Source organism: Panthera onca, chromosome A1, assembly GCF_046562875.1.
Source record: "Panthera onca isolate mPanOnc1 chromosome A1, mPanOnc1 haplotype 2, whole genome shotgun sequence".
Lineage (NCBI taxonomy): Eukaryota > Metazoa > Chordata > Mammalia > Carnivora > Felidae > Panthera > Panthera onca.
Window position 1 is genome coordinate 68,575,526 of NC_138339.1, and position 72,089 is coordinate 68,647,614.

The following is a 72,089-nucleotide window of genomic DNA, read 5'->3' on the forward strand; positions in this document are numbered from 1 at the left end:
GTGAAATTTAATGTTCAAAGTTTCTACTAAGTCTGTTTCTTTCTTTTCAGTGCTCTAATCTGTGGAGTTATTTCTAGAAAGTGTATTTTAAGTCCTGAAGGGTGGATGGGGGTAATTGTTGAGTCGTCAGCGATGTTCTGGTCTCAAGGCTGCCATAGGTGATAGCATTAGGAGAACAGAGCCCCATGATCCCCCCAAATGAGGGTTACATACAAAATCCTTTGTAACTTCCTGGCACTCCTTGGAGCTGCGTGCACTTTCTGCATGTTTTCACATAACCACCAGAAGATCCTTTGTTTTCTTGTTCTATGCCTTGATATTCTTGAATACTGATAACTGATTTAAAAAAATAAAATAAAAGCTGTGTGCAGTTTGCTGCTGCTGCTGTTTTCACTGGCCGAAGCAGCCCTGCATGTCAGCTCAATCTAAGTGTCTGAGAACTTTTTCTTCGGTGCGAGGCAACAAGTGGTGCCCAAAAGGGACCAGCAGAATTGACTGCCTCCAGGCTGTAGCTGCGCACCTCATCTCTCAGGCCCAAAAATGGGGAAAGTCCATCCGCCCATCCAGGTAGGAACTAGGGCACTCAATGCTTACAATGAGATGAGAAAAATATCCTTAATCTTTTCTGTTCCAATCAGGCGTGCACAATCCCTTGTCTTCTTGTTTCTTTTGCTCTCACTGTACATCCTTCCTAATAGACTCAGGTTACTCTAATTGTATGTGGGGGACTCTCCCTCATTCATTACCTGAGTTAATTAGACTATGAGAATTGGAGCCAATTGTCTCTGGTTAGTCTACCTCAGGAAGGAGGTTTTAAGGAATATTCCTAAGCTGCTGAAACTCCTTTTGTTTCGGAAAACTTCCCATTTCCACACAAACAAAAAAAACCCTGCATCTGCTCATCTGTCCTAGCTGACGGGCATTAGGACTGGAAAACCTCTTTCTCTGTCCATTGGACTTTTATCCACCTCCAGCCTTCCTGGAGGCACCTCACCTCTTCTGCCTTCCCTTCACCCTCTTCCGGTTTCTGCACCACCTTGGGTGCAGCCTACATCTTCCATGCCTCTGGAACCATCGACACCTCCTCCCTTTGCTGTAAAGGAGCAAAGAGCATCCCCTTAGACTTACGCTACCCATTTCCAGTCTCCCCACCAATGTCCCAGATAAAACTGACAATGGTAAACAAATTGCTTATTTTCAAATGGACCCAAATTGAACATATTTGGTAGTTAAAGTGATTTAAGTTTATTGTTTCCATTAAAATACACCTGTCTTTAGAATTATCAACATTAAATATATAACTTTTTCTACCTATGTTTACTGAAGGTCAAATAAGCTCATGTTATCTCTGTTGCAATTTGTTAACAAAAAGACGACTTAAAATGATGGCTAATTCTATCTCAAAGATTTTCATGAATAATTGTTAAGATAGCTCTCAGGGTCTTTGATAACCCAAAATTTTAAAGGTTTGCTTGGATAATAAATTAAAATTAAATTCATTGGACATTTAAGCCTTTTCCAAATCAGATGGAATGCTGAAGCATTAATTATTAAATGTAGGTTTACATTTTTGACTTATTACTGGAAAACTAAGGATATTTGGGCCTACTGCCCAAAAGCTTAATGCTTTATGCTTAAATGATTCGTAAATTTGCCATTTAAAGAATTCTAACATTACATTTAAAGAATGTAACAGTTCACAATTGGTTACTACTTCAGTAGTACTACTTCCAGTTTTCACTGGAAACTAAGGTTTCTAAGAGTTAAAATTCTGCTAAATGTAATTAAGGCTGATGAAAATAAAGCAACTCTGTATGTAGAAAAGTAGGAGATATGTCAAAAAAGGTATAAGAAAAAGAAATATATTTTTGATGAAGGTAAAAGAAAATAATTTTGTCCTAAATAAGACTGGTGGCTTGAAGAGAAATGGCTTGGGACAAAATCTAAATGCAAAGGCAAGTTACAGGAGGTTCGTGAAGGGAAGTCTGAAAAGGAATTTTATGTACGGTCAAGACTAAGGTTAAAATGAATGGATTTTTAAAATACACCAATACAAGATTGAAATTCTGCTTTTTTCTGTTCAAAAGAGAAGGTTTTTTTTTTCTAGGTTCTTTTTTTATGAATATAATTTATTGTTAAATTGGCTTACATACAACACCCCAGTGTTCATCCCAACAAGTGCCTTCCTCAATGCCTATCACCTATTTTCCCTCTCCCTTACGCCCCCCCCCCCCCCCCATCCACCCTCAGTTTGTTCTCTGTATATTTAAAAGTCTCCTATGGTTTGCCTCCCTCCCTCTCTGTTTGTAACTATTTTTCCCTCTACCCTTCCTCCATGGTCATCTGTTGAGTTTCTCAAGATCCACATATGAGTGAAAACATATGATATCTGCCTTCTCTGACTAACTTATTTCACCCAGCATAATACCTTCCAGTTCCATCCACATTGCTGCAAATGGAATGATTTCATTCTACCTCATTGCCAAGCAGTATTCCATTGAATATATAAACCACATCTTCTTATCCATTCATCATTTGGTGGACATTCAGGCTCTTTCCATAATTTGGCTATTGTTGAAAGCACTGCTATAAACATTGGGGTACATGTGCCCCTATGCATCAGCACTCCTGTATCTCTTGGGTAAGTTCCTCGTAGTGCTATTGCTAGGTCATAGGGCAGCTCTATTTTTAATTTTTTGAGGAACATCCACACTGTTTTCCAGAGTGGTTGCACCAGTTTGCATTCCCACCAACAGTACAACAGGGTTCCTGTTTCTCCACATCCTTGCTAGCATCTGTAGTTTCCCGATTTGTTCATTTTAGCCACTCTGACCAGTGTGACATGGTATCTCAGTGTGGCTTTGATTTGTATTTCCCTGATGATGAGTGACGTTGAACATCTTTTCACGTGTCCGTTGGCCATCTGGATGTCTTCTTTGGAAAAGTGTCTATTCATGTCTTCTTCCCATTTCTTCACTGGATTATTTGTTTTCTGGGTGTGGAGTTTGGTAAATTCTTTATAGATTTTGGATACTAGCCCTTTATCCGATATGTCATTTGCAAATATCTTTTCCCATTCCATTGGTTGCCTTTTAGTTTTGTTGTTTCCTTTGCAGTGCAGAAGGTTTTTATCTTGATGAGGTCACAATAGTTCATTTTTGCTTTTAATTCCCTTGCCTTTGGTGATGTGTCTAGTAAGGTATTGTTGCAGCTGAGGTCAAAGAGGTTGTTGCCTCCTTTCTCCTCTAGGGTTTTGATGGTTTCCTGTCTCACATTTAGGCCTTTAATCTATTTTGAGTTGATTTTTGTGTATGGTATAAGAAAGTGGTCTAGTTTCATTCTTCTGCATTTTGCTGTCCAGTTCTCCAAGCACCATTTGCTGAAGAGACTTTTTTCCATTGGATGCTCTTTCCTGCTTTGTCAAAGATTAGTTGGCCATACATTTGTGGGTCCAATTCTGGGTTCTCTATCCTATTCCATTTGTCTGTGTGAAAAGACAAGGTTTTCTTGGATTGTTGATTTGCTCTTGAGAAAAAAAAAAAAAAAGGTAAAAAAAGGTCTTTTCTCTTTTGTCTGCCAAAAAAACCAAAGCTTTATGTTTTGTCTTTACTGGGTCTTTGATTACTTAGTTAAAACTTCTCAATGTTAATAGAACTAAATTTTGCAAACAACTATATAACCCTACATATTTGTCTTGAAAAAAATCACTTATTGCCACCTTGGTTAAATAAATAATTAAGACTTATAATGATCTATTGTAATCCTATTTAGGATGTGCTTTATAACTTTCTAAGGTTTCAACAAACTTCCCAAGATTTAAATTATAAATGAAATCTTTTGACCAATTGGGCCTTTTTATTTGGAATATTACCTGGAACATACCACTCCACTGGAATTCCTTATAACCCACAAGGTTATAATGATGACAATGACCGCTCCCAGCGGGATGTCAAATCCATAGAAGAAGACTGATCACTTAGCCAATGGAGGCATCTCCTGGAGATGGAGGCTAATGTTAAAAAACTAACCTCACAGGGTGAAGAGTTTCTAATCAACACGGCCATGCCCGTGACCCCTGAAAAGAGATGACCCTATCATCTCTTGCCTTCCTGCCAACTCAGTAAAGGTAATATTCCTGCTAATATGTCTGCATTCTTTACCTGTTGATTTTGCTCACTCACATTCTACTTTTACCTATGGAGCTTATCTTCTTAGACTTCCTGTGTTTGATCTAGTTTCTTGGGAAGATCCCCAAACTCCTTTCTTGTCTAATGACTCCTCTATTACTGGAAGACATTGGATTCCCATTAATGCTGATGATTCATCTAACTATCCATCACACAGACTCTCAATAAATTGGTCTTTTCCTCACTTGGGCATCCCTCTATGTTTCTGTTATAATCCTAACACTAGCAATATTAACAAAAGCCTCTGTATCCCTCTTGACAAGTGGTGGTACATGAATAGCATACTTAAAACACCAAAAGATGAATCTTGGGTAAGTACTATCAAATATCAACATTTTGTTCTCACAATAGTAATAGGAGGAAACATGACTGAGGGAAAATGAATACCAAAACCTCCAGTGCCAATATGCACCAGACCCTGGCTAAAGATGGGGTCCTATGATGGCTTTTCATGGAACCTTTGCCATTCACATAATTTTACCCAAATATCCCTATTTAACAATACAATTCTTACAAATTGGGGACCCTAAGGACTGACGGTGATAAAAAGTAATAGAACTTGGGAAGGACATACCTGGAATTGGTCACTTCCTTTCCATTATGGTGCTTCTAACCCCAGATGGAATCCCGGATTTGTCGGTCTGATACTTGGATGTAAATATTCCACTAGTGCCTATTCCTCTATTAAAACTTCCTGTTGGAGGATTGGCCTACCATTTGTTCAAAAAAAATTTAGACATGGTCCTGCTACATTTATGTATGCATGGCAAATTTAACTGGTCCTATACCAATGAAATTAACAGCATTATTATATGTACTACAAGATCATATACTTTCTTACATCTGCAACTCCAGATTTTAATAAGATACATACTATTTTCATAGGAAACAAAACATGGGTGACCCCGTTTCTCTACTACAAACATATCACATTTACATGTAACCTTTGTTTACATCGCCAAACAAAAAGCACAACTCTGGTTGCTGGTCCAATTAAATAGACCTTGGCAAAGGGGGTTCCCATTGCAACAGCTTATCTCTGCATTAGAAGAAAGAAAAAGAACCAAGAAGTTTCTGGGCCTATTATTGATGGCTATTATTACTAAAACAAAAAAAGGGGAAAGGTCACCCCTACAGCCAGATTGAGAGCCCTATTTACATTAAATTATTTACAACTAGAAATTTTCCTTATGCTATGCTCAGGTTATTTTCAAATGAAAACAGAACTCCCAAAACCCAAAGTATGGTACAGAATAAAGGACCAATTTAGAAGGGTCCAGTACAATTGTTCTAAACATTGATACAGCACTTGCAGTAACAGCAAATACAGCAGCCACCTCTTTAGCTATCTCCTTAAAAACTGCACACCAAATAAATCAATATATGCATAATACTATATTAGATATGGAAGAACAAATGAGAATTATTCAACAAATCCTTGCCCAACTTCAGCCATCAGAAACTGCTATTGTCTGGCTAGAACATCAACAAGCATTATGGACCTGATCACAACTTGTATGTGGCTCAAGTTTCACGATCTACTGTATCACTCCCATTTAATACAATGAGTCCTGGAATCAGATGCATAGACATCTTAATCAGGCATTTGACTCGCCCCTAAACGTCTCCATTAACAACTTGGAAATCAGATTGCACAATTACTAGAGCTTCAACAAGAAAGCCAACAGGCCACAATTGACACTCTAATTCATATTTCTAACTGAATCAATCCAAAAAATTGGTTCTCTGGGCTTAATCTATACTCCTGGTTTAACACTATTATAATACTGCTAATGATCTTGTTTCTTGTTGAAGTTATCAAAACGATGAGGTCTCTTTCCTCCCCTAACAAGTCACCCAAGATGTTCTTTAGCAATATCCAGTTGCTCACTTCCATGACAACTCTTGGTCCTGCTAATAAAAAACAAAACAGGGGAGATGTGGAGTTACTTCTAGAAAATGTATTGTTAAGTCCTGAAGGATGAATGGGGTAATTGCTGAATTGTCAGCAATGTTCTGGTCTCACAGCTGCCATACATGATAGCATTATGAGAACAGAGCCCCATGATCTCCCCAGATGACGGTTAGACACAAAATCCTTTGTAACTTTCTGGCACTCCTTGGAGCTGCATGTATTTTCTGCATGTTTTCACATAACCACCAGAAGATCCTTTGTTTTCTCATTCTATACCTTGATATTCTTTAATACTGATATCTGATTAAAAAAATAAAAGCTATGTGCAGTTTGCTGCTGCTGCTGTTTTCGCTGGTCAAAGCAGCCCTGAACATCAGCTCAAAGTGAGAACTTTTTCTTCAGTGCTCACAAACACCAATCCAGTCCCGTCTCCTTTCCAAGGTGGCATGTGGGTAGAGGGAAAGCCATCTGTGTTGCCAGATCCTCCCCGCCCCTTCCCTCCACCCACCATCTTCATCCTACTTAGCCTGTGCCCTGAATCTCAGCCGACCTTCCAACTGGTCCCTGAAGTAGGATGGTATCGCTACACCCTCCTATAGGGTTACAGATCACTCTGCCAATGACTCTAGAGACAGCCTGTTGGCACTATACTCTCAACTCTGTGCCTCATTTCCCTCAAGAAGCAGGTGGAAACTTCCAGAGTTCTCCAAATGTCACCCACATGGAAATGTGTGTGTAAACTTTCACTGGCCTCTCCCTCTGCTTAAGTATGTCATTATACGGCCCACTCCTCAACTACAGGTTCAAAGTTTAAGTAGACTTGTATTTCAGGATTTGTTTAAAGATAATCTCTAATTAGTTCATGGGGAAAACATGCCAATTCAGAGCTGTATTACCTCAAGTTTTGATCATGTATATTTCTAGCACACAAAAAAGTTCTAGTATATAGTAGGTCCTCAATAAGTATCTGATGAGTCAGAGGATGAAGAGATCATGACTATACAATTAGCCAATAACGGCAGCGAAAAGGAGATCTAGAGAACCTGACTGATTCTTGAGAAATCTGTGGATATAGCGGTAGGTAAAGCCAACATTATCCCTGGACTTTGTATTTGACACTCATGTATTTGAGTTGGGTTTCTGTCACTTGGAACCAAGCAATTAATAAAAAAGCATAACCCTAATATAACTTACATTAATAAATTTCAAAATCTAGATTAAAGTCATGATTTGTAAGGAAAATGTAATTTACCAATACTGGTTTGTGAAGAGATAGCAAAACAAATTAGTTCAGTAACCATAGAAAAAATTAAATGGGCAAAAATCTCAACAAAGACTTTGTGCAAGGGGCGCCTGGGTGGCTCAGTTGGTTAAGCATCCCACTTTGGCTCAAGTCATGATCTCACAGTTCCTGAGTTCGAGCCCCGCATCAGGCTCTGTGCTGACAGCTCAGAACCTAGAGCCTGCTTTGGATTCTCCATCTTTCTCTGCCCCTGCCCTGCTCATGCTCTGTCTCTCAAACACAAACATTAAAAAAAAAAAAAAAAAAAAAAAAAGACTTTGTGCAAGACTTTTCCCCTTTGACTAAGCAAGTTTTAAAAAAATACCAAGGATAGGGGCACCTGGCTGACTCAGTCAGTACAGCATGCAACTCTTGATCTCGAGGTCATGAGTTCTAGTCCCACCATGGGTGTAGAGGTTACTTAAAAAAAAAAAAAATCAAGGATAACTCTTTGAAACAGAAAAATACACCAGTTTCATCTTACTTGGAAACAGTTCTATTATCCTAAGAATGAAAAATAACTTAATATTAGAAATCTTTGAATAAAATTCACTAAATGACACTAAAGATACTGATCCTCCAATATATGCAGAATAATCACTTAATAAAATTTTATACATACTAGTTTAAATTTTAAGTAGAAAATCATAAGATAGAACTGAACAAAGGATATCTACTAGAAATTCATAGCATATATTATCCTTAATGGTGACACATTAAAAGTTTTTTCACTGAAGTCAGTAGCAAGACTATTATTTTCTAGACACTTCCAGTATCCAACATTCTGTGCTAGATACTAACTAAAGCAATCTTAAGAACAATTAAATAAAATACCAATATTGTATAGGAAATAATCTCATCAATTGGAAAAGATGGGATTCTTGTGGATTTTTTAAGTAAGAATGTTGACAAACTTTTAAAGGAGTTCTGCAGCATCATAATAAATTAGTATATAAAAACAAAATTGCTTTTGCCATGACAGCAATGAGCAATTATAAAATATATTAGAAAAAAGGTCTATTTCACTATAGCAACAAAAATTAAACACCCAGAAATAAATCTGTCAAAAATGCATGTAAAGAAGTCTTATTAAACCAAGTCCACAAAAGATCTAGTTTAATGAATTCATACTGTTCTTGAAGAGAAATACTATTGTAAATCTCTCCAAATCCTATTAATTTAGCACAAAAGCATAACTTCAAGATATGCTCACAAACAGTCAAGACATTTTTGGGAAAAACATTAGCCAGGTGTAAACCCCAACAAAACTGAAAATACATCAGCAAACTAGAAACAAAGCCATTTATTATTTATTTGGGATATCAAATATCTCAAAGAATTTAGCACATAATAAAACAGCATTTCCAATCAGTGAGAAAAGAGGAATTCATTAATGGTTTTTGAATTTTTGCATAAAAGTAGCTCTATATCTTACTCTTCCAAAAATCAAGTCTCAACGAAGAACTGATGGGATGCACACATGATAAATGTCTTAGAATACAGAATATGTTTTATATTTTGAAATAAGTAATAAAAATTATCAACTTGTATATATAAATATAAAACATCTATTAAAAAAAGACACCAAAAGTAAACTTAAATACAAGTGATCAATGAGTAAACATTGGTAACAGACATAAAAGACTAATATCTACACCATATAAAAAAAACAAAACAAAACATGAGATAAAGACAAATCATTCAACAAAAAAATGAGCCATGTTGCCAAAAGGCAAGTCACATAAGAAATATAAAAATAGTCTAAAATAAACATGAAAAGATGCCCATCCTTACTACTGTCAGAGTTTTGAATTAAAACAATAAAAAAACAAGTTTTTACTCTAAAAAATTTAAAAATCTAATATCAAGTGTCCTAGGAAATGGATACTCCTCCATTGCTGCGAAGAAACTGCAAATTGATAACAGCCATTTTGGAAGCCAACTGAAGTATCTCTTGAAATATCCCTTTAAAACTGCCTGACTTGGGTCCAACAATTCAAAGCCTAAGCATATACTACAGAGAAATCCTTTTATGCACAGTGTAATACAGGATGATGTTCCTTTAGCATTGTTTTGTAATCAGGAAAAAACAAAACAAAACTCCCTGAAGTGTCCATTTTAGACTAAATAATTGTGGAACAATCTTTCTTTTTTTTTAAACAAAAGTAAAGAAATTAGGTGTGATTATACTGAAATAAGTCAAGTAGAAAAGTTGTAGAATGATATGCATATATTTAGGTAAAAATTGAAACTATACACTTCATCCTGTGCTTATATATAGCATGTATATACATTCATGGAAAAAGGTCTAGGTAGAAAGTTAACAATTGGTGCTTAACAGGGAGGGTATTGGGATTGAAGGTGATTGTCAAAAATAGACTTTTCTCTGATGTATTTTACAAGTAAAATGCAGTCATATGCTACATTTGTAATATGAAATGTAAAGAAAAGCAGTTTGCACAAACCGATACATTTTAAGAAAAAATATACACTCAAAATTATTCTCTGTATTTCTTTCTCCCTCCCTACTTGATGTGAACATACAGGAAAGATTCTGGAAGATTACCTGCCAAAATGATGTTAATACTATCTAAAGATACCTCTGATAGAAATGATACACTCAACTCCTATATTCTCATTTGAAAGAGAGAAAAAAGTTCAGTTCAAGATTTATAAAAGCAATACAGTATCAACTTAAGCTCTTATTATTTTGTTTTTTAGTTACTTATAAAATTCACATGGTACATGGTTATATATTGACATTTTGCCATATCTTTAGAATATAGTATTTGGGGCAGAGGGAAATAGTTTTTAGACTTAAGTCATTATTAACATTTCAGTCACTAGTTTTATTAAGCTTATAAACAAAAATGCTTTGATATTTAAAGTTATCACTGATCATCTTGTGAGGACTATTCTTTCTAGAGATTATTCTGTAAAACCTTTTCTAATGAGAATATTGGTATTCAAATACAACCAGCTGCATTTTATGAATACTACTACTTATGAATGTATAGACTAAAAATTGTTTTCAGAGGACTGTGCTTTTAGGAATTGCTTTATCTTTTTTAAGTAGATTAAACTTTACAAATATTACATTATCAATATGGCTTTCAATTCTTAAACAAATTGCCTGTAGTAACATAGTTTTTCACACCTCTACAAGGACAAAAAGAACACCAAAGCAGTCATACCACATTGTATCTCGAAGATCTACCATGTAAGTGGCAACTGTCCTCTGCTTTTTTCTGCTATTTGGGAAAGTATTTGCATTTGTGATAGCATAGTCCCACTATTAAGTCCTCTATCAACTTCTCATACTGATGGGGCTTCAGTTAACGGATACGAAGACTGAAAAGTTCATTCACTCATTTGTGACCTTAGCTCCATCCTAAAAGACTTTTTTTGGTAGTAGGGAAAGCAGACACAAACAGGAGGCAAAGCAGCTTTCATGATGACCTCCAGCACCTTTCAAGGAGAAGGAACTGCTTCTTGCTAATTCATGTTTCGCTCAAGTCTTAAATCATGAAAAGAAAACAATAATGAGAGAAACTTCCAGAGCTATCTGGTTTTGAAATGGTTAGGAGAGAAAAGTACATAGTCAGTAGTTTCTTCCCAAATAAAAAGATCATCTTTAAGGCAAAAACATTTTTGAAGGATATCTTCAATGGAGCCCAGAATTTCCCTCCCCTATCTTAGGTATCTAATTCAACTGTCTCCTATAGCAATTTGCCTTGTGAAAGTGCCTCTCACCCTACTTATAAAAGAACAAGTTGCTTTAGAAAGGCTCTAATGGAGAGGGCACTGGGCAGCATTAGAAAATCTGGATCTGTCACTGAGATCCCAAGATGACCTTAGCAGCTTCTTTTTCTGCATTACAGGTGGACTGCACTAATGTCTGAGTCAATGATCTAACTAAGCTCTAAGAGTCAATGATCCATGTTTTCATCAAAGGCCACCAAGGAAGGAAACATGCCTTTTTCCTTCAAATCATAAAGGCACTTTTATACTGTATTATATATGTTTATTTTCAATTCAGCACTTTTTTACATGAAATACCTAGCATCTCTTACATTATAGATATTTAAAAAATAGGAGCTGATGATGATAATTCAATAAAGTCATATACAAGGTAACTGATGTGAAGAGACTTGGAAAATAAGTCATTGAGTAGATTCTATAAGTCTTTAAAACAAATGACAGGTAAAATTTTATTTCAAGATAATATTTATCATTTAAAGTGAAGAATGACTGACTAGTTAGTAGCACTGGCATTTCTTTTCATATGAAACTTGGAAAATAAGGTATGACTTAAACGGAACCCATTTAATACAAAAGTCTTTGATTTATTTGGTAATTTAAATTTGTTTTTATAACAAAGCACTTTTTATATAATTTAAAATACACATGCTTTGATTGAAGAGTGACTGTAAATGGATCCAGTTTTCTTCCACTTGTGATGACAACTTTGTCAATTCTTCTAGAAGTACTGGTTCTGAAGGAAGCAATTTAAGATGTAACTGAAAGAAAAATATTGTAACATTTAAGAAAATTAAAATTTTGTTTATTCTAGATTTAACCTTCTTACCAAGGAACAGCAGAAGATACTATTGTATTTTTTTCTTAGATGCTGGTTTATTACCAATTTCCATTTCCCTCTCTTCTATCGAACTTTTATTATGAGTTCCTTTATGGTATTGTCTCTCCCTTAGTAGAACTGAAGCTGTCATCACTCTCCTCTACCTAAGGAAAGTCCTAATACAGATGCAGAAACAAGGTCCTAGTTCTAACACTAACTCTGTATTTCTGTGCTTCTTTAAGGTTTCTCTTTTCATTGGAACCTACTGGTAATGAATGATTGAGGGCCCTTTACTTTATCTTCTAAAGATTTATGTACATTTATTTTCAGAAACTATACTTGATAATTTTGGGAAAAGATAGAGAAAAAATTTGTGGCATTCTATTTTTTTCATCCTATATTCTACCATCTAAATGTCTACTTTAAGTTGCACATAATTAGATCAAGTGTAAACTCATTTTAGATACAAATAGGAAAGATGAAGTATCATTATCTGTTAACACAAGTCAGCATCATCTACTTCCTTCAATACAAACATGCTACTGCAATAAACAGGAATTTTCCATTATGTCATAAAAACAACTGTTCTTGCCAAATTACTTGAAACTCCTTCAACCGGATAGAAGTATTTTGATTTCAGCAGCAGGAAAAACAAAAGCAAACAAACAAAAAATCAACACAAAACCTAACTTTCTCTTTATGATCATACAAAAACTGCCAAAATGTGATGACTTGAAAAAGTTAACATTTCAATATACTGACTCAAATGGAGGACACAGAAAAGTTAGGTGGATGAGTCAAAATTGTGCTAAGTAAAAGAAAAGACTACAGAGTTGTGCTGTCCAGCTGTCCAATAGTACACACAGCTATTTAAACTTAAATTAATTAAATCTCTATAAAATAAGAAATCTGGTATCTTACTTTCATTAGCCACATTTCAAGTGCTCAATAGCCAAAAGCTCCAAGTGGCTGCCATGTTGGACAATGCAGAATAAAACACTGTCATCCTTGCAGAAAATTCTATCAGACAGTACTACCCTAGAGGAAGGCGAGCTGAGAAGTACTGTCTTACATCAGACTTACCTTTAGAAACAATGCAAGATATGCCTGGGCTAACTCAAAATCACGCTTCCTGTCCAACATCATCCCGATCATTTTTAAGAAGCTCTGCATCACTTCTATAGACCCACCACAGTCAGGAGACAAGCTGCGCAGCTCTGTTTCAATTCCTGATGGGCCTAATTCTTTCAGAAGGTTAAGAGCAGCTTCATCTGCATTAAGTTTTAAAAAGAATCCCATTACTACTTACAATCACCTCACTTAGGAAACTATAGCTTCATTTCATACCCAAGCTACATATATTTAAATTGCACAGGAAATTCTTCCTGTGGCTTTATTTTTTCCTGTTAAATCACAGAATGAACCCCAAATTAAGTAATAATTAGTACAAATGATGAGAGCAATCAGTTTAGTACAATAAAAATACTAAAAACACTAAACTTTTTGCATCTTAGTAAGTTTGTTTTTCCCTGCTGTTTAAGAAAATCTAATCAATACCTAGCAACAGACACTTCAAGATGGTCTTACAACAATCAGATGGTCACATATCAATCAAGACAAATCCAAATATAAAAAGGCTATAAGGTACATACCAAATTATTAACAGTAGTTGCACTGAGAACAGGATGAGGTGGGGGAATTTATTTTTCTTTCCTTTTATTGTTACAAAAAACTTTAAAGTACCATATGATCATTATGAAACACTAACAATACAGAAATATATAAAAGGGGAAAGACTCTACACCTCATTCTTACCCATCCCAAATTGATAACTTTTCTCTAGATTTAAGGATTCTTGTTTCTTGTTGCTGTTTTCTTAAATGTTTATTTATTTATTTTGATATATAGAGAGAACACGGGCAGGGGAGGGGCAGAGAAAGAGAGAATCTCAAGCAAGCTCTGTGCTGTCAGTGCAGAGCCAGGAATGGGGTTTGAACTCACGTACCGTGAGATCACAACCTGAGCCGAAATCAAGAATTACATGCTTAACTGACTGAGCCACACAGATGCCCAGCACTGATTTTTATATGCATCCTATGAATATATATTCTATATACTTACAACTATTTTTACAACAAGCATTTGATATTACAATGGCAATGATTATGCTTTTAGCTTTTAGAAAGGGAATGACACTAATGACAAAAGTCTAATAAATTTTATTTTCTGTCTTCCAGTAGATACTAAATGATAGTATCTTCTTCCTTGTGCACCCCCATATAACAAGTTACTCCTTTTATGATTCTGCTATTCCTCAGTCATCTGCAATGGCCCATCAGTAGCATTATTTGACTTTTCACCAATGTGGATTCAAGTGATACTGGTATAAAAACAAAGCATTTGGATCCAAAAAACAAGAGGATAAATCAAACAGGAGAGTAACTGTCTGTTTATCACTTATAGATCTTTTTTAAAATTATAGTTCTTACTGTTAGCTACAAACTGTATCTTTCAAAATTTAAGTCTATTAGTACAATAAATAAATTTTAAAATTACTTTTTAATGGGAAAATTTGGGAAGATCTAAAAATCAACTGAGACAAAAGTCTCTGCCATATTACAAACTGTATTTGTAAATAAAAACAAAAGCAAGAGATGGGGGGGAGCCCACTAATTTCCATACAGAAAGTATGAGAGGTTCTCAAAATATTATAATATTGACATTCATCTGAGTTCAGTGTCACTTGTTAAAAATATAACGATACAAAAGCTAACATTATTTCATAATAAAATCAAAATTTTGATCTTTTTTAAGTTTTTACTATGTTATTTCAGCTACTGAAAAATCTGCTAATATTTCATTCAATTTCTCTTCACACAAAGTATAATATGTTGGTGATACTTGGTAAAAGATTTCACAATTTAACTTACATTTATTATTTACCAGTCCTTCTTCAAGTTTCAAGCAGAAATCTGATTTTTGAGCCAAAATTCCAAGATTCACCACTTTAGACTTAAAGAAAAACAAATGCACATTATTCCAAGAATGCAAATGCAACAAAAAAAATTATACCTTATAATTAAAAGCTATCATTAATGTACTTTGTAAAATTAGGTCTTGACAAAGAACTACAAATGCACAACACAAAACACACCCCATATACTTAGAATGTTCCAATTTGGTTTTTACCTGATGGGGATCATTATTTTGTTCAGGTGCAGCATATCTGGGTATAAGGCCAGGAATTGTTGGAATAAAAAATGGTGCTGATTTGGGTACTTTGGGTGGTTCCTTTGGTTTATTCTTTTTCTGATTAAAAGAAAATCAGAAAGGGGAAAAGACTATGAAGTAATTATTGTGACAAAAGTTTCTAATGTTTAATTCCAAACAATTTTAAAACAAAGTGCAAAAAGTAAAATAAAAGAACAAAACATTTTCAAATTTGAATGCCAAAATAAAATCCCAACCGACCAATATTACAGATATCTTTAAACTGGAGTCTCAAGGCAGGCCTCCAATACCTTTGCTGGTAAGGCAGAAGAAAAATGACACGGTTCATGAGAAGCTCTATGAACTCTCTTTTTCCTCCAACATGATTTACATGAATATTTAGGTGAAGAAATAACAATCAAATAATTCTGAACTTCTAAAACCTTTTTCGCAAAATGGGCTAGAAAGCAAAACTTACATAAACGCTCAACAGTTTCTCAAGTTTTTTTTTTTTCTCCAGAAGAAATGTGGAGCCAAAGGTAGACTTTGCCATTAGAAATAATTTGATAAAATTTTCTTGTGAAGAATATAGCCCTGATTCTTCTAGTTTGTTAAAATTTCTACTGATTTTCCCTTACTTTGAGTCTTTAAGAAGCAAGAGAACAATAGTGCTCATTTACAAATTATTACAAGTGTTAGTAAAATTCTATCAGGAAAACCTCCATTGGAATTCCCACTGACAGAACTTAGTTTTGGTGACCACAGGCTACACATCACTACCTCAGGAGCATCTGATGAAAGGGCCTTTCTGTGGTAAACTGCCCAATAAAAGTCTCACAATTTTACCTTACATCATTCCTCCATTCTCTAGGAGCTCTGTGACCCTAGAGAGATTCGTTTTTTGAAAGAAAACCAAGGATACTTGTGGCCTTGTGGAGGCACAGCAAAAAAGAAAGTTACTACATGAAAGCAGGACAAGGGACTGCCAACTGTAGCATACGCACAGCCCTTCTTAGGGATGGTGGAGACTCTAGTAAGAGTCACAGTTACCCTTGTAACTTGCTGTTCTTGAGTTGGAAGGGAGAGAGTCACTGAGCTGTAAATAAGAACAAAAATCCTTTTGCAAGTGCTCCACAGGGAGCACTGGAAACAGTCTCATAAGGAAAACCAAAAGGAGAAAAGTTACCCATAAGACAAAATTCTAATTTCTTTCATTCAGTAAAAAAATAAAAATATTGGAGATGTTAGCATATTTCTACCATAAAGATTATTCACTTGGTTTCTAAAACAAAACTGTATCTAAGCAAGCAACAGAGTAGTCCAAAATCTTAGTTCAATTAATTGGGCATTATTCTGACTGCACCCTTCACACTAACCTACTTGTCCTTTTTAATGCATTGCTTTTAAAGCTATTCCATAAAGTACTGCCTTTATAGCTGACACACTGGATAACATCATAGAGATTTTTCACAACTATGTTCCTACATAACATAACCTTCTGTGAGGAAAATTAACACATGAAAACTCTTTTCTTACCCAAGATACACATGTCTTTTCTGGTGCTAAGTAATCAGTTACAAAAATACTTACCATACCTTGTCATAGTTATCTACGTAAGTGTTCTTACACTTTCTAATGCTCATAAGACATGTAAGACGTTCATAAACACTTACCTTTATTATCAGATGATAACCTTTGAAGTTTTCTAGTCTATTCCTTTTAATTATCTTTGCTACTCACAAATGGGGGCCAGAAAATATGCTTTGAAAAACACTAATTTATGCCATAATCATCCATTTTTCATATAAAATTATAAATTTCTCAAGGACAAAGGAGCTAGGTTTGTTGGTTTTTTTTTTCACTGCTGTTGTCCTTGGGATATTATCCAGTACTTAGTTCATATTAACTTATGTGCCTGCACTTAACACAGCAAACTGTGAAGGTCTTCTTGGAGCTGACAGAGTAAGGTATAGAATGGCAAAGGGAAGCTGAAGCATAATTAAAAGACCAGAGAAAGTCTTCTAGTACTCAAACGCCTAGCAACAGAAATATCACACATCATGATAGCAATTTTTTTTCTCATTTTAGAAGTTAAAAAAAGTAGTTTATTAGGTTAGATTTAAAACATCCAACTTCTAATGGCTCTGTAGTTGCAGGCTGTACTTCTGCTATATCAAAAGGTCTGCTCAGTGCTCTGAAAGTCAATTTCAATAGAGAAAGAATCTTGTGATAATCACTGGATCCAACAGCATTCAACTAAATGGTATGCTCTACTACCTTAGGCATTAACTGCTCCTCCTGAAACCCTCCAAGTAGAAGAAGCTATCTCTCCTAAAGAAAATGCTTCTGGAATGTGTCTTTAGGAACCAGTATTAAGTGTACTACAGCATTACCTTAATAACATCAAGATTAAGAAGGTTTTTCCACCGTGATTCAGGGAGGAGTGACAGAGTCACCAACTGCTCATTCAACTGTTCTGGGGAATCATACTCTATCATTTCATCACTTGGTTCTATGGTTTCTTCTGATAATTCCACATCTTAAAACAAAAAAATTTCAGGTGAAACATATTAATGCAGAATGAGATTTTTATCATATAAAAGCAACTTAATTTATTCCAAATCCATTTGTATTTCATAACATGCTTACTCAATATAGCCTTAAAAACTCTATTTACTTTTACTTCCTCATCTTGTCATATTATCTACAATTCCCATCACCAGAAACAAAACATTTCTCCACTGGTATTCTATTAATATCTTATCAATACCACAAATTATATTTTTGCATTAATTCATGGCGTCTTTAAAAATATTTCCTATCAGTTGGAAAATACTTTGATTCAATGCATTAAACTTTGCCTTCAGTAGTAATATCCCCCATGTTAGGTTTATGAGATTACATTTCAAAAATTATTTTACTATGTTGTGATTACCTTGGGTTTGACAAGTACCAGGAAGCATCACTACTGAAGGAACATAATCTGTGGGAAGTGGGCGTAGTGAAACAACTGAATACAGTGAAACATTGGACCTGAGAAATAAAAATATAAACAATATTTTAAGACTTTTAAGTTTTTCCAGAAAAACTTCAATTACTGGTCATTAATAATCTCTGCAATCTTGAATTCAGCTTGGTTCCAATCACTTATAAGTAGAAAAAAAATTTCAGATAGTATTAATTTGAAAATGCCTTGATTCAGGTCATAAATGTCATCGCTAGAGAGCTGTGCATAAACTTTATTTATTAATGGAATCTTTATTTTTTTACAGTTTTTATTTATTTGAGAGAGACAGAGAGAGCGAGAGAGAGAGCAAATGTGGGGATGGGGTGGAGAGAGAGGGAGAGAAAGAGAATCCCAAACAGGCTCTGTGCTGATAGCACAGAGTGGTGCAGGGCTTGATCCCATAAACCATGAGATCACGATCTGAGCTGAAATCAAGAGTCACTCAACTGACTGAGCCACCCCATGGAGTCTTTATTTTAATATAGTACAAAAAGTATTTGAGAGATCAGTAATGAATACTTGCATAAGATAACATAACCTCCAAACATTTAAATTGTTTTGACAAATGGCAACCTTCATTTAGGGAAATCATTTTTTTTTTTAAGAAAGTCTTTTTTTTTTTAATTTGTTAACATTTATTTCTTTTGAGAGACAGAGCATGAGTGGGAGAGGGGCAGAGAGAGAGAAAGGGAGACACAGAATCCAAAGCAGGCTCCAGGCTCCTAGCTGTCAGCACAGAGCCCAACATAGGGCTTGAACTCACGGACTGTGAGATCACGACCTGAGCCGAAGCCAGACACTCAACCCATTGAGCCACCCAGGTACCTCCATTTCGGGAAATCATAACTAAAGGAAAGATGGACTCAGTTAAGTCAGACAGCAAATATGCTGTAACAGTCATGGTCTTTCCCTTCTGTAGAACGGTCCTCTAAAGTGATCATGGTTCTGCTACTTGACCCTGCACCATAGCCTTGGATGACTAATCCAAGATACCTTCCCCAAAGGGCTAATCAGATTCTCTTCCCCATACATTATAAATCTGGAATGTAATATAATAATTGGGACTATCAGGGGCACCTGGGTAGCTCAGTTGGTTAAGTGTCTGACTTCAGCTCACAGTCCGTGGGTTCAGGCCTCGCATAGGGCTCTGTGCTGACAGCTTGGACCCTGAAGCCTGCTTTGGATTCTGTGTCTCCTTCTCTCTCTGCCCCTCTGTCTCTCTCTCAAAAATAAATAATAAAAAATAATAATAATAATTGAGAGTATCAGATTCTGAGTTATATTAAGCGTGACACTATATACTCCTGCTGAGGTCCAATAGGTATTCTACTATTTTCTTGTCTTGATTATTCAAGCTTCTTAGATTCCAGGAGATATTCCAATCTGCATGTTAAGGTGGCCAGAGTCTATTTCTATTATATATTGAATTTATTTTCATATCCTAAAAATCCAGTTATAAAATTTTATAATTAGAAAAGGGATCAATTTTTTTCTCTTCCTTAATAGTAAGAGTTAAAGGAATTATACAACTAAATTCAGGAGCAGATAAAACTTTTCTAGACTCAGATGATGGACCTTTATTTTGAACTCTTACATGTTCATCATAATGGAGTTGGAAGATCATCATAAATACCATTTCATGGTTATGAAGAGTTATGTAACTAGAATGAATCTTAGAAAGCATTCTGCCCATACTTATGCCTTATTTTGCAGACAAAGTAGGCTGAGTTGAGAAGTTGGCTAAAGTCATAAAGTGGTAGTAGGGCTGTGGCAGGAAGGCCAGACCAGGCCTTTTAAATTTTAAAATTCACTTATCCTTTCTGCAAATAAAAACCAAATATAACTAAAAATCAGTCCTGTGGTTTAGAATACACACTGAAGCAAAGCTATCTAAATTATCAAGTAGATGTTAAATATACTCATGGTGAATTAACTGTTTATGTGAAATTTCCATTTTATAAATTAAAACAAAAACAAAAACAAAAACAAAAACCTAAATGGCAATGTTAGCAACTATGATTTTCTGACCGTATCATCATCCTCTTCCCTACCCAGAACAGAAATGTATATAAGAACTTACCAAAGATAAATTCCAAGGTGGTCTACGTGGGAAGTAGCCAGAAAGTCTCCAGTAGGGGACATAGTAACATTGAGAGGAGCAGAGTCCAACAAAAAGCTGTCTATAAGGCTATAAAATGAATTATAATGTTAAAGTATTTTAACAAATACCAAAAAATGACATAACTCGCAAAATATATTTTTGCTAAAAGAACAAGGTATGAAAGATGAAGAAAATATTCATGTTTTATTTCTACAAATCAACACAAGAAAGCCATCACTAACAAAGAGCTTTGTCAAATACGTTAATATGTGAAAATAATCTCTCTTAATGAGAAAGACCTAGAACCCTAAATAGACCAATTAACTAGAGAAAGAGCTTCAACAACAGGGAAAATACTAGAGGAAATGCTCTCTTTTTCTGGAAAGCCACTTTGGTAGACTGACTTGGGGACAAATTCTGAAGACGTAACACATTTAAAGTAAGTCTTATTACCAGTACTCTCCTGTATTTTTGTTATTTCAGTGAAATTTTAAAAAGGCTTAAGCAACCAAAGGAAATAATGAAATGGCTGTGAATAAGATTAAGAAACAGTAACGGAATAACTTTTGTGCAAGTCTACCTATTTTTCTAATAGGTAACTATGCTATACATGAAACATGAAAATTCAGTCTACAGAGCATAACCACAAAGCCTTACAGAGCTTATGGAACCCAGTCTCACAACTTTAAAATGCTGGAGGAGTTGAAAAGTTGGGGAGGGAGAGGAAGCAATTACACACAGGCAGGAGACACAGAACAGGATCCTCAGAGAACAAAGTGACTGAGATGAGCCTTACAAATGAACAGGATTTCAATGGATGCCGTTGATAAAGTATTTCCTGGCTGAGGGAAATGGGGAGGTCAAAGTGAGGTCAAAATACAATTGGGTGTAAGTGAGAAGTAGTTTGATAAATTAGCAAGTGCATAAGCATAAGGCTGCGTACAGCACCTTGAATACCATACATCTGGGTTTGCTTTTTATCTTTTAATCAAAGGAAAAATCACTAAAGGCTTTTGAGCAGATATTGGTGTGATCTTCACTTTCATAACAAAATGTGCCATCAGAATGTACAAGATATGTGAACAGGAAGTATATAGTGAGATTATGGTCGCAGTCACCTAACCAAGCAATAAAGAGCTGAACTAGAATGATGGTGGCAGGAAGTGACACAAGGGGATCTAGGGAGCAGAAAGGTCTAACCCATTGGCATCTTGCAGTAGAGGCTTCTTACACTGGCTGAGTGTGAACACTTTTTATACTTTAAGAGAAGCATACTGGTTTTATTCATGGCTGTTTTAAATACTACTTTATTCACTAAAGCCAATACATTATCCATGAGAAGGGACAGCAAAATAACTGAAGTTTCAAATCCACATTAAATAAAACAAATTAAAAAATAATAGCAATTAACACTTTTTTAGCGCTCCATGTTAGAAAGTACTCTGAGCACTTAAGTCTACTCAATTTAATCCTCACAACCCTCTAAGGCAGATCTGTCCTTACTATACAGATCAGAAAAATACAGCCCAGTAAGATTTAAAAATGTGCTCAAGATAGAAAGCAACTGAGCCAAAGATTGTCACCCAAGGAGTCTGAACACTTAATCACTATCAACTCAGTAAAACCACTACTGAAACTAAAGATACAATAAACAGCTAGATAGCAATATACAGACCCAGAGGATGCCTACACTGGTGATGCATGGAACATACTCTAAGCAGCTCAAATGTAAATGAAGACTCTCCAGTGGCGACATTAAGTGACTTTTTCATGATAAAATCTCTTTCTTAATTTGCTCAGAGTGATTGAAAATATAAAGTTTAAATAATGAATGCAAAATAGGAAAACAAAACTAAAATTAGGAGCAATGAAGACAAACACACAACAAAGTGTGCTCAGGACAATGACTGCTGTTTAATTCTCAGTTACAGGGGACAAGGATGAGTAATAACCTGTCTGATTTCTGTTTAAACCTACTTTGGAAGCTTACAAAAATGGCTGTTCTTCGATCAAGGGGACGTGGGAGAAAGGAAACATTTGCTAAACACTTATTATATACCAGAGACAAATTATTTATGGTAATTCACTTAATGCCAACAACCCAGACAGAAACATTATCTCAGCACATACAGATGAAGATTAAACCTAAACACAACAATTTCAGATCTTACTATTTCTTCTTTCTTGATCAATACTTGCTCTTTAAAAGTTATATGAGGAGTGAAACTTCCTAACACATTTAGAATCTGTTAAAAAGAGAATCTAATGCTTGAGCAAATTTATGTTACTTGATACTATATTTTGTCGAATTCACTGTGCAACTTGACTTCCACAGCTGTTATGTGTGGGTGGAATGGCTCTCCATTATGTAAAAGCATCAAATTAAAGAAAGGTGGTTTCCACATACACAGTGTATTTTACACTGCCACCTTAGCTCATAAAGCATAAGTGTACAGGCTTAATCTCAGACCTAACTATCACCACACTGTCTTCTGCTAATCCCACAAAATGAAAAGCCCCAGGTAAATTATAATTTTTTTTGAGCAAACATTAATAAAACTTTAAGGGATCAGATTTTCAAGCACAGAGACTTGCATATACAGGTTAACAGTAATTTCCGATTATATTCTGAGCAAATGCAGACAGCATCTAACTGTTCAATCTCCAAAGGGACAGAATTACCTTACAAAAGGACCTTAAAGAATATTTTCCTCACCCCAAAGGGGTTCAATCTGAATTTCTAATAGATGAAAAACAACCAGAAATAAGTAGTGGATGCCAGATAATTTCAGAGAAAAAAATTTCAACTCTACTTCTCTGAGAATCCTATAAACACAAGGAAATTTTCAGCACTTTAAAAACATTTTACAGAAAACAGTTCAGAACGTATGCAATTTACTTTAGATAGGTACTGCAGATGGATACACATGTATGTTACCACGCCCAAAGGTTTGCCCATACTTTCACTCTTCAGACCGTAAGTCAATTCATTGTTTAAATATTTAACATGTTGTGGGGCGCCTGGGTGGCTCAGTCGGTTAAGCGGCCGACTTCGGCTCAGGTCACGATCTCGCGGTCCGTGAGTTCGAGCCCTGCGTCGGGCTCTGTGCTAACAGCTCAGAGCCTGGAGCCCGTTTCAGATTCTGTGTCTCCCTCTCTCTGACCCTCTCCTGTTCATGCTCTGTCTCTCTCTGTCTCAAAAATAAATAAACGTTAAAAAAAAAAAAAATTAAAAAAAAAATTTAACATGTTGTGTAAATGATGAAACTGCTTATTGAGCAAAGAACTAGGAATATCCAAAAGTTACCTAGGGTTGTAAAATGAAATACTGATCCTCACTTCCTTATTATCTCTACAAAATCAATTCATCCCCAGAGCATGACACATCTAGGCAAAGTTGATATCACAATTATTGGGAAATCTGTTTCTTTCTTCTGTGTTTATTACAGCAAAATGTCACTTACAAACTATGCAACCTTGGGTAAATGACTTCTCTCTGAGCCTCCATTTCCTCATTTGTAAAATGGGACTAATAACAGTAGCAGTACCTACAGCTATTAGGATATGAAGGAAGATGGAAATACAAGCACATATGAAAGTCAGCTTAGCTGCAATCAGGCAGCAGCAGCTGTTTGACATTGCTTTTCAAGCTTTCTCATTCACTGTGCCTCATAGCTGAACCAAGTAAGTATTTATGGTTTTCTTTATTAAAATATACTTTGGTCCAATCAGGGTAGAAATTATTAGATTTTCTTTTAACAATCCTTACATGACTGACTCATTTCTTGCCCATTTGTTTCTCCCAGCTTCCCTCTGTATTCACTTAATATGTCTCACGGTTCATCTAAAAATAAGGTATCAGAGTTGAAAACCGGTCAGATTTAAATCCATTCAACTTTTTACTGAAATAAGAAATTTAGCAAAAAGGGTAAACGTTGAGTCAAAGACTGGTAGCTTTGAATGCTGGTTTAAGAACCTAATTCTTACATTCCAAACATAAGTTTATCACTATTTATTTATTGTTTGTTTGTTTATTTTTGAGAGAGAGAGAGAGAGAAAGAGACAGAGCGTCAGTGAGGGAGGGGCAGGTCAAGAAGAAGACAGAATGCGATGCAGTCTCCAGGCTCTGAACCGTGAGCACAGAGCCCAAAGCGGGGCTCGAACTCACAAGCTCCGAGATCATGACCTGAGCCAAAGTCAGAAGCTTAACCGACTGAGCTGCCCAGGCACCCCGTGTTTACCACTTTTATTTTTTTAATTTATTTATTCTGAAAGTGAGAGAGAGAGAGTGGGGGAGGGGCAGAGAGAAAGGGAAAGAGAGGATCAAGAAGATCAAGAGGACAAGCAGGATCTGCATTGTCAGCGTGGAGCCTGATGTGGGGCTCGAACCCACAAACCGTGAGACCATGACCTGAGCTGAAATCAAGAGCCAATTGCTTAACCAACTGAGCCACCCAGGTGCCCCTTACCACTTTTAAAAAATATTTTGCCAGTTTAGTACTATTCAACATTAACCCATCTCTCCCATCTAATATGAACTGAAACTAAAAAGGTGTATACCTTGTACAACTTTCCTACTGTAAGGCAATTTAATTATATTGTTAATTTTTAGAAGATTGTGAAAGTCTGAAGAGCACAACCAATATTTCTAATGTAGCCTTCAAAAAAGGAGTTTTTAAAAATTAAGGAAGTACAAACTTTAAGTGAACTTTTAAAAGCTACAAGACACAGCCAACTAATTAGATTTTGTTTCACTATATTTTGAGTGAAAGAGAGACACACCTATAGAGAAGGTTCCTAGTTATTAGAGCTGGACCCCTTAGACACTCTTGCTGTGCATGTTCCAAATCTGGTGCGTATGCTGGATGGACAGCTGTGCCTCATTCCTATACCAACCTTAAAGGGAAATGAGTCTATCAGGGTTTTTCCTTTCTAAAGGTCAAACTGCTTTCAGGTATAAACTTATCAATTCCTGAGAAAAGAGGAAGTACAATTGGACAGAGCTTAATTTAGGAATTTTTCAGAGGTTTAAAAAGTGCCAGCTTCCTTCCCATTTTTCCCCACCTTATAGTATGTTCCTGTTAAAATAGATACTTCATTGTTTCCATCACTACTTTCATACTCTAAGCAATTCTGTTAAGTGATATGATTTTAAATTGTATCTATTCCTACATAATTTTTAACAACAAAGCTAGCTCCCTTGCTCTCACTCTGTAGGTCTCCAATGTTCAAATTGTTTAACAGAAGTAGGTAAATTTTCAATTTAAATGCTGTTTTTGTAACAAGTTTCTATCTACGAAACGGATTTCTGCATCTGCATGCTGCTGGGTTTTACCCAAATTCTAAGAAACACATTATCCAAAACAAGAATTATGTCAGAGACAGAAAATACATAGTATATAAAAGTGAAGTTGAGTTTTCGACCTTTTAACTAAATACAATATCAACAACAACAAGACACTAAATAAGAATTTCCAGTCCTAAAGTCTGAACTCTATTTTCGAGTATCAAAAAGGTCAAATGAGCTTTCTTAAAGTTTATTCAACTCACTTTCTATGTCTCAATTTTGCAAGTACAGAAAACCTAAGAGAGATTGCATTTTCCTCACTATTATCTTTTATGGCACTACTCCCTCCCAAAAAACAGGTTTCTGATCTAACAGTAAGGCTAGAAAAATCCCCAAAATATATTCACATTCAAAAGGCACACAAACCATTAACTATAGGTAAAAGTTACATGTAAAGACGATGACTGAGAAATCTTCTGACAGAGGTTAGGGGTTTAAAAATAAACTCACCACCCAGATGGAAGGTCCCAAGTTCTAACAGTGCAATCCATTGAAGCACTTATTAACCAACGACCATCAGGACTGAAAGCCTTCAAATTAAAAGAAAAACAAGAATACACATTTAATGCATGTGTGCATTTATGTATGTATATTTGTGCCTGTATATTTAACAGCTTAAAGAATGCAAGGAATGAAAACAAGATGCAGGCTTCATAAAAAAATAAGTCTGAGTAAAATTTAAACTGCTGCATTTTATAGAAAAAAAAATTCATTTCTTATATGCCACTGTTTGGATATAAATAAAAATTAGGTTTTTACATGTATCATAAAAAGTTTTAAAAATTAACAGTATCATCCAATTTTCAATTTTTACTACATAACCACCTACATTTATAGACAGTTAACAAATGACTACAATCATTTTCAGGATAAAACTGCTATTCTGAGAACATTCAATGAAATATTTTGTTAGCCTAATTTCAGTTATAAAGTTCTGTGAAAGAAACAAAACCTGTATTTCACTAAAGAATCTATATATTAGACTGGCTTTCTTAGAGTCCAAAATGATTTTGAAAACAAGAATGCAAATGCCCTGGGGCGCCTGGGTGGCTCAGTTGGTTGGGCATCGGTTGGGCGTCTGACTTCGGCTCAGGTCATGATCGCACAGATTATGTGTTTGAGCCCTGCATCAGACTCTGTGCTGAAAGCTCAGAACCTACAGCCTGCTTCAGATTCTGTGTCTCTGTCTCTCTCTGCTCCTCCCCTGCTCACACTGTGTCTCTCTCACAAATAAACAAACATTAAAAAAAAAAAGAATGCAAACTCCCTTAAAATATTAAAGTTACTACACAAGAACTTCTATTTACTTGTCGCTTCAGTTAAAGATCCTTTTATAATGATGTTTTAATTCCAAAATGTAATTTAAGACCACGGTAATTAGAATTGCAAAATAAAAGTAAATAATAAACTACTTATGCCACCTTAAAGAAGCTATATCTTTTCTGTTGATATAAATGGATAAATAGCTCTCATTTTCCTGTAGCACATAAGTGTTGTGAGGCTTAGATCAGGCCATATGTGAAAGAAGACCCCCCCCTCCAAAAAAAAACTTTAATGTTTATAATGGTAGATTATTCATCCAGGAGTTTAAACACACCACAGGGATTATCACCATCCATATTAACAGATGATACTGGGATAAGTGGACTCCAATCTGTTCACTGGGTTGTAGTGATACAGCAAAAACTCAAACCTTAAGGTACAGTGAGTTCAATTTACAGAATCATGTACATTAAGGACAAGGAAAATGACTCTGATAGGTAATCTGTGTTATATGCTCACAGATTTAACTGAACAGGAATAATTTATTGCTGAGTAGGAGAAATTCTAGACATACAAGTTCAAAATAAGGCTTGAAAAGGAAAGAAAGAAAGAAAGGGCAAGCTGGCACTGACTGGTTTTAAAAATGCATCAAAAAATTTCATCAAAATCACTCCACTCCTGCCCTCATTTCTACAGATGATAACACAACAAATTATGTTGCCAATTTTCTATCTGCAGAACAACACAATTTCCTGGATTTTTCCCCTATATTTTTAAGGGAATGGATAAACTGGTGATTTTTGGTACAAGAATGGATAAATAAATATAGATGTTGGAATTGCCACTCAATAGCCCAGATTTTAATTTTTTCCTGTTTTCAAGTGAATCAAGATGTCTATGAGTGATGAAAAATAATATATAAACTTAATATAGCCTCAATATATATTTTTCAAACTAGAGTACTTTTTGTATCTTATATCCCACTATAAAAACGTAATAGTAAGCCAAAACACATTTTTACTGATTAAACTCTTTTAGAGTTAAGAAATCTAAACTCTAGAAATAACACTAAACTAGAATAAACCAGATACCAGATATTCAAGGTCCCCTACTATTCATTTGTTATGCATGCAGAAAATAAGAAATGAATTCTCTCAACCTAGTTTAATACTAAATGCTTATGTTTTTTTTTTTTCCAATATATGAAATTTATTGTCAAATTGGTTTCCATACATAAATGCTTATGTTTCAATAGATCATTTATTCTCCAAAGGATATTTTAGCCTTGTTTAGAGTTTAAGAGAAAAAGATGAACTCTGAGATTTATACTTCAATCTGACGGCATTAACTTCTTTATATTCTAAATTTTCTTTAAAACTGTATTCTTTGAAAATTAATTTCCAAATTATTTTGAATATCTCATATGAAAACTTTAATTCTATTAAAGGGCAATAGTTTTAATATATTTTAACCTAAACAGAAACAGAAATTAGTCAAGTTTTATTTAAACATCAAAAGTTCGTTTTACCAGGTCATTTATTTGGCCGTGGTGTCCAGAAAACTCTCTGACAATCTTCCTAGTTTCAATATCCAGAACACTAATGGAGAAGTCATCCAAGGCAAGTCCCAGAATGCCACTAGTAAGATAAACACACCAGTTTTAATAAACAAACCAACAAACCTTTCACATTAAAATCTCACAGTCATTTTAATTTTTTTTTTAATAATCAAGCATACCTGTGGGGAAATTAAACAAAATTCTGTTCCTTTACATTAAATGTATAATTTTCCCACCTGATAAATTATGTACTTACATTATGACTTTTACCAAAACATCAAAAATAAAATCCATAATCATTAAAGGAAAAACTTTACCTGTCTCTATGTAGCAGCATCGTATTTGGAGACGAATCAAGGCTCATAGAGTGTATTAAAATTTTGTTTTTAAAGTTCCAGAACTTGAGTAATCCTTCACTACCGGTTGTAATTGTCAACTGGTTTAAGCCATCCACTGCAACACCTCTAACAGATCCTTTATGAGCTTTAAAACATATGTTAAAAGGAAAAAGACATTAAGAAAATGTCACTGCCTCTCTAAACACTACACAAAGAGTGATTCCTTCATTTAAATATCTAAGTTCCCTCTATTTAGCTCTCTTAAAATCTTAAAATTAATCTGGATTTCAGAAGATTATTATATTGCTGTAATTAAAACAATATCAATCCGGCTGATGCCAGAAAGCTTAAGATTTTCTGCTTAATGAAAGGGGAAGAAAACGCAAATTTTAATTTGTATAATATCTACTTTCATCTAATCTATCAATAACTTCATTCTATTTAAGTATTTCAACATGGTGTTTATAGTAGGTGTAATGGCAGTAACTGCTAGATAGGGTTGACGATAACCCATCTACAACCTTACCAAAATGCCTGGCACTCAAGAATTTTATAAATGCCAGAGACAGTTAGTTATTAGCCTTGTATATTATTATTTTTTTTAATAAAAAAAGGGAGAAAATTCATTACCTTGATCCTCGCCAAAACTTCCTCGATGTATACCAGATTGCATATTATATACATCTACAGTTCCTGATGACAGACCAATTATGGCAAAGTTTCCACAAGAAGTTATATCTACTGCCTTTGGAAAAAAAATTTTAACACAAATTATACAAAAAATAACTAATATTTTTACTGTACTTTATGGTTTCCAAATGTCTTTTCACCTACTAATTACCTCATTAAAAAAAAAAAGAAGCATTCTAAATGAATTGCCTCATTAATTTTCGTAAACATAATGTCATTGTACTTGGGTGTATAAGAAATAACTGCTTGATTCTATGTCCATTCTCTAAGAAGTATACAGAAATTATTATCCAAGAAAATAAAACATAACCAAAGTTAACTCAATTGAAATTTACAAAGTCAGAAGAATTGTATTTCAGCTGGCTTTCAATTTTAATTTATTCACAATACTGCTAAAGTCAAAGTATTCCACCACCTAATTTCTTTACCTTACCTTATGTAATTGCCTCTACAGCAGATATAAAACTGAAAACATATCATTAGGATGGTCATCATTATTATATTAAGCTTCAACTTTATTGTCTATAAAAAGAGGCTAACAACAGACAACATCATAGGATTGTTGCAAGGATAATATAAAATAATGCCTGTTAGGGGCACCTGAGTGGCTCAGTTAAGCATCTGACTCTTGATTTTGGCTCAGGTCATGATCTCATTATCGTGAGACTAAGCCCCATGTCAGGCTCCACACTGTGCATAGAGTCTGCTTAAGATTCTCCCTCTCTCCCCACCCCCATTCTGCCCCTCCTCCCCTCACGTGCGTGCATATGCACACATGCTTTCTCTCTCTCAAAAAAAAATAATGCATGGGGGCGCCTGGGTGGCGCAGTCGGTTAAGCGTCCGACTTCAGCCAGGTCACGATCTCGCGGTCCGTGAGTTCGAGCCCCGCGTCAGGCTCTGGGCTGATGGCTCGGAGCCTGGAGCCTGTTTCCGATTCTGTGTCTCCCTCTCTCTCTGCCCCTCCCCCGTTCATGCTCTGTCTCTCTCTGTCCCAAAAATAAATAAAAAACGTTGAAAAAAAAAATTTAAAAAAAAAAAAAAAAAAAAAAAAAAAAAAAATAATGCATGTTAGGCACAGAGCCTAGAAGAAAGTAAGCACACAAAAAATGTTAGCTGTAATTATCGTTACCACTACTAGTACAACAGCTACTCAAAACTGTGCAGGTAAACTTAAGAAGCTTAAGATAAAATCTCTACGGTTTACAAAACAGTATAAAAGCTTAAAACTGGATTTTTGTACTATGGAGAATAGAGCATACATACTTTCAAAATGCCTTGTACAAAAGAGAATCAACTATGTAATTATACTTTCAATAAGTTAAAAACAGGTATTCACTAAAAAACAGAATAGATAAGTTCAGCAAGGTTACATGATAGATCAGTACACAAAAATTAATTATATTTCAACACACTAGCAATAAACAATCCAAAACAAATTTAAGAAAGAACTCCATTTATAATAGCATTAAAAACAATAAGATACCAGAAAACCAAAGAAGTATGAGACTTGTACACAGACAACCACAAAATACTGCTGACAGAAATTAAGGATCTAAATAAATGGAAAGACATCCCATGTTCATGGATCAGAAGTAATATTAATATGGTAACACTCCTCAAACTGATTTACGGTATCAACAAAACCCCTACCAAAATCCTAGCTGCTTTCTTTGCAGAAATTGACAAGCAGATCCTAAAATTCACATGGAAATGCAAGAGATTAGAACAGCCAAAACAATCTTGAAAAAAGAACTTGGAGGATTAAATTTTTCTGATTTTAAAACTTAACACAAAGGTACCATAGTCAAGACAGTGTGGTTCTGGCATAAAGACAGACATATAAAACAATGGAATAGAACTGAGAATCTGGAAATAATGCCTCATATTCATGTCAAATTTATTTTTGGCAAGCACGCCAAGACTATTCAATGGGGTAAAGAACAGTCTTTTGAATAATGATGCTGAGACAACTAGATATTCATATGTAACAGAATGAACTTGGACCCCCACATACATCATACACATAAATTAACTCCGAAAGGATTATAGGCTTAAATGTAATAGCTAAAACTATTAAACTCCTTAGCACAAATCACAGGAGTAAATCTTCATGGCCCTGGGTTAGGCAACAATTTTCCAAAAACCATCAGCAAAAAAAAAAAAAAAGATAGGTTGGACTTAATCAAAATAAAAACTCTTACACTGAAAATGATTATCAACAAGAAAATGAAATGACAGCCCACAGAAAGGGGAAAAAACACTGCATATCTGATAAGGGATTTAGATCCAGAATACACAAACAGCTAATACAACTCAATATAAAAAGACAACCCCTTTAATGGGCACAGAATTGAAAAGACATTTCTCCAAAGAAGACATACAATCAGTAAACACATGAAAAGAGGCTTGACACTGAGTCCGAAACACAAATCACAATGAGATACTACTATATACCAACCAGGATGGCAATAATCAAAAGAGCAATCACAAGTGTTCATTAAAATGTATAGACATCGAAACACTTATACATTGCTAGTGAGAGTATAAAAAGGGGCAGCCACTTTGGAAAACAGGTTGGCAGTTCCCCACAAATGTTAAACAGAGTTGCATTATGACCTAATGATTCCAGTCCTAGGTATAAACGCAGAGAAACAAAAACGTATGTTCACATAAAAACTTATGTGTGGTAGGGTCCCCTCCCTAAGAATGTGAAAACAAAACAAAACAAAAAAACAAAAAACCTCAAGGCAACCTGGCTCTACCCGTACATGATAACAACATCCCTCATGACCTTGTAACATGAGACCACTTAATCAGACTGCATGTTTCTGTGTTACCATATATGGTAGACAAAGAAACAGAAAATGTACAAAACTATGCCACGTGAAGTTTGGGGCTCAGTTCTTTGGGTACAAACCCAACTGAGCCGTGCTGGCACAAATAAAGTTACTTCCTGGAAAGAAAAGCCTGGGAGTCACGACTCCTTTTGTGAAAATCCTGCTACAATGCGCTAATGTTAGCATTATTTATGAGAGTCAAGAAGTAGAAACAACATAAATAGCATCAACTAATCAATGGCTAAATAAAATGTGGTTTCTACATAAATGTAGTAGTGTCCACAATAAAACAAGTACGTTATAAATGCTATAACATGAATAAACTTTGAAAACATTATGCTAAGTGATGGAAAAGTCAATCAGAAAGACTATATCTTGTATGATTCCATTTACATTAAATGCCCAGAATAGGAAAATCTATAGAAATAAAAAGCAGATTGTGGTTAGCTAGGTTAGGGAGAAGGGAGAGGGAAAGTGAGAGAATGGGGTTTCTTTTTGAGTTGATAAGAATATTCTAAAATTAGACTGATTAGATTTTAGTGCTAATTTCCCAATCCTATGAATATACTAAAAACCACTGGACTGTACACTTTAAAAGAGAATTTTATGGTTTATAAATTATATTAATAAAACTGTTTCTTACAAAGTAGAAGGACGGCACCTGGATGACTCAGTCGATTAAATGCCCAACTTTTGATTTTGGCTCAGGTCATGATTTCACGGTCCTAAGATTGAGCCCTGCGTCAGGCCCTGTACTGGCCACAGAGCCCGCGTAAGATTCTCTGTCTCTTTCTCCTTTGCCCTTCCCCGCACAGATGTGTGCTTTCTCTCTCTCTCACTAAAACAACAACAAAATCCAAAAAAGAAGAACAACTCTGCAAACCAGAATATAACATTGCTTCTTTATATCTGAAAATCTGAATGCAACAGAAGTGGATTAACATATTAACAAAAGCAAACAGAAACACAATTTCTAAAGAGGAGTAAACTCTTAAGTAAACACTGGAATTTAAAAGCTGTATTTAAGGGGCACCGGGGTGGCTCAGTTGGTTAAGCGTCCAACTCTTGGTTTCGGCTCAGGTCATGATCTCACAGTTTGTGAGTTTGAGCCTGGCATTGGTCTCTGTGCCAAGAGTGTGGAGCCTGCTTAGGATTCTCTCTCCTTCTCTCTCTCTGCCTCTCTCTCAAAAATAAAGTAAAAAATATATACATAAAAAATGAAAGGTGTATTTAAGAAAGGCTTAGAACTCAATTAGAATTTCTCTATAAGGCACTTCTCAAGAGACAAATATAAGAAAATAAAGGCTTTAAGTAACTTCTGTACCTATAAGTCATTAAAGAGTTAGCTAAATCTTACTCCTATATCAGAAGAAATCAAGAAAGAAAAAAAACCCTTAAGATTCACATTCATTAAATATAGTTCTGTATACTCAGCATAATTAAGGTAAGAAAGTTCATTGATAAATGCTGAATTCATCTTCAGAGGGTATTCTGAGTAATCCTACTTAATTAGAAAACTAAAGCAACTAATATACATCTAATTAAGCAAAACTTAAACCTAAAATAATTCTCTACAGTTGGAAAACCTAACACTATTAGAAAATAATTTAAAAATGTTAAACTGTTGTTTCAACCCACATGATCATTAATAAACTTGAGTATAACAAGATTGCTGCAGGACAATTTTACAGGAGAAAATGCTCTTATCAACAAGCTCAAGCTCACTTACTGTTGCGGTTATGTCATCTGTCTTCAGCTCTTTTGGCTTGAGAAAGTAAGCGCCTATGGTAGATCTCTGATAGTTCCAAGTTGAACAAGACAGTTTACCTTGATGGCAAGCAATGATACTATCCCAGTCACTTTCACGAGCCTCCTCTAAAATATAATGAAAATCATAAATCAAATTATTTTTCATTCCCTCACTCATTCATTTACCTATTACTTATTAAGAATATAATATTCTATGTTATCATTAGGCACTAGGGACTGATGGTGTACAGGTAATTTCGGATAGCAATGAGCTTCTAATCTAACAAGAAATTCTGGGGGCACCTGGGTGGCTCACTGGTTGAGCTTCATTTCGGCTCAGGTCACGATCTCACGGTTCATGAGTTCAAGCCCTGTGTGGGGCTCTGCACTGACAGTGAGAAGTCTGCTTGGGATTCTCTCTCCCTCTCTCCATCTCTGTTCCTCCCCTGCTCACACACTCTTTATCTCTCAAAAATAAATAATAAACTTAAAAAAAAATTTTAAAAAAAGCAATTCTGATTAGAAGAAATTATAATAAATAATGATAGTGTTTTATAAAAGCACTCAGCAAGAGTTTACAAAGAGACTTGAGGACAGTAATAAATGGCTCCCTGAAAGAAGCAATAAAACAAACATCAATTAATTGGGGGCGGGGACACAAATAGGTTCAAGAGTAACTTGAACAAAAAGAAGTAAGTGATGCATTTCCTGAGAAGGATGGGAAGCAGACAAGGCAACTGGGGCCATATCACAAAGTCGTGAAAGCTGTGTTCATAAGAGGAGATTACATCCTACTGGCAGTAAGGGGCCTCTGAAAGATTTTTAAGCAGGTGAGTAACATGATTCAGATGTCTGAGATCACTCAGGTTCTAAGATAAAAAATGGAAAGCAGGGTGGTCAAAATAAAAGTTTAAAAAAAAAAGAAAAAGGAAAGAAACCATCATCAGGTTGATATAAGAACCTCGAAATGGAAATGGTGCCTTATTTCTATGGTAGTTTAAACTCAACAATCAACAATTCAATTCTTTGAATGAAACACCACTCTAATAATGTAGCATATAAGGACCTCAGTGTATTCTGATTTTGATTACAATAGAACTTTATGTTCTCTGTTCTTACCTTTTTATATTAGTGACTTTCATTACACCAGACACATAATAGAATAAAAAGGGCTACAAAATGAGATACCAAGTACTGTTTATTAATAGGTCTTACAGAGAAGACCAAAACCTGAAATTAAAAGATAACTGCAAATTATAAATAATTCTTTTTCAGTCTTCACATTAGATTAGTAGGCACTTGGGGTACTTCCAAATGCTTATTAATGCCTACAAAAACATTGTTTAAAATGAAGAAAACTTAAAAATAGTAGGAAAAATAGAAAAACAGAACTTCTTGGAATACAGTGTTAAGTTACCTACCAGCTGCAAATTTTGTGATGGGTGGAAGCCTTACTGACAAGGCATTCTGAAGACCTTTACGTTTGACTCTCTTCTTATTTATTAATCCTGGAGTTGAGGGAGAGAAGAACATAGCTATGGATCCTTCTTAATGAAAAATGAACATAAAAGAGAAACAATTCTTTGTCATATAACTACACAGCTCAAGATACTCTTATTTAAGTTAGGAACCAAATAAAGATGATGTTATAACCACTATTACTTAAATCATTTTTGAAATTTAGTCTATATAATTAGACAAGAAAATAAACTATGAGATATAAATAATTGAAAAAAAGGTTAAAAAATCATTTTTTACAGATGATACGATGGTAATATAGTCATGTCAATCAAGAGAAACAACCAAATAATAATTAGAATAATCATTTTATTGGACAAAATACAGAACCAATAAAAAAAAGTGAGTTCTACAATGCAGTAATATTTAAGATCACTATAATTATTAGTTGGTAATTATAACATATTACATATTCTTACATATTAATTACTAAATACTAAATATTGCAGATAGAAATATGATGAACAAAGATTACATCTATAACACTAGCAAAAAAAAATATTAGCATATTATAAAAAAATAACTAAGATACCACTGAATAATCTCAAATATGGAAGACCAACAGGAGGAAAACTAAAAAACAAACAAACAAACAAACAAAAACTTCATTAAAGCACTAAGGAAAATAAAAAGTAACTTGAATGAGGATATATCATATCCCTAGATGTGAAGATTCTTAAAGATATCAAATCTCTCCAATTTAATTTCTAGAAGTATTACTTTGAATGCTGATTAAAGAATGATCCTTAAAAAAGATCTTGTAACTCATCTGGAAGTATATACAAACATGAATAGCCAGGACAGTAGCTAAAAAGAGGAGTAATTATGAATAAAACTGAAAAAACATTTTTTTTCTTTATAAAATCTTTCAAATGCTGGAAACTATGGGAAAAGATACAGAATAAAGTAACTTCTTTCTGTAAAAAGATGGGACACTGCTTACTTTGATGCCTTCTCTAATGTCCCTTCCATGTTTAAAATCCTGCACTCTACACATGGCTCAAGATAAGTCACTGATGTCTTTTGGGTGGCAGCAGTATGTTTTTACCACCCAAGCTGTCTAATTCTTTTCAGTAACCTTATAGCAGCACCTCAACCACTTCTACAGCAACACTGATGTTAAAAATCTATTACTCTTCCATACAGGGGTTTTTTAATTTTATCCAAGAAAAAAGGAAATTTATCAATGAAACCTCATCTGGTTGTCTCACAGTATCTTGAAACGTTTCTTTTGTGACCAGTAGCTTTTTTTTTCCGTCTTGCAAATGACCTACCATGTCCCAAACTCTTGTTAAATTTTTCATGTATTGTGGAAAATGATTGCAGAGTTCCATCTTGACCTGTTGATATACATAGAAAATACCTATCAAACTTCATCAAAACAATGGATCATTTGAATGACAGACCTTAATGATTCTTAAAACTTGAAGTTACAGTTTGGGATACTTTAAAAGGAGAGCTAAATTGCAACTACTTCATTATAATATTCACCTGTACAAAGAATGCCATTTAGTAAGAAGCAAGGATAATATGAGTTACTAATAATTTTCAGCAGATTATGAGACTTGGCAAGGGCCACAGTTTCAGAATCCAGCCACCTGTCTGTGAAGATCAGTAAATAAAATAACGTTCTAAATGAAGACAGTATCTACAGTGCTTCCTGAAGCTTTCAAAAAGAATCTCCTCATTTACTCAGATTTCCAAATCACTCAAATTCAAATCTGAATCTGAAAATTCAATACCAAACCTAATAATTATTAAATACCCTGCTCTCAATGCCTTATGGAATAAACTAATAGGATGAAGCAGAAACTCACTTGCACTAAGAATTTGCTGTCCGTTTTGTCCATAATATCTGATTTTGGTAAGAGGAGCACTATGTCCCATTCTGAATCTCAAAAGCCGGCCTTCACCTGTAGGACCATCAAATATCCATATCTGCCAAGAAGTAAAAAGGTAAGGTTCTTTCACAATGTGTTAAATGATTTGTAAGCAGTCAGGTCATCTTCTACACCTATCAACTGGCACTGGGTAGTGCTGACTCTGGAGAAGGGGCTGGGGAGAGAAAAACTGTAACTCTTTTTCACTTCACTGCAATCATGTAACCTGCTGTACTTTTGTTTCATCTATACCATTACCGTATCCCATTTTCCTTTCATCTTCTAGGTTTTAGGCTGATACACTAAAACAGGCTTGCAATAACCCCAAGGGTAGAAGCCAGGAAAATGATAACAATAATAATAATACCCTCAGAGCATTGTCGGCACCATTTGTGACAAGAAGGGGCTCTCTATGGAGAAATGTCAGTCCAGCAATCGCTGTAGAATGTGCATTTCTCATCTGATTGATTAACTTTTTGTCTTCTAGATCCCAGAGTCCAATATGGCCACATGGGCTTCCAGCTGCCATTATTGGATGACCATCTGTTATTAAAAATAAAATACATTAAGAAAAACATGCGCCATAAAACAACCAAACGTAACAATTCTTCTCTCCATCCCTTTAATCCATAAACATAAGGTTAGAAAAAACTATGCACCAATAATCTATCCATATTCCTATGGCTGTTTGTAATGCAGTATTTCACTTATTTCTATTAAATACATTAACTTGCAAGAAAACATCCACTTGGAAAATTTCTATAAGCTTCAAAGTATACATTTTAAACATTCTTAACTCTTACTAATAATTAAGTTAAAAGTTACCTGTACGAAATGAAATCGAAGTAATAGGTCCCCAGTCTTGACGAAACTTCATTAATGTTTCATCGAATTTAATGTTGTGAATGATAACCTGACCTGACATAAGACCAACAGCAACAACATCCACAGCTGGTGCCTGAAATTTAAATTACTCACTTTTTATTCTTAATCAAAATAGCTTCAATAATCCTGATGTTATGCATCATTAATTATGTAAAAGAAATAATAGAATATCTTCTTGAGGATGACAAAAAAAAAAAAAAAAAAAACAACCTAGTAAGTATTACCATTCTAGCATACTTTGATTGCTATTTCACATGGAAATATTTAGGAATGATTTTTTCAAGTTACTTCCCAGCTTCAAATCTGGTAGTCACCATCAATCCCCTCATTCCTAAAACACAGCTGACTCAGTAAGAAAACAACCATAAAAGAAAAGGAATCTGATATATGAAATCACTACAGATCAGTGACTGGAAAGAAACAAAAGAGATACAGCTCTTAGAAAACATAAAAAGGCTTGCCATATGCCTGGCAACATAAAAGGCCAACTACACAGGAAGTGAACAGTTTTTTATCCAAGGAAACAAAAACATATAAAACATGTTAAAAGGCAAAAAAGTCTTAGGATTAGTCTGTCCCAGCTCTAATATTTTATGAATAGAATCTTCATTTTATAAATGGTATTACATACAGGCTCTATAATAAGTTTCTCTATTTTAGCACAGAAGATCAATGTTCAATACCATTACAGAATAGAATCAGGTTAACCATTTTATTAATCTACCATCATGTGACCATGATGCATGAGACCCTGGGGATATTAAAACAAGTATGATTCCTTGCCCTCAAGGGACCTAATCATCTGATACCTCTGGGGTCTTATGGGTAGGCAAAAGCACAGCAAGGTTGATGGTACTGAGAGAGAATGAAAGAATGAATATAAGTTGGGCAGGTATAAGCAAGAGCTATTCAGAAGGACAAGGATATACTGGCAGTATACATGTCCAATGTAAGATTCTCTGCAGACCTACATCATTCATACATGTTCTGCAGTCTCATGAAAACAAAAGCAGTTATTTAAGGAAAAGTGCAATTAAAAATGTTAGGATTCGGGTCCCAATTACTCCAAGCTACAACCTTCAAAATTAGAACAAATTTCTCTGCATGACCTACAATCTCCCTTGCTTTACTGAACAACTAACTCATCTCCATCATCTCCACTCTGCACAAGGCACTGGACTACATGTTTACAAAACGATTGGTAAACATTGTTCCATAGCAACTATAGGTTTAGAGCCTAATTCCAGGTAAAAAGATTTCCATAAACGTTTATAGGCAAAGGCATTATTGTTTTCAATGACATTTCCAAAACACTACCTTTTAGGGCAATATTTATAAAAATAAACTACTTTATATATTATTTTTGTCTTTAGGTCTAAAAAATATGGTTGACCCCTGAAACTGAAAGATCACACTACTAACTTCATTTCTTCTTTGACTTAACAAAAAAATACTAACCTGCTGAAGAGCTGTGACTCCAACTTTCCATCCCAGAAACGTATACAGAAGCTTACTACAGGAAGAAAAGTAGTTGAAAGTTTTTATTTTTTAGGGAAACAAAATCGACTATATATTAAAAAGCAAAATAATAATGGGTGATATTTAAGTTGTTTCTCTGACCCACAGTATTCTAAGTATATATATATTAACTTATTTAATACTCAAAATGATTCCATGAGGTAGATATTATCACCATTATCCAGATAAGAAAATAAGAAACTTAATTATGTGAAACAATTAAGCTAAGGTTCTATGGCTAATAATTCATAGAGCCCAGACAGACCAACTCCAGATCCTATGCCCCATGCTGCTAGTAACTACTATACTATGCGAACTCTTTAAGAAATAGAAAAAAAATACAAGCTAAAAATCATTTTATATTACAGACTATAACAAAAAACCATCTTAGAATGTAGGTGGATCTTGTTTTTTCACTGCAATGTGTTTCTAGAAAAATATTACCAATGGGAATATAACTATGATACTTATGTTATATAACTGTCACATGACAATAGTGATGCTGCTCTAAATTACAGAATCAAGCCACAAACGATAAAGAAGTCCATGAAGAAACAGAGATTCTGAAATTGTTATAATGATACTCAATAAAGTATTAAATCATATAGTAAATTTAGTAAGTGGGCACAGATTACTCAATGATTATCCAAGGAATATTTAATGTAAAATAGTGTGTAAACATCACATAAAGAGCCTCAATATATAATGCAGGAGCAGAGACAATACTTCTGTCATTATCCCTAAACCTACAAGGGTAGGTAGTCAATATTTGCTAAATTGAATGAAAACACTGATTTAAAACTACGAACTAGGATAAATGTTAAACCTTTGATAATCTTATTTTCCCTTTCAAATTTATGAGGGATTCAGAAAGTACAATTTGGATGGTCAAATATTTTTGTCTTTTTAATGCTATACAAAGATTGAACTATCACTTTTTTCTCCGGATAAATGTTCAAGTAACAGGTGGAGGTATTCAAAACCATTTATCTAGCCCTCCAGCTATACCAATAATATTACAGTAAATGTCCATCAAGTTTGTGGTTGATAATAAAAGGACTTTCACCCTAAAAATGATTCCTAAATGCTAGCACTAAATTAATACTGATTGACTTTGCCTTCTCCTACTTCTTCAGTTTATTGAAAACTAGATGCTGTCCAGTGACCAGCGCATAATTATTTTCTTATGTTACTTTACTAGAGTCTTCTCTATAGCTATATGGATTCTTTACAGATTAGGGCCATTAGTATATACTTTTAAATGGGTACTTATGAAGCTGCCTACCATGTGCCAGGACCACATGCCACCTTTTGCCTATGTGATACCGTGATACAACACCAAAAGTAGGTATACTTATAGAAGGCCCTCAGGTAAACATATAAAGGCAGGGAGAATTGAGAGACTTAAGTATGCGTTAGGGAGTAGTAGGTAAGGATAAGATGGGAACCACCTACATTATATTCTAAATAAAGTGCTTACTTGGATTTTACATTCCACAACTGTAGGCTTCCTTGTTCACTGCCAAGAAGTATTTTATTCAAGTAGGTACTTGGATGCAAAATTGCAGAAATTTTAAATACTGATTTATCAAAAGTCAATTGCAGATATTCCTCTACAAAAGTAAAAGTTATAAACAACATGTAATTATTTTTCATATATCCAGCCCTTAAAGTAAGCCTACCATATCAGAGATTTATGTCTTAATATAAACCAAAGACTTACATTCAAACCTTTACACATTCCTTGAGAAATTAAATGTGATGAGGGGCAACTTGTAAATAATTTAGACTGTCAAAAGTTTTCTAAAATTCTAATATCAGTGCTATTAAAAATTCCACTCATTGCTGAACTTGTTTATAGGAATAAAAAATAAGGTTTAAAAAAAGGATTCAGTCTTACTATTTTTATAATTTGATCAAGAGGCAGAGTGAATATTCCAAAGTGAAGTACTTATACTGAACTCTTCCATGGAGTGAAAGGCCAAATATCTAGGGAGATTGATGGGTCTCTCAAAGATGTAAAAAGTAAGAGGCAAATCTTGGTGAAAGTAAAAACAGTGATTCTCATACATTTCCACCAAACATAGCTTGCTACCACTGTATAAGACTATCACACTTAAAAAACACTGACTCATATTCTTAGAGAAAGGATGTATACTTTCCTTTAGGTTATAGGATCTTTACAGGATCTTTAGTTTACTACCACAATCTCCTTTGCAGAAAGTTGAAAATACAAACCAAGAGTTATTCGGGTGTAATCATATACCAAAATGCACTCTACAGAGAAAATAATTAACGCATCACTGAACTTGGAGAACTGCAATGGAAGATGTATTAGCTGAAATTAATACATTAAACATGTTATAAATACTATAGTTAGCTCCTAGCTGACTAAAATTATCTATCCATTTTTTACTTACAACCTTTTTCTTCATATATATTAAAGAGTCTAAATTTTTTTCTGATTACATGTGAAACCTCTGACATGGAAGTTGTGTTTACATAGGTTTTTAATTTTAGTTGCACACATACTATCCGCCCCATGATAATGTAATAAATTGGCTCATTCTTACCTTCTGAATATATGTGCCAAATAATAAGAATGCTGTCAGTATCAACAGAGATAATGTGATCCCCAAAGGGTTGCAACAGATGGATTTCTGCTTTATGACCCTTAAAGGTGTGTACTACCTACAATGTTAAAGTTCAAAAGAATTTAATATGATTACTCATTCAACATTTAACATTATTCATATTAACCAAAAACATGCTAATCCTAAAGATGCTCTCATTAAGAAACGTAATCCAACTTTTGATTATCCAAGGTTAGATTAACAAATGGCAAGGAACCAGGCATTTTCACCTGCTCCCTCAGCCAGTCCAATAATAAGGAAGGCTAAACTAGAAACATAGAAATGAGACCTCTGAAGTTCAACCTCACAACTGAGCTTAGGGAGGACACATACAACCGGGTTGTTCACCCAATCTAACCAGCACTACTCCATGCATCCTAAAAAAATGGTTATGTTCTAGAAGGCTAACTCTATAAGCTCCATCACCAGCTGGCTTCCAGATGAGATAGGGAGGATAGAGTACTTCTGTTTTGACACACAGAGACCCTTATCCTTACAGTAGCTGCATTCCTTAAGAACTACAGCCCCTTCTCCGTGATTTCAGTTCTCACCAAATTCCAGAAATGTTATTTCTTCTCCTTGTCCTTTAGACCTAGAAGTAGTAGCAGCTTCCTACAATTCCTGCAATTAGTCTCCCATGCCTTGCCACCCTTACTTTCTCTCTATTTGTATCTTCCAGGGAAAACTACAAACTGCAGTATTTTGTATTAAAAAAAAAAAAAAAAAAAAAAAAAAAAAAAAAAGGACATTTTTCCTGACTCTAAAAATTCAAACAAGTCCCATTAAAGACCTCCACAGGTAAACTGCCCTCCTCTGCCACAGGAAGTGATGATGGAGGACCCTGGGAACAAATGTCAGTCCAAGTTAGACCTTGACAAGTACACTGATCCGAATCCTTGGCTATCTAGGCAGCCATACTGCCACTTCCCTTTTCATTCTGGACGTCCTGAGCCAGGTCATCTCTCAAGGCTGTTTTTCCAGAACAAACTTAGAAACCAAATGAGAGATTAAGAAAAGACCCTTCCTTACCAGTGTAGAAAACAGAGAATCTAGTTTTCTCTATACAGAGAACCACTTGGTTCTTAGAAAAGGAGTCATGGGCTGAGTTGTTCATAATGAAAAAGTCAATCCACATAAAGTAGTGGCATAAATAAAATGAAAACATGACAGTCCAAAACCTCAGGAATACAGCAAAGGCAATATAAGAGAGAAGTATATATCAATTCAGGCCTTCCTAGAGAAGGAAGAAAGGTCTCAAATACATAACCTAAACTTTCACCTAAAAGAGCTGAAAAAAGAACAGCAAATGAAGCCCAAAACAGCAGAAGAAGGGAAATGATTTTAGAGCAGAAATCAATGACAGCGAAATTAAAAAAAAAAAAAGTAGAAAAAAAATCAACGAAACCAGAAGCTGGTTCTTTAAAAGAATTAACAAAATTGATAAACCACTAGCAGGACTGATCAAAAAGAAAAAAGAAAGGACCCAAATAAATAAAATCACAAATGAAAGAGGAGAGATCACAACCAACACCACAGAAATAAAAACAATAATAAGAGAATATTATGAAAAATTATATGCCAACAAATTGGGCTATCTGGAAGAGATGGACAAATTCCAAAACATGTAAACTACCAAAACTGAAACAGGAAGAAACAGAAAATTTGAACAGACCCATAACAAGTAAAGAAATTAAATCAGTAATAAAAAATCTCTCATAAAACAAAAGTTCAGAGCCAGATGGCTTTCCAGGGGAATTCTACCAAACATTTTAAGAAGAGTTAACATCTATTCTTTTTAAGCTGTTCCAAAATAATAAAAATGGAAGGAAAACTTCCAAACTCATTCTATGAGGACAGTATTACCTTGATTCCAAAACCAGACAAAGACCCCACTAAAACGGAGAACTATAGACCAATTTCCCTGATGAACATGGATGTAAAAATTCTCAAGATAATAGCAAACTGGATCCAACAATACATTAAAAGAATTATTCACCATGATCAAGTGGGATTTATTCCTGGAATGCAGGGTTGGTTCAATATCTGCAAATCAATCAATGTGATACATCACATTAATAAAAGGATAAGAACCACGTGATCCTCTCAACAGATGCAGAAAAAGCATTTGACAAAAAACAGCATCCTTTCTTGATAAAAACCCTCAAGAGGTATGGATAGAAGGAACACACCTCAAGATCATAAGGACATATATGAAAGACCCACAGCTAATATCATCCTCAATGGGGGAAGACTAAGAGCTTTTCCCCTACAGGCAGAAACACGACAGGGATGTCCACTCTCACCATTGTTATTCAACATAGTGTTGGAAGTCCTAGCCTCAGCAATCAGGCAGCAAAAAAGAAATAAAAGGCATCCAAATCAGCAGGAAGGAAGTCAAACTTTCACTATTTGCAGACGACATGATACTCTATGTGGAAAACCCAAAAGACTCAACCAAAAAACTGCTACAACTGATACATGAATTCAGCAAAGTCAAAGGATATAAAAACCAATGTACAGAAATTGGTTTCATTTCTATACACCAATAATGAAGCAGCAGAAAACAAAATCAAGGAATCAATCCTATTTACAATTGCGCCAAAAACATAAGATACCTAAGAATAAATCTAACCAAAGAGGTAAAGATCTATACTCTGAAAACTACAAAACAGTAAGAAACAGAAAAATATTCCATGCTTGTGGATTGGAAGAACAAATAGTGTTAAAATGTTGATACTGCCCAAAATAATCTACATATTCAATGCACCCCTATCAAAATAACACCAGCATTCTTCACAGAGCTAGAACAAACAATTCTAAAATTTGCATGGAACCAGAAAAAAATCCCAAATAACCAAAGTACTGTTGGAAAAGAAAACCAAAGCAGGAGGCATCACAATTCTGGACTTCAAGCTGTATCAGAAAGCTGTAATCAAGAGAGTATGGTACTGTCACAAAAACAGACACTCAGATCAGTGGAACAGAATAGAGAACCCAGAAATGGACCCACAAACGTATGGCCAACTAACCTTTGGCAAAGCAGGAAAGAATATCTAATGGAAAAAAGAGTCTCTTCAGTAAATGGTGTTGGGAAAACTAGACAGAGACATGCAGAAGAATGAACCTGGACCACTTTCTTATACCACAGACAAAATAAACTCAAAATGGGTGAAAGACCTAAACGTAAGACAGGAAGCCATCAAAATCCTAGAGAAGAAAATAGACAACAACATCTTTGACCTCAGCTGTAACAACTTCTTACTTGACGTGTCTCTGGAGGCAAAGGAAACAAAAGCAAAGATGCTACTGGGACCTCATCAAGATAAAATGCTTCTGCAAAACGAAGGAAACAATCAGCAAAACTAAAAGTCAACCAATGGAACAGAAGATATTTGCAAGTGACATATCAAATAAAGAGTTAGTATCTGAACTCTATAAACAACTTATCAACCTCAACACCCAAAAAACCAATAATCCAGTGAAGAAATGGGCAAAAAAACCATGAATAGACACTTTTCCAATGAAAACATGTCTAACAGACACATGAGAAGATGCTCAACATCACTCATCACCAGAGAAATACAAATCAAAACCACAATGAGATACCACCTCACACCTGTCAGGATGGCTAACATTAACAACTTAGGCAACAACAGATGTTAGCAAGGATGCAGAGAAAGAGGAACCCTTTTGTGCTGCTGGTGGGAATGCAAACTGGTGCAGCCACTCTGTAAGCCACTCAAAGACTCTTAAATACAGAGAGGAAACTGAGAGTTGCTGGCAGGGTGGTGGGTGGGGGGATGGGCTAAAAGGTAAATGGGTGATGGACATTAAGAAGGGCACTTGTTGGGATGAGCACTGGGTATTTTATGTTAGTATGAATCACTAACTTCTATTCCTGAAATCATTATTAGACTATACACTCACTAGCTTGGATTTAAAAAAAATTTTTAACGTTTTATTTTATTGTTTTAAGTGAGAGAGGAACAGAGCATGAGCTGGGGAGGGGCAGGGAGAGAGGGAGACAGAATCCAAAGCAGGCTCCAGACTCTGAGCTGTCAGCACAGAGCCTGACATGGGGCTCAAACCCACAAACTGTGAGAGCATGACCTCAGCAGAAGTCAGACGCTCAACTGACTGAGCCACCCAGGCGCCTCACACTAACTTGGATTAAAAAAAAAAAAAAAAAGAAAAGGAAAAAAACCCAATCTCCTGGGAAAGCATTTTCAAAAGTATTTTCTAAATCCTACCCCACCCAAAAATACAAAGTAGAAAGCTCAGGATATGAGACCCAACTGGGCAGGAAAATTTTGAAGAAGCTGCCCAAATAATTCTGATGTTCAACCCTGATGAAGAAAACTGAAGTGCCAGTTTTAACTAATTCTGAAAATTTGATGAAATCAACTTTCTCTTCCTCCAGAAAACAAGATAAATGTTTAAAATAAAACAAGTACATGTCCAGAGCATTCTAGTAGAAGAACAGCAACATTAAAGTTCCCTCCACTTTCACTACAATTAACTATTAACTGCAAAAAACACATTAAAATAGTTCAGTGATACAAACCTCTTTATTACGGGCAAATGCAGAGAAAACATTCCCATAAGCAGCAAAGACTAGCCTCCCATCAGCTGCCATACAGCAGATATCCTGTGGGACAGAGTTACCTAGGTAAAAGACAATATAAAAGAAATAAGAAATTGTAAGATCTTGGCACAGATAGAAATCTCAATTATACACATACCATTTTTCATGGCTATAATTAAAAAATATGTATCTATGTGTAGATATATGAATAAAAATAATTGGTATAAACTTGACTTCAATGTTACTTTATACTTCTAATAATAACTACCAGACTAAGAATATTAAATCACTTGATCTTCCCTAAGAGAATTAAAATCTAATATTTACAGACATTAAAATGTAATCCTAAAGAAATGAAAAGCTTTTTGAGGTTATTTGGAAAAAATTCACACTTCACATAAAAAACTGGCAGATAGTTATCAACCCTTCATGTAAATGCCTTCAGGAATGTCACATTTACTTATAACTCTAGGAAAATTTTTAAAGTAAATCAAGACCTAACCCCTATTTAAGTCTATGCTTTGGGAAAACCTCAGAAAAATTCCCTATGATACTCTAAATCCTGACCCTTTAAATGAACAATACAGTTATCTACTCAGTCTTCTCCAAGGCAAATATGCCTATCACCTCTAGCCATTTCTCACACGATATGATTTCTTTATTCCTCTCTATCATGGTCACATTGGCCTTTTCTTCTTATTCCTTGTTTTAGGGGCAGGAGAGTTAGAAGATAGATGATTGTTTTAAGTATTTTTCATGCTGCATATTCTACTTTAAGATTTCATTCCCAGGACATCTGGGTGGCCCAGTCTGTTAAGCGTCTGACTCTTGATCTTAGCCCAGATCATGATCTCACGGTTCATGAGCTCAAGCCCCACACTGGGCTCTGTACTGACAGTGCAGAGCCTGCTTGGGGTTCTCTCTCTCCCTCTCTCTGCCCCTCCCCCACACACGTGCTCGCTTGCTCTCTTTCAAAATAAACAAAATAAAACTTAAAAAAAAATTTCATTCCCCAAATACTATTTTTATAGGTTTATTAATCACTTTGTATTCAACTTAGGTTATAGTGCCCTTCTATAATCGTTTTAAAATTTTAAGTTAATCAGACACATACACTAGGTTCCTTATAGCTCTCCTCTGTTTCTGTTACAAAGATCACATTTCATGGTTATACTACAATCTCTCAGCCCTGGCAGGCCCTTTATTCTGTAAAACGGTTTCCAAAAAAAATAAATTTTCCTTCTATTGGAAAAGTATCAAAACGTAGGAAAAGGGAAAACCCTTCCTGACAGTAGAAGGAATGATGGAACCCGAAAATCACTATTTGGTAATCATCATTCTAATAACTGGTTCAGGCAAGTACCATCACTAAGTGACAAAACGGTGGGTAAAACTCTCAAAAGTAACAGGATATTTACACTGTCTCACTGTATCTAACCACAAGATACTTATTAATTACAAAGAGTAAAACTTTAAAATTAATTACAAAGAGTAAAACTTTAAAATGGAGCCTCCTGACAAATGTTACCTTAATAAAATGATCAAAGTTACCACTGCCAGGAATAGAACCAATCAACAGCATGTGCCTGCTAATAAAATTCACTGAGAATTCTGAATTATTTCTTTGTTATTCTTGCCATCGTGCATAACCTGAATCTAATCATGAGAAAACAGCAGAAAAGGTCAAATTGAAGGACATTCTATAAAAGAACTGGCCTATACTCTTCAAAAATATCAATGCTGTGAAACACAAAGTCTAATGAACTATTCTAAATTTAAAAAGACTAAAGAGATGACAACTAAATGCAACATCTGGTCCTATCCTGAACTTATTTTTTAACTATGTAAGTTTATCAGAAATACACAATGAATTTCTTATATATTCTTTAAGTCTTAAAATTAATGTCAAAAACTTAATATACTTAAAATTTTTTTTAACATTTATTTTTGAGCGACAGAGTGATACTGAACATGAGTGAGGGAGGGGCAGACAGAGAGGGAGACACAGAATCCAAAGCAGGCTCTAAGCCTCGAGCTGTCAGCACAGAGCCCAACACGGGGCTCGAACTCACGAAACACGAGATCATGACCTGAGCCAAAGTCAGACGCTTAATGGACTGAGCCACCCAGGTGCCCCCCAAATTTAATATTTTTAAAAGACACTAAACATGAATAAATTCAGGATGAAGTTTATACTTACTTACTGCCACCAGACTAAGTTTCTGAACCTGTTTTTAAAAAGAAAAAAAAAAATATTAGATTATAATTGCTTTTGTTAATGAAAATTTAACACTTGAAAACTAAGATAATCTCATACATAAATCTGCTATGCTCTCTTTCCTAAAAAATATACTGACCCTAATTTTTCATTATTAGGAAAACTTATATTTTCAACTATTTCATCAGGAGTGGTGATGGAAGGGGGACATAAACGTTTTCTACAAAGGGTCATATAGTAAATACTTCAGGGCTTGGCAGGCTATGTGGTCTTTGCTGAAATTATGCAACTGCTAACAAAACTTGAAAGCAACCACATATAATATATAAACAAATGTGTACAGCTCTATTCCAATAAATTTGACTTATGTATACAGAAATTTGATTTTCATGTAATTTTAATATGTCATGACATGTTATTAGTTTTTATTTTTTCTCCAACCATTTAAAAATGTCAAAACTGGGGCACCTGGGTGGCTCAGTCGGTTAACCGTCCGGGTTTGGCTCAGGTCATGATCTCGAGGTCCGTGAGTTCGAGCCCTGCGTCGGGCTCTGTGCTGACAGCTCAGAGCCTGGAGCCTGTTTCAGATTCTGTGTCTCCCTCTCTCTCTGACCCTCCCCCATTCATGCTCTGTCTCTCTCTGTCTCAAAAATAAATAAACGTTAAAAAAAAATTTTTTTTTAAATGTCAAAACCACCCATCTCTGAAGCACAGAGTTCAGTGAGGTATAAGTGTAAATTCAAATCCCAGAGATGCTAGAATATTAAGACTGAAAGGGCCCTTGGAGATCAAATTACATATCCCATATTTCTTTTTTCTTTCTTTTTTTTTTTTTTTTTTTTTTACATATCCTATATTTCTTAAATGTAAACACACACAGGTCTCCATACCATGCAAAATTTAATTATATTGTATTCTACTACTGTGGAAAATTTTACTTAGAGATCATTATATTAGAATAAACTCAAACAAATAAACTCAAAACACTTAAACTCAAAAAGATAAACAAAAATGTCACATATATACAAAAACAAATGCAGGATAGGACTGGCTTGCAGGCTGTAATTAGCTGATCCCAATCTATGGTTACTGATCCAGCAACATGACCTTGACAAAATTAATCAGTCTCCCCGTGTCTCAAATTCCTCCTCATCTGTAAAATAAGAATTAAAATAAGTACCAGGCACCTGAGTGGCTCAGATGGTTAAGAATCCGACTCTTGATTTTAGCACAGGTCATGATTTCATTGTTCATTGGATGGAGCCCCTCTTCCTCACGGTCAGTGCAAAGCCCGATTGGGATTCTCTCTCTCCCTCTCTCCACCCCTTCACCACTAGCACGCCCGTGCGTGCGTGCTTTCTCTCTCTCTCTCTCTCTCAAAATAAATAAACTTAAAAAAAATTAAATAAAATAGGTACCTGCTTTATGGAGTTGTTATGAGTATTCAATGTATAAAATGTGTTAACGGAGCCAGGCATAATTAACGTTTAATAAACGTTAGCTGCCATCACCAGCACCATCTCCACTTTGGGCATGTCCCTCACTTTCCTCTTCCACTAACTCAACCAGCTACCAACAACCAACTCTTCTTGCTACTAACACATTTGCTTCCCACAATCCTTGAAAGAATGCAACTTCACAGCTCAGCTTCCACAAGAAGTGCTTAATCAACACTGGCTATTATCATCTTTATCATAAAAGCTCCCTGATTTCACAGAGCATGCATTCCTTCGGAGAAGATGAAGGGGAAAAAGTAAACAGCAACAAAAGACTATGATTCATAAGAAATTAAAGGAGAAAAACCATCACTAACAAGCAGGAAGCCCTGGGACAAATAACTTAATTTCTGAGATTGTTTCCTAGTTTATACAAGGGTGCTACGGAAAACGGTTATCGATACATATCTCACAAAGAAGTTGCTGCCAGGCTTAGACTAAGAAGCACCGTACGAGACCCTCAAATGTTAGTAGAAAATAGATGCTCAGGGGAAGTTTAAGGAAACTAGTTTGCTACCAAATGTGAACAGTCCCCAAAATCATAATTAATCTCACCCCCTCCAAGATCTTCCAATGTAGTTTAGTCTGAATTTCTAATCCAGCGTGTCAGAAATTGCACAATAAAATGTCTTACAAGTCCTTCTGGTTAAGAGGGGGCAGAAACTGGTCTTAATCACGTTTACATCTTCAAGGGAACCTGAACAGACATTTACTGAACAAATACATTGCTATAGAACTGAAATGTTCTCTGGTACTTTTCCCTAGCAGGACAGCCTCCGAAACTCGCCCCAAGCGGATTGCAAGGGCTACAACAACAGCACGTGGATGTGAACTCGTGATGAAACTGGACAGGTAGGAGTTAGGGAAGAGACGGCAGAAATGCAAGCCCTTGATCAGTGGGGGAGCAGAGCAGGACTGCCCCTGGAGAGAGCTGAGGCAGCTCTCAGCTGGGGGCTAAGGGGGTGGTTCCCGGGAGGCTGGCGAAGGAAGAAGTCACTCACGTCATAGGTGTGGAAGCTCTTGCCCACGCAGGTCGTCACATAGAATCGGCGCTTCAGAGCACTGAACCGCACCACGTGTGGAATGTCGTTGCTAAAAAGCCCCAAAGCCCGGAAACCCGCGAACAGCGCGCTGCTGGTTCGACCTCCCGTCCCACCCTCCATCGATACTGCGGTCCAGGCTCCTCTGAGCTCCAGCCCCGATGAAAACCAGCGGACCAGGTCCTTCACTTCTTCTCGTGGCAGTTCTTCAGCCGCTCTACAAACTCACAAGACCTTCCGGTTTCCCCTGCCAATCGGTTAGCAGACACGGCTCTTAGTGCAATTGAAAAAGAACTCCCACCGGAGCTCGCAGAGGAGGCGCGACTTCGGTTCCGCTGGCGGTCGTCTCCAGGGTTCCAGAGGTGTTCCCCACGTCTGGTGGGGTTGAAAGAAAACTGCAACAGGGACCTTGGAGGAGGGCGAGCGGCAGGGGAAGCGGAACGACCCGGACGGTGAAGGGAGACCAGGTGTAGCGTTGACAGAGTCAAGTTAAACGTGCAGTTATAAAATTGCATAAAACCATGAGACTCTCGAGAAAATCTGAACACTGGATATTTGATGATATTAAGAAATTATTGTTGGGGCGCGTGGGTGGCTCAGTCGGTTGAACGTCCGACTTGGGTTGAGGTCATGATCTCGGGGTTGGTGAGTTCGAGCCCCGCGTCAGGCTCTGTGCTAACAGCTCAGAGCCTGGAGCCTGCCTCAGATTCTGTCTCTCTCTGTCTCTCTCTGCCCCTCCCCCACTCATATTCTCTCTCTAACTCTCTCTCTCTATCTCTCTCTCTCTCTCTCTGTCAAAAGTAAACATAAAAAATTTTTAATAATACAAAAGAAATTATTGTTAATTTTTATATGTGATATTAGCATTGTGATTATGCTTTTAAAGATTCTTACCTTTTGTAGATAGATACCGACATATTTACGGATGAAGTGATATATCTGGGGTTTGCTTTCAAAATAACTGGGGATGAGGTGAAGCATTTAGATGAAATAGAGCTGGTAATTGTTTAATCTGGGGATTGGGTATTTGAGAGTTCACAATACTATCCCTATGCTTGAGTATAAAATTGAAATTTTCCATAATACAAAGATTTTTTTGTTTGTTTTTTACTGAGTTTGTTTACAGTAAAAAAAATTGTAATATTGATGTGTTACTTTAAATCTGACTGATGGAAATGTGTACAAATGATTTTAACTACTAGATACGCATTTTTAAGAGTTTTGTAAATTGTGTGCAATGCAGATGTTGCTTTTATAATAAAGTTAAGATGTCTGCATGTATTGACAGTTTGAGAAGAAAATTGAAAAACGTCTTCAGGCTTTACAGTTCACAAGCCCTTGGCACCCATTATTTAATATAATCTTCAAATTAAAGCTGTGAATTTAGGACAAATATTGTATTACTGTTTTCTAAATGAGTAAACGGGTTCATTGGGGTTAAGTGATTTGTACAAAGTTCTGAGATTTTTTAGCATCCAAATCCAGACTAGCGCTAGGTTTAGAAAAGGAGAAGAAGCTGGGGGGGGGGGGGGGGTGTCACTGAAGGGCAGCTGGATGATAGGAAAATATGCATCCAGCAGTCACACTTTCAAGACCAAACTTTCAGTCACAGAATGGGTGTGGATTCACATTAGATAAGGAACCTGAAATTCCCAGAGATTACCTAATTTACCAAGGGTCACTTAATTAATAGTAGTCAGCAATTTGAATTTAGCTCTGACAATCAGATTTATGTTCTTTAACCTCCATCTGGACAGTAAGGCAAAAGTTTAAAATATTAGAGCCATCATTGAAGATTTAATAGTATAGTAGCAGTAGATACACATGCCAGCTGTTGTGCTGTGGTTTTTTAAGGGGGATGTTAGTGGCTGATTGTGAGTTTTCCAGTTTAACCGTTGGCCAAAGTTTATTTCTCCCCACAAGTTGCCTCCCTGAGTTGCTTCCTATTCAGCTGCCAGCAAAGTGTGTGAATGTGTGGTGGGAGAAAAGGAACTAGCTATTACTCTTTTTGCTTAGAGATGCCCGTAAGGATACTAGTCACAAAGAATAAAAGAAAATGGAAATGTAGTAGAGCATTGACAAATGATGGTTTTCAATTTGATTCAACACACTGGGGCTTCACAAGATTCAGGTAAATTAAACATACAGCTGTGTCATGTTGTCATTTCTAACTTTTTAAAAAAGTTTAAATATGGCTGTTTCTGTGTAGTTTTTGTAATAAAAAGGCCATGAAGTCAGTGACTTCATGTGATGTGATCACCAACCTCCAAGATGGCCCTCAATGATTTTTACCTCCTGGTATTCATGCCCTTGTAAAGTTCCCTCTTGCACTAAATAGTGTTGACTTGAGTAGCCAGGCTAGGTCATAAAAGATGTTGAAGATTTTGACTTGCTCCTTTTTGGGTCACTTGCTCTGTAGGAAGTCAACTGCCATGTTGGGAGGATACTCAAGCAGTCCCATAGAGCATTTCACATGGCAAGGAATTGAGAGCCTCTTGCTAACCACCAAAACTACTTCACTGTATGTGAGAGTAGAAGCACCTTGAAACCAGATTCTTCAGTCCCAGCCAAGCCTGCAGCCTTCAGATGACAGCAGCTGTGCTGATATCTTGACTGAAATGTCATGATATAGGAGAGGTATATACAAATATTTCAAAAATAAGAAACTGATTTTCCTAAGAAAACTCTCTTGTTTTGCCCTTATATATCCTCCTCAATCTCCTAATACTCTTTGTATCTGTATTAGTTAGAAATATTTGGGTCAGAGGGGCCTGGGTGGCTTTGTTGGTTAAGCATTCAACTTCGGCTCAGGTCATGATCTCACGGTCCATGAGTTCGAGCCCCGCATCAGGCTCTATGTTGACAGCTTAGAGCCTGGAGCCTGCTTCAGATTCTGTGTCTCCCTCTCTCTCTGCCCCTCCCCTGCTCACACTCTGTCTGTTTCTCTCTCTCTCAAAAATAAATAAAGATTAAAAAAAAATATTTGGGTCAGAAGCACAGAGAAAGCAGCAAACTTTAAAAAAAAATGATTCTGCCTAGTCAATGGGGTGGGGATAGGAGCTGAGAATGCATATAGAACTAAAGGAAAAACTAGAGAACCATGCTTTAGAAAAGACAGGCACCGGACCTGCTCCTACTAACCTCTTCTTTTACTCTTCTTGCCCCTGCCACCTTGACTCTGCTCCTTTTGGGTCAGGAAAAGGAAAATGTAAGAAAACATTGTATTTCAAAGGTACGCTTTGTACTAGTCTCTTGACTGTCAAATGCCCTCTCTGTCATACATCTTGACCAACTCTTGATCTCTCTCAAGATCCTAGTCATTGCAGAGTCTATTCTGACCAGTCTCCTCCCCTTAAGAATTCTCCCAGTGAGAGGTAAACCTTGTTTTTAGGCACTCTCATAAAAATGACTATGACTCATCTTCAAAGACACATTTGAGGATCTTCCAAGTACCATCTTGCATTTCATTTATCTTGCATTTCATTTAGGTGGACTTGGTTTGAGCCTACAAAATTCTGCCACTCAGTAGGCTGGGAGTAAATCATCCATCTGACTTGCTTGTACATACTCCTAATCTCTGTAAGAGGGCGGGGGGGGGGGGGGGGCTCATCGTTTAGCTTTAGAATTGCAGGTGTTGGACAACTCAGTTCCCCTCTTCTTGGTGAGGACTGGTGGAAAAACCACAACTCTCTCTACATCTACAAATTCTCTTCAATTAATCCTCTAATTACTATCTGGCATTCTCTTACTTTGTGATCTGGTTACAGTCACCAGATCAGTTTGGCCACCTCTTAAGCAAGTCCTAAATGAATGACTTGCAAGGTTTCCTTAGACACAGGAAGACAAAGAACCTCCTGTTCTCAGCTTTGAGACTTTAGAAGAAGTTTCATTCTGTAGCAGATTGAGTTTCCAAAAATGATCACAACAATATTGCCTATTCCTTATGCTCTTTTTTAAAAAAGTTTATTTATTTTGAGAGAGAGATCACAAGTGGGGAGGGGCAGAGAGAGGGAGGGAGAGAGAGAGAGAGAGAGAGAGAGAGAGAGAGAGAGAGAATCCCAAGCAGACTCTGCAGTGCAGAGCCTGATGCAAGGCCCAAACCCACAAACCACAAGATCATGGCCTGAGCCAAAGCCGGCTGCTTAACTGACTGAGCCACCCATGCACCCCTTCCTCATGCTCTTAATACAATGTGATCTTGACATTATTACTATCCTGTCTTGGGATTTTTTTCTTCCCCTTGAGCCTGGGTGGGTCTTTTTGACTTCTTCAAATAACAAAGTATGGTGAGCATGTGACTTTCAAGACAAAATCCTGTGCATTCCCACCTTGCTGTCTTGCAATACCCACTTTTGCAGTTAGCCTCCATGCAGAGAAAGCCCAAACTAGTTCATATGGAGAGACAGCCATGTGGAGAGGCCGTGTATAAGTATTACAACCCATAACCCATCTGTAGTCTAAGCTCACAGCCAGCATTAACCACCAGGCATGAGACTACAGATGCCTCTAGAATATTTCAGCCCATAGGTGTTGAGTCACTCCCAGATTTCAGTTCTCTCAACTGACATTCCATCTCTGCTGTACTCTTTCCAAATTTCTGAACCACAGAATCAATAACAATACAGTATTTGTTTTGGAGTGGCTTATAACACAGAAACAGTAACTTGAACACATTAAATGTCTTGTAATAACAGTTATTCCATTGCTTAAGCTCTTTTCTCTGCACAGCATCCCCATACCTTCCTTCTGGATAACAGTTCCCTTTTATTCCAAACCCAGTTCAAGTTCTACTGCCTCTGCAAAAGTCTTTTCTGAGTTTTTTATCCCACAAGTTCTCCTTTCTCTGAACTCTTCAGTGTCACTTCACTTAGTGCTTGTTTTCTGTGACAGATAAATACTTTCTTTTCATTCTTAATTAACAGAATGTCCATTATGTTCCCATAGCAGGTGGTGTAATGGTTCAATAGAGGCTAACCCCCTCCCCAGCTCCAGTGAGTGAACATTAACTAATCTAAGCTAATTGTGGAAATTAATATTTTTCTTGCCAGAAATTGGCTTAGGGAAAGACTTGAGACCTAATTCTGGCCAATGAGATTTTAGAGAGAGGCTTCTGGGAAAAGTCTGTCTAGGTTTTTGTTTTGTTTTGTTTTAACAGTTGAATGCAGCTATTCTAAAAATAATATGTAGAAACAAAATGTCAAGTTACGAAGAGTAAGAAAAGAAAATCTTTTCCAGAATTCCTGCAGCAGACTTACCTCAGGTCCTGTTGACCAAGGCTGCATTGTATGTTCATGTTTTAGTGGTGACAGAGAGTGGGAAAACAACTTTTCAGCGTTTTCAACATCTTTAGAGGGAGGTGGTCTCTACCACCAGCCACAGCAACAGCCTTCAAGCATAAATAAGAATTTTTCCTTTTGTATTATGTGATATCACCAACTGGAGAGCCTAAAAAATATCCGACTTAGAGGTGCCATTCATAATATGTAAAAATGGAAGTAGGACTCTTTTTTTTATGGAATGAGATCTTAGGAGAGTTTTTTGTTCTATCTTTTCATATTATCTCTCTCAGGAAATCAAAACTCTTATAGTTTTGAAATAAAATGACAAACTATAATACTTTCATAGCAATATTAATTAAAAATATCACTAAACTGTCAATATCTTGTTCTAAGGAAAACTGTAATGCACATTTTTAAATTTTCCTTCCTTGTATCTACCCTCTCTGTATCCCCTCCCTGACTTTTTTGAAAATGGCACCAATCAGAATTATAGGTTATAGAATTGACAATAATTTCTAAAATTTTCAGCCTTACAAGAGCTTTCCAACCCAAAACCACTTCCCAAACCAGATTTTTAGTAACAGAGGAAAAAAGAATTGATAAAATTTGTGATTATTTACATAAGCCCATATATTTCACAGGAAAACCAGATTATTCTTGTGAAAATTTATGATATGATGTTTAATCAAATCAGATTCTTTGAAATAGTAAATGACAAAGAATGATCTCTCCTCTTCTGTGGGTGTAGGGGTGAGAACGCTTCTTTATCTTCATCTAAGCTTCCTTTTGATAATATAAAAAGCATTCTGTATTATTGCATTTTAAGGCTAGACTCTGATGTTACATAAGTTAGCATTAACAGCACAGAGATGATCTACAGAGCTCAGTTTAACTTGCTGAAACAGAGAAAAAGTTGAATATGATTTCTCTTTTCTCTTTCTAATAAAAAATGTTATATTAAACTACTTATGGAAAACTGAAAAATGCTTTTGCAATAGACATTCTTTTTCATACCAACCAGTTGGGAACAGTATACTATTTTATTTTGCCAAGGTGGTGTTGAATTCTGACTCACAGTACCAACAAACATCATTACCTACAAAGCAAAATTATTCATAACTCCAAATTTCACTTGCAATGTTAGGTTTCACTCGCTGGCACTAATAATCAGTTGAAGTAGACGTGCTTAACGGAGATATATGTTATACTAGCATAGCATTGTGGCCCAAGTGTGTGCCAGTGGTGTTGATATGATAGTGATTCTTTACAAGGGAAGCCAGGGATAACTCTACAGACTGACTTTGCCTTGTCCCGAGCTATACAGATCTTCAGAAACACAGATGTGATTATAAGAAGATGGACATCTGAATCAAAGGAGAAAGGCAGTGTAGTGTAACAGAGTACTGAACTAGGTGTTGCCTTTTTCTACCATTTGACCCACATCACTTAACTTCTCTAGTCCAGGGTTTCCTCTTTAATTAGTGCTCCTGGTTTGAATTGTTGAGAATAACTGGCCCGCTAACTTGAACATCTGACTTGTACATTCCTGAACAAGGAAATCTTGATTTATAGTACTTGGCACAAATAGTCTTGAACACTTGGGATAATTAAAGAGCAGATGCTAGCAGAATGGTAGTTTGTTACCAGTTCTTGACATGTTGTACTTACTTGAACTTTCATTTTTACTCTGGATATCACAATAGCAGTGCACATTTCTAGCCATGTTTGAGATGTGCTTTGACAGTGATCAAGATGCTAACTATCTGTAAATATTTATTCAAATTCAAAAAGAGAAAAGAGCTGCTTACTATACTATGAACTTATCTAATAGATTTATTTTATTTTAATAATGGATAAGTTCAATGAAAGTAGAGGTTAGTTTTTTACTTTGTTTTATTCATTGATACACAACGAGCACCCAGAACAGTGCCTAGAACATAAGAGTTACTCAATAAACATTTGCTTCATGAAAAAAATCTACATATAAAATGCTAAAAATATGAAATGTTTTTTCTTTCCTAAATCAGTCATATCCCCTCCCAGAGTATGAGTAGTATATATTATTTGAGGATTCCCTATATTTTACACCCTCCCTATAAGATTTATCCCTGCCCTTTGCCTGGGCCTTATAGCAAATCCTTTGTAGCAGGATAGGGAGCATTTGACTTGTTTTGTTCATTGCACATAAGCATATGTGATGTACACCATGTCCCAGAAGAAGCTTGAAGAGTGATTGCATGTTTCTGCTCTTTTCCTCTGTCACAAGAAGAAAGCATGTCCCACATGGGGGTTGCTTTTTCAGCCTAAATCCTAGAATGAGAAGATGTGTGGGTAAAACCTGGAGCTTATCTGCAACATGAGTGACAACTGACTGTTGTTGTCGCAAGCCAGTGGGATTTGATGATTGTTTATTATCTCATTGTAACCTGGTGAAGGCCTATAGGAATTTCTGAAGAAGTGTATGAAAGGTAGCATATAAAACTGTTTTTTTTTTTTTAAATGTAGTATGTGTTTCTTTATAGAAGTATTAAAGCTGTTCTTGAGAAGGTGAGGGACACAAGGTTCACAAATGATAAATATCCTTTGGTATGATTTTAAGATTTTCATATTATCTATGTTCTCAGCCATGTGCCCAGAGATGACACAATATAGAGGCTTAGTGAATATTTGATCTTGAATGCTTTATTTTGCATTTGGGGGGAGGGAAGGAATAGGCAGAGGAGAGTTGTTAAGAAAGAAGCCTGTGGAGATTAGTGGCAGACTGCAACAACATTGATTAATTTTGGAATATGATAATATTTTTGCCTTTTAGATACCTACAGAAGTAATGGGGTGGGGGGGGGGGCAGAAAGCAGGTGGTAGACACCAGAAGATAGTTGCTGCTGACATTTCCATTTCTGACTCATGCTGGCCTTTAAGGAACAGTTTATTCTTGGGAAACAGGTATTTAACTTTTGATTTCAGTTTAATTCATTTAATTTACTCAGTATTTTACTGAGAATCCACCAAGTGTTAGTTATTATACCAGGATAAAGTATGAGCAATACTCATAAGATTTCACTAGGTCTTCCTCAGCTTCCACATCCATGTGATCTATTTACCCTTAATGATTGCACAAATTTTCATATCCAAGATATCTCCTCCAAACAGTCTAAATTCATCCTCAACACAATTTGAAATCTCTTACCATCTCCCTCCCCATAAGAAGCATAAATAGTGCAAGGGAGAGTAGAAAGGGAGGGAACAGGGTCATAAAAGCACATTCTAGAAAAGTAGCATCTTAGCTATAATCTTTAAGGCAAGAAGAGACTTGGTTAGAGGAAGGAATATGAAATATGTTAAAGAGTGGCACTCTTGTACACGGGACCTGGTTCCCGCCCCCAACTAAGGTCACAACTTAGGCTTTGTTCCCCATGTTATTAAGGCCTGACTTCATCTTGCTCAACACCCCCTACCCCCTGCCCCACTTCAAATTACTCCTTAAATCAAATCTTATCTCTTTTTGGCCCTCAGAAAAATTGCTGCTTTCAGCAATAAGTAACAACCATGAAGACTCAAAACCAAAACCAAAATCAAAGCCAAAACAAAACCTTTACTCAAGTAGCTCACACAAAGAAAAATAAAGAAGTGGGGCCGACTTCGCTTTTGGTTGATCCATCCATTCGGTTGTGCACTTAAAACCTCAGGCCATTTCCATCTTATTTGCCATTCACAGCTTCAGCTCAGAGACGATCGTACGATAACTGCCAATTACAATTGCTGCTGCATGCTTTTGTCTACATGTCACAAGATGAGGTTATAGATGATGTAAATAGCATAATTAACACAGGAGCCCTAGTTGATATATGCTTAAACCAGAATTTGCAGCTTTCCTTCCACTGACCATGGAACATTTATAAAACTGACTACATACGAGGGTCGCCTGGGCAGCTCAGTCAGTTGAGCATCTTAGACTCAAGTTATGATCACAATAAGTCTGGTTAGTATGTGTCGACATACATAGTTACAGATTTTTTTTCTTGTGATGAAAACTTCAAAGATCTTCATCTCTTCAGTTCATTATGTCCCCTCATCCTTGGAGCCCCACATCTGGCATACTGCTGTCAGCTCAGAGCCCACTTCAGATCTTCTGTCCCCCCCCCCCCCGATCCCTCCTCCACTAGCACCCTCTCTCTCTCTCTCAAAAATAAACATTGAAAAAAATGACAACATGTGAGTCCACCAGAAAACCTCAGTTCATCTCAAAAAGTAGAAATATATAATCCACATTTCCTTTACAACATTTGGAAAAGTTCTTACTACATTAATATGGTGCATCTACTTGTACTTTTAGTGGATAGTTAGTAATTAAAATGATTATTTTTATATTAAAACACCCTTGGGGTGCATAGAAAAATGAAATATATAAATTACACACATTTTTAAAGATAAAGCAGAAAACTCAAAGAAACTGCATTCGATCAACACGTTGAGCTGCCTCTTCTATCTTCAATTCTTCATTTCTCCCTGCTTCTAGGGAAATTGGCAATAACCTTGAGAAAATTTGTAAGCATATTTCTTTTCACAGTGGGGTGAAATCTCGTCAGTTAATCCCTAGATCCCTAGAAAAATGGAGTTAATAGGTTTAAATGGTCATTTCTTTCCCCACCTTTTGCATAGAAAATTAATGAGTACTAGCCCAGGCTATACCCACAGAAATTTGTCTTATGATGGCATTTAGGTCCCTGGGCTGGGTCTCTTTCTTTAGAGGGCTTTATTTTAGAAAGACAGCAAAGGAAACTCCCTCAGGGCAAAGGAAATTGCGTATTCAGCGACACTCTGAGTTTCTTTGGGTAAAAGCTGTGTTTCATCTACTTTTCTATCCCTAGTACTTAGCTGAAGGGATGGCATACAGTAGGTGCTCCATAAATGTTTTTGGGGTACATAATGTAAACTTCCTCTTACCTGTTGGCAGCTAAGTTGGATTTAGGGACCTTGAGCTTCTCCTGTGAGCACCAGTCCTCAGAGCAGTGGTCAGGGGAAAGTTTCTACTCAAGGAAAAATCCATGTGTTTCTATCTGCCCTATTTTGGCCTGGACTCTATGGCTAGGGTCCCCCCTCCCACTGGTGTTCAGAACAATCTAACTGGGAGGTGAGTGACAGAGTGCCTGTGGCTTTACCTGTCAGCAGGCATTCAAGAATAGGAAAATGGATGATTTGACATTGTTTACCTTTTTCTCCACTGTCTTCCAGGTGTGGGGGAAATTCAACAGGGGAAAGAAGGACTAGAGACATAGCTTGAGAAAAAGATAATCGGAATGCATCCTGAAGCCACCTATCCCCAAATATTCTCTCCATAGGTAGGGCCAAGCTACAAAGCAAGAGGGGGCATAGCCAGTGGGCTCCAAGAATGAGGGGACATAATGAACTAAAGAAATGAAGATCTTTGAAGTTTTCATCACACACACAAAAAATCTATAACTATGTATGTTGATAGATACTGACCAGACTTATTGTGATGATCATTTTGCAATATATACAAATACCAAAGCATTATGTTGTACATCTGAAATGAATATGTCAGTTATACTGATAAAAAAACAAATTTTTAATTAATTAAAAAATTAAGGCTAGAGTTAAAAAAAAAAACTGAAGAAAAGTGATGCACCTCAGTCTACTAACCACATTAAAAAGACCATTCATAAGCTAATTTGAGAATTGTTTTATTAAGAAATATATTGTGTCAATTACAAAGCAATATGTACATTTTAAAAAGTGCTTACAAATAAATAAAAAATATATTCCATAAATTTAAAAAAATATATATTTTAGCTTTAATAAAGGCAATTCAGGACCTGGTTGCATATACATCACTCTTGTCAGATAATTTTTAAAACTTGATGTATAATACTTGCACAATATTTTACTTGGACATTCTTTCAGATTGCTTCATTATGTGTACAACTTTTTGTGCACACGTTTTGCTTTTATTTTCTTTTGTACATTTTTAGCATGAGAACACAGTAAGTATCAGTATACATAGACGAAACATCTGCCTTTTAAACAGAGGTTTACATGCTCTTGAGTTCAACCTTTTCCTTTCTCAGCCTTCTCTTTTTCCTTCTGCTACATGTTTAGATTCTCCCCTTGAAGTAAGGCTTATGTAGTTCCAGCAGAGAATTACCGCACAGGGCCAGTGGCCCAGGCATCACTGCTACGGCAGTTTCCCCCTACATTTGAGGGGTAGTGTTTCCCCTGCATTATAAAACCACATCACACAATAAAAGCTTACAAAAACAAGAAACCCTTCTGTAATTAAAAAAATAACTACTGGTGATCTTTTAAGTGTCACAGTTAGAGTTAACATTACATCTACTTAATAAAGATGATTTATTTTGTTGGGGTGAAATACAGCCTGAAGGAAGGTGTATTTTGTTTCTATGAAATGCGACTGAATCGACGCCACAATTCCATTAAGTGTGAGACTTGTTTCCGGCATTTATTTGTTGTAACTTGTCTTTTCTTTCTTTTCTTCTTTGCCTGGGTATTATTTATCTGTGGAATACGAGAATCAATCGTCAAGACTGTCACAATCTTTAACAACCACTGAGTGGCAGGGTCTTCTTTATGCAAATCCATCTCTCAGTGTGTCCCCCAAACACCTGCTTACATGTGCTCCTATGTGTTTTCTCCTAGAGGAATGCCCTCCCTCCTCTCCACCCACCTACTCTTGCTTCAACGCCAAGCACCACCTCCTTTACAAGCTCTCTGCTCATTGCTCAAACTTTTCTTTTGGAAACTCTTCTAGTGCTTCAGAGTGTATTTCATTTAACTTGTCTCTCACATGCCAGTTTTATTATTGCATCATGGGTATTCCCCGTGGTGCTGACAACAATGTCTTTTACGTAGGAAATGCTGAATATTTATTGCATGACTAAATAAATGATTAAGTTGGTGGTTTCATGATGTCCCTGACAAGACCATACATTCTTCAAGAACAGAGCTTATGCCTCTTTATAGATGTAATTCAGTAAACCTCTTATTTGGACCCAAAGTGCTGCTGCTTTCTGTCCCTCCTGCCACCGAAGTGTGCCACAGACTAAAAAGGAATCTAAACTTAAAAAAAAAAAAAGATTGTGATAATCTTTCTGTGTATTCTTTCACCTGAATTACTCTTGAATAGTGACAGACTAGGCCTTCTAGACATGCAATATTCAGATAAATAAAATTCATCAGGTTACTAAGCAAAAATCTTACTCTAAAATCTACTGAATCTAAAATATTGGTCTTAGCCTCTCCCTTTGGGCTTGGGAGGGGGCTGAAATAAATTACTCAGACTTTCTCTTTCTTGCATGCTGTCTAGAACTTGATCTAGACTGTCTTCTATGCTCTTCTTATATGGATGAATGTCACTGTGGCTATCTGTAGATTTGCCAGCGTCTCCTTGTCGGAAGGCATAGAGCCAAACAGGTTTTTCACATGGCTGTGTGGTGTTGAGCATTCAACTCTATGGATGTCCATATGGATGGACCATATGGCTCAATCTTTAATCCCTAAAAATGTGACGGCCTTGGCCACACAGTGTGCAGACTGAGAAAGTTCACAGCAATCATACATATCTGTACTTGTCTCTCTTTTGTCTTTTTTAAATTTGTCATCAGGGAGATAAATGCCCTGCTTTACTTGCATTATTTATTGAATACTCTATAAATACTTCATAAAAACGTCAATATTTATTGAATACTTGTCATTTGCCAGGCACTCCTAAGTACTTTCACATCTATTGACTCATTTAATCCTCATAAACACTCTATATGGGACTCGCTAATGTGACTCTCATTTTGCACATGAAACTGACCACAGAGAGGCTAGAAGTTATGTCAAAATAGAAGTTTTGGGGCTAGGATCCAAAGTCAGGAAAGGTTGTCTTCCAGACTTCCTGCTCCTAACTCTGCACTACTGTTTCTATTTAAAGTTACACATCCATTCAAATGCACGTAACTGCATATGCAAAAATCCACTATGTAAAGAGAGCTATATAAGCAATTAAGCAAATGTGGGGTAGAGATTTAATGTATAATTTAAAATTTTATGAAAGAAACACACATTATTTAGTGCGAAGCCCAAACAATGCTGCTCCAATTTAGGATAAGAATCTCATAAGGAGTCAATGCACAGGGATTGTGATTTTTAAGGTCTAGGTTGGGTCCCTGGGAATTGGCATTTTGGATAATTACTCTCCCATGTTTGGGCAACCAGGATACAGGCTCACTGATCATATCCTGAAACACTGCCTAAGGTTTAGAACTATAATTGGGCCAAAAGAATCAGAACCCTAGAAATAGATGGGTTTGGGGACCCTGTGTGTACTGAGTCTACAGCTGTTACAGGCTCCTTTGCTCTTCAGGAGATAGGACCTGAATAAAAATCGTAATGACTTCTGCAACAGAGTGCCACTTCAAGGTTAATTCCAAGGCTTTAGAAAGCTTACCTGCGTTCCTGAGTAGCCTGGGCACTGGAGAGTGAGCGTAGCGTTAGTTCTTATCGCAAAGATTTCCTTGGCCAGTGTCGTGCAGCCGTGGGTGGGATAGAAGGTAATGAGGTCGATTTTAGCGAGGCAATCTGGCTGCTCACGGGCGGCAAGGTTTACGAGAAACGGGGGAAACGCCGGGGAAAACGCCAGGAAAAACAAACAACGGAAAGAGACAAAAAAAGAGAGTCGATAAGAAACGAGTGAAGATTCGGGGGGGGGGGGGGGGGGGAGGTGGGGGAGGGGAGCGGGAGACACCACAGACGCGTTTCGAGGGGGAGGAAGAGATCTCGGCGGAAGAAGAGAGAGAGAGAGAGAGAGAGGGAGGGAGGGGGGAGAGAGGGAGGGAGGGGGGAGAGAGGGAGGGAGAAAGGGAGACAGAGGGGGCGAGAGAGGGGGGAGGGGGGAGGGAGAGAGGGAGGGAGAGAGGGAGGGAGAGAGAGAGGGAGGGAGAGAGAGAGAGAGAGGGAGAGAGAGAGAGAGAGAGAGAGAGAGAGGGAGAGAGAGAGAGAGAGAGAGAGAGAGAGAGAGAGAGAGAGAGAGAGAGAGAGAACCCAAGTACGGAGTAGGAACTAGGGGCGTTGGCGAGCGTGCCAGCCGCGCTGGAGGAGAAAGGACGCGCGCCGGTGCTGGCTCCGCCCCAGTCTCGCCGCCCAGAATGCGGCCGAGAGGCGGGGCGCGCCCCGCAGAGGCTCTGCACCCTGGGAGAGGTGCCCCTGACGTCGTTGCCTGGTCACTATTCCAGACTTGCTTTTCCTGCCGGGGGCCTGGGTTGGGGGAGAGGGGACTCTCCCGGAATCCCACTGGCTCCCAGGAGAGACTTCCTCTCCCTAAACTGGAACAGAAGTAGCGTCCCAAGCAGGGCACTGGCCCGGAGGTTTCTGGCAGCCCAGGCGTCCCTACTCGGTCAGCGTCGCCTGGGAGCCCAGCCACCACCGCCTGCGGTTCTACGCGCCGCAGGTTACCCTCTCTCAGGAATGCCAGGTGTGTCTCTGGAGAAAGCCAGCAGTGCAGAGCACCCACTCACCGGGTCTTCACAGTAGATGTAGTTGTTGAATTCGGTGCTCTTGACCTGGAAGAAAGAAGAAGAAAAAAAGAAGACAATAAGTAAAGCCTTAGTTCACAAGGAAAATCATTCCCCCCCCTCCCACGCCCCCATTGCTTCCAGGTTTTAAAGATGCTCTGAAAGCAGTTTCCACTTAGGCACTTGCTTCCTGCGCATCTAGCTGTTCTTACCATTGACAAGGTAGTGAAACACTTGGAATTCAGATAGTACCTGCTAGTGTTTGAAACCGGATATTAAAGGATCCTGGTCCTAGAGAGAGACCCGCCCCCCCCCCCCCCGGCACCAAACTGGGCACACTTGTACATAAAACTACACAAGTGAGCAATAATGCCATCTTTCGAAAGCCCACATCAGCCTTGTAACCATTCATGCATTTCACACCTGCATACTCTATCCAGAAATAAGAATAATCAGGAAAATAATTTTACTACTGTATATTAAAATCCTAAAGCACACCTTATCCCATAATGGCATTCTAAGGCTTCTAGAACACTAGAAAGACCTGCAGTGCACCTTTCCCAGGGCTGTCCTCTCTGGTTAGGGCTTAGCTCACAAGAAGTCCCTATTTTTTACTCCCCTTTCTCTCTCAAGCCCTTACCCAGTTTTGTTTCTTACTGCACTGGTAGAGCAGCATTTCAGCAGAGGATAGACACCTTGATAGATATATATTATCCATCAATATCTGCTCCTCATCAGCATCTGCACACTTAATGTGTGCCAATTTCTAGGTAGAGGCTAGTATATTTAAGTATCACTTGTAAGAAAGTCTGACAAAATGCTGGGCCATGATTTTTTTCCAAATCATGTTTCTTTCCTTAAAAATTAAATTGTAGTTTGCATGTGTGTATGCCTATTCTTTTGATGAAAAAAATATTTTTAATGTTTCTTCACTTACCCCATTCATGTATTTATTCAGGGCTTGATAAATGACTTCCTGATACTTCTTTCTAATCTTCTCAAAGTCACAGTCAGTGAAATTGTAGGTTAGCACCAGCCCTACCAGTTGTAAGATGAAGATCTTCCTGAAAAAAACTGACAGAACAAATAATAAGGCATCAGGCAATATACTTGGAAACTCAATCCCACCCCTGTTTCACACTAAAGTCTTTCCACCCACACTGAATTGCCTCTAGATCTGCAAGGCCTGCCTTAGGGGCACATGCCCAGGCACCAGTCTTTGTCTCTCATTCCCAGTGCACATGAAGCCCATATTCACCCATGCTGTTGCCTTAAGTTGGAGTCTCCCTGATGCTCCAGAGCTTTCTGGCTCCACATATATAACACCTAAACGCCTACGGGCTCTTTTCTCCTAGACCAATGATTTTCCTTGATGTCATTCTCTTCCTTCATAGAATTCTGAATTGGTTACATGAAAGAAAAAATAGAACCAGCCAAATCTATGGAATTTTCACATTGGTAAAAAACCATCAGGAATTTCCCTCACCTTCCTCCTTTTATCTTTGCCCTAAACCCTTGATATGTGCCAGAAGGTGCTTTAAGAAACAGATACCTACATCTTTCTCCTGCAGGGCCATTTCCATGACCAAGCCCCTTTCTTGTTAGAAAAAAATATCCCCAAACGGCAGCCACTCTAAGGACTAGGTACCAATGCTCACTCATGCTGTACACTCTTGAGTATTTCTTTTGGCCGTTTTCAACTAGTACTTTCTTTCGTCTGTGGCAACTAAAGAAACTCATGTGCTTACTTAATGGGATGCTTTGGAGGGTGGGTGCAGCTTCAGGCTTCTCTTCCATGTGAAGGCACTGAAGTGCAATGGTGACTAGAACCTTAAGCTCAGAGCCGATTCGAAGTTGACATGAATGGGAAAAGATCTGATGGGGCTCGCACTCAGAACACTTACTTTTCAAAACTCCCTTATCAATTTCAGGAAAGAAGCGTCTACTCTTGGGTGACTGGGGGCACCTCAGGGGCTCCGGTCTTCTCGAGCATGTTCTATAGGTGTCAAAAACTCTCGAAACCACAGAATCCAACTCCCCTCCACCTTCACAGCCCCACTCTAAAGGCCAGCGTAAAGACGCCGACACCGACCAGCGGGACCCAACTGCGTCGCGCGATGTGCCGCGGTGCGCACCGGCGGAAGGTGCTGTCCAACGCGCGGCTCTCGCGAAGGCGCGCAAGATTCGTGCGCCCTGTGCGTCCTAGGCGCTTAGCCCCACGCCTGCGCAGCCTAGCAACTTCGGGCACCTGGGGCTTGAACACCCTCAAGGATGGAGGGCTCGGGTTTGTACTTGCAAGCCCTCCTTCATCCGGAAAAGGGAGTTTAAGCGCAGCCAAATGATTCGGGGAGAGCTCCCGAGAGGATGCCTCGCCGCCTTCTCGGCTGTGGCCACGCCAACCAAGGGTTGAAGGGACGGAATGCCGGCACTCATTGGGCTTCTAGGGGATGAACCCCACTCCACCCAAGCTTGGCTCGCGCCGCCCGGGGCTCTCCAGACACCCAGCTCCCCTCTTCTTCCCTTTACCCCCACCCCTTGCGTGTCAGAGCCTGCAAAGCCCTGGTCCTTGGGAAGTTCCTAGGAATCACCGCCAAAGCAGACGAGGCAGGGCGCCCCACGTGAGTCCTAGCAAAGGTCACAGGCCGAGCGGTGCCTGGGAAGAACAGCAGGGGGTGGAGAGGGAAGCGGGAAAAGCACAGACTCAGGGGTGGGGGTGGGGTGGAGACTTGAGCCAGAAGTGAACTTTTTTCATAGAAGGCGCTCAACAGCTGTACCAGTACAGCTGGACCCAGTTCACTGGTTAAGGCCTGGAAATAAAGAATGTGGTGCTAACAGGAGTCATGGAAAGCCGCTGATTCAGTGATGACTTCTAAATGGGCTTTTCTGGAATCCTCCAAATTTAGGTGTCTTTTTTTTTTTTTTTTTTTTTTTTTTTGGTCATAGCAGCAAACAGCAAATTTTGGGAAAGAAATCTCGCTGCCCCTTCCCCCATCACCAACTTTTCAGGGTGTTGTGGGATGATGCCAAAGCTTGATTCATCTGCTGTGACATCAGAGGTGTTTCTGGTCAGCAAGCAGGAGCTAGGAACACAGATTTCTTCACTTGAGTTGGGGTATGCTGATGGGATGGGGACAGAAGAAAGCAGCCCTCCCTGAGGTTTGACTTGCATTTTTCTAGAGTGTGACTGCGTTGCCTCCTTTCTTCTTTTGAAACTTTGTATCTCTGTGGGTCTTTGTGGAGATGATGTGGACAGGGTGCCTCCTTCTCAGGCATCCTGGAAGTCATCTCTTTGCCTGCTAAACACCTATCCGTGGGGCCCCCAGTTTCCTTGTCTATAATTATGTGACTTCTGAAATCACTTTGAGCATATCACTTTTCTGCTCAGAAACTCTTGGTATGACTCCCAGCGGTTGCCTTAACATTTACAATCATCCCTCCTTGCTTGGCTCCAAGCTCTTCCCAGCCTTATCTCCTTCATTCTGTTAGGCTTCTGCCAAATAGTATCTGATGTTAATATGCTCCAAATGTGCCTTAAGCTCTCTTCTTCTCAGCCTCACATCCTCAGGTGTTGACATTTCTCCTGTCATTCAATGCTCATTTCACCGAACATCTCCACAAGTGGTCTCCTACCTGCATGTGACCTCCTTCCTCCCCTTTAAGAAATACTTGTTTTAGGGATACAGGAGTACTGATGCATAGGGGCACTTGTACCCCAATGTTTATAGCAGCACTCTCAACAATAGCCAAATTATGGAAAGAGCCTAAATGCCCATCAACTGATGAATGGATAAAGAAATTGTGGTTTATATACACAATGGAGTACTACGTGGCAATAAGAATGAAATATGGCCCTTTGTAGCAACAGGGATGGAACTGGAGAGTGTTATGCTAAGTGAAATAAGCCATACGGAGAAAGACAGATACCATATGGTTTCACTCTTATATGGATCCTGAGAAACTTAACAGAAACCCATGGGGGAGGGGAAGGAAAAAAAAAAAAAAAAAAGAGGTTAGAGTGGAAGAGGGCCAAAGCATAAGAGACTCTTAAAAACTGAGAACAAACTGAGGGTTGATGGGGGGTGGGAGGGAGGGGAGGGTGGGTGATGGGTATTGAGGAGGGCACATTTGGGATGAGCACTGGGTGTTGTATGGAAACCAATTTGACAATAAACTTCATATATTGAAAAAAAAAAAAGAAATACTTGTTTTGGGCTTCTGTGTTATGACTTCCATTCATGATGTAAAATTCCAACAATTTTTCAACTTTGTCTTTTTATTAAACTGTGAGTTCTTTGGAAGAAGGAAATGCTTTATAATACTTGATTTACTTTTTCCAAAAACATTGGCAGTGACTTCCAGTAAATGTATTGGTATCAAGAGGTAAGAAATAGTTAAGGTAAAAGAAAGAAACCAAGGAATTAAAGGAAGCAAGGATCAGGTACAAGAATCCATAGAAAATATTATTAAGAACTAGAGAATTAAGGGTGAAGAGGAGTGGAGGTATAAGCTTCCATTTAGGGAATGAATAGGTTATGAGAATAAAAGGTACAACACAGGGGATATAGTCAGTGGTATTAGCACTGGACTGTGACAGATGGTAGCTACACTTGTGAGCATAGTATAGTGAATAGACTTGTCAAATCACTACATTGTACACCTGAAACTAATATAACATTGTGTGTCAACTACACTTCAATTAAAAAAAAAAAAGAACTGAGGAATTAAGACAAGCTCAAAAGTGGTTCTGATTTCCCAAGTAACCATTGCAAAGGAAAGAATGGAAAGGGTTGTTTTATGCCTGTGGTCCTCATCATAACCATCACAGGGGTCAGTCTTATGCGCTACATGTAATAGATATTCAATAAATCCTCAATAGATTAGAGTACATTAACCTTCTTCAGAGATCATTCTTAGGAAGCAAATTATTTCATCTGAAAGAATCTCCCTAGAGACATCTTTGTCTTTGTTTTTTTTCTCCTAGTTTTTTGCTGTCTTCCTGCTGGAATCCACTTATGGCTTGCCTCGGGCTGTCATTCAGGTAAGAGGATCTCTGAAAATTCCTGGCATGCTGAAAAACTTTGTTTCTTGTTTTTTTTTTTTTTTTGTTTTCTCTTTCAATTTGTTCAAATGATGAAGGTGTGAACAGTATCTACATGTCTACCTGTGTAGTTAGGGAAATATTAGGTTAGGTCAGGAATAGTGTCTTTCTTCTGGTGGGAAACAGAAGTGAGATCATTTCTAGGACACTCTGATTACTCAGAGAACTTAAGCAATACTCTCACCCGTGAGCTGGGCCAGAAAATGGCCCATAATACAGCTCTTTTACCTTCACTAGAAACATCTGTCTTTCATTTGTTTTCTTAATATTTTCATTATTGTTTTTCATAATAGTTCTCTTTCTTTTTCATTCTCTTACTCTCTTTAAAAAATGTTTCTTTAT

The 72,089-nt window shown here is 36.9% G+C and overlaps 1 protein-coding gene and 1 long non-coding RNA gene across 2 annotated transcripts; one reads left to right on the top strand and one right to left on the bottom strand.

The window, feature by feature from the left end:
- Nucleotides 1-8,669: 8,669 nt before the first annotated feature.
- On the bottom strand, nucleotides 8,670-51,960 carry WDR36 (WD repeat domain 36). Its single transcript, XM_060635216.2, has 23 exons — nucleotides 51,799-51,960; nucleotides 49,284-49,311; nucleotides 47,063-47,163; nucleotides 42,439-42,556; nucleotides 41,346-41,478; nucleotides 39,806-39,860; nucleotides 38,288-38,420; nucleotides 37,830-38,005; nucleotides 37,400-37,520; nucleotides 36,857-36,922; nucleotides 35,486-35,572; nucleotides 34,045-34,190; nucleotides 29,418-29,532; nucleotides 28,767-28,932; nucleotides 28,420-28,528; nucleotides 26,079-26,158; nucleotides 20,261-20,368; nucleotides 18,109-18,206; nucleotides 17,567-17,712; nucleotides 15,153-15,272; nucleotides 14,894-14,975; nucleotides 13,047-13,234; nucleotides 8,670-11,904 (listed from the first exon to the last, which is right to left on the bottom strand). Exons 1-23 carry the CDS (start codon nucleotides 51,958-51,960, stop codon nucleotides 11,755-11,757), a joined length of 2,688 nt encoding a protein of 895 aa, XP_060491199.2. The 3' UTR covers nucleotides 8,670-11,754.
- A 45-nt stretch (nucleotides 51,961-52,005) lies between these two features.
- LOC144616444 (uncharacterized) lies at nucleotides 52,006-54,521 on the top strand. The gene is made up of 2 exons (XR_013555837.1): nucleotides 52,006-52,094; nucleotides 54,257-54,521. It is a non-coding gene; the product is annotated as an uncharacterized LOC144616444 (long non-coding RNA).
- The last annotated feature ends 17,568 nt before the right edge of the window (nucleotides 54,522-72,089 follow it).

Excerpts from the sequence above, each read along its gene's own strand:
- WDR36 (XM_060635216.2), bottom strand. The coding sequence starts at position 51,960 with ATGGAGGGTGGGACGGGAGGTCGAACCAGCAGCGCGCTGTTCGCGGGT. Across the intron at positions 34,191-35,485 it reads CATCACAAAATTTGCAGCTG|AGGAGGCTCGTGAAAGTGAC; the intron begins GTAGGTAACTTA and ends ATTATATTTTAG. Across the intron at positions 17,713-18,108 it reads TGGTACTTGTCAAACCCAAG|ATGTGGAATTATCAGAAGAA; the intron begins GTAATCACAACA and ends TTTTGTTTTAAG.